Source organism: Arachis hypogaea, chromosome 16, assembly GCF_003086295.3.
Source record: "Arachis hypogaea cultivar Tifrunner chromosome 16, arahy.Tifrunner.gnm2.J5K5, whole genome shotgun sequence".
Classification (NCBI taxonomy): Eukaryota; Viridiplantae; Streptophyta; class Magnoliopsida; order Fabales; family Fabaceae; genus Arachis; species Arachis hypogaea.
The window spans coordinates 136,225,533-136,297,621 of record NC_092051.1 but is presented as its reverse complement, the minus strand read 5'-3'; the positions used below and the strand labels follow the sequence as shown (position 1 = coordinate 136,297,621).

The 72,089-nt window shown below is 32.2% G+C and overlaps 4 protein-coding genes and 1 long non-coding RNA gene across 5 annotated transcripts in view; 2 read left to right on the top strand and 3 right to left on the bottom strand.

The window, feature by feature from the left end:
• Positions 1-13,713: 13,713 nt before the first annotated feature.
• LOC140180384 (uncharacterized) lies at positions 13,714-16,393 on the top strand. Its single transcript, XR_011874579.1, has 3 exons — positions 13,714-13,836; positions 16,026-16,111; positions 16,197-16,393. It is a non-coding gene; the product is annotated as an uncharacterized lncRNA (long non-coding RNA).
• Positions 16,394-16,959: 566 nt separating this feature from the next.
• Positions 16,960-18,534, top strand: LOC112759184 (vacuolar-processing enzyme). The gene is made up of 6 exons (XM_072220722.1): positions 16,960-16,999; positions 17,361-17,388; positions 17,498-17,546; positions 17,645-17,848; positions 17,932-18,138; positions 18,272-18,534. Exons 1-6 carry the CDS (start codon positions 16,960-16,962, stop codon positions 18,404-18,406), a joined length of 663 nt encoding a protein of 220 aa, XP_072076823.1. The 3' UTR covers positions 18,407-18,534.
• A 2,602-nt stretch (positions 18,535-21,136) lies between these two features.
• LOC112755171 (uncharacterized) lies at positions 21,137-26,821 on the bottom strand. Its single transcript, XM_025803092.2, has 3 exons — positions 25,183-26,821; positions 24,079-24,303; positions 21,137-21,404 (listed from the first exon to the last, which is right to left on the bottom strand). The coding sequence occupies exons 1-3, from the start codon at positions 25,903-25,905 to the stop codon at positions 21,381-21,383; spliced, it is 972 nt and encodes a 323-aa protein (XP_025658877.1). The 5' UTR covers positions 25,906-26,821; the 3' UTR covers positions 21,137-21,380.
• Positions 26,822-59,928: 33,107 nt separating this feature from the next.
• On the bottom strand, positions 59,929-60,918 carry LOC112757639 (transcription factor MYC2-like). The gene has a single exon (XM_029293882.1). The coding sequence runs from the start codon at positions 60,916-60,918 to the stop codon at positions 59,929-59,931; it is 990 nt and encodes a 329-aa protein (XP_029149715.1).
• A 9,747-nt stretch (positions 60,919-70,665) lies between these two features.
• Positions 70,666-72,089, bottom strand: part of LOC112757638 (uncharacterized) — a 1,720-nt gene continuing 296 nt past the window's right edge. Inside the window, exons 1-3 of the mRNA XM_025806192.1 lie at positions 71,567-72,089; positions 71,198-71,389; positions 70,666-71,133 (exon numbers count right to left, since the gene is read on the bottom strand). The exon at positions 71,567-72,089 is cut by the window's right edge and continues 296 nt beyond it. Coding sequence (XP_025661977.1) covers positions 70,666-71,133; positions 71,198-71,389; positions 71,567-72,089 — 1,183 coding nt within the window. The remainder of the gene's footprint in view (positions 71,134-71,197; positions 71,390-71,566) is intronic.

Below are 72,089 nucleotides of genomic sequence, written 5' to 3'. Positions count from 1 at the left end.
CAGGTTGATTATAGTGAAATTCCATTATTGTTGTGATGGAGAATGGATGTAGGCTGCACTGCACTTAGCAGCTGAACAAGGATATATTTGGGTGTAATCTTCTTTCTCTCCTACTCCATTTCTGTTTTCTACTGCACAGGAGCAAAAACAAAAAATGTCTCGTGCTAAGTGACGAGACAAAATGAAAAAGTCTCGTGGCTAGGGACGAGCTAAAAACAGAAAAGTCTCCTCTAAATCCAGCAAGTGTTAGCAAGCAAAAAAGGGGCTAAGATTCAACCCCCCTTCTCTTAGCCACTGAAACCATCAATTGGTATCAGAGCTTGGTCTTAAAGAGATCAAGCTTTGCAGCTTGGAGTAAAGATCCTCATGGCAGAAAACAGTGGCGCAAATGTGGTGTCCTATAATCTGACTGAAGGTCAATCAAGCAACAGACCTCCTCTTTTCAATGGGAAAAATTATACCTATTGGAAGGAGAGGATGAAGATATTTGTACAAGCAGTGGATTACAGACTTTGGAAGATTATCCTGGAAGGGCCTCAATTTCCAACTACCACAAGTGCTGAAGGAGTAGTCACTCTCAAACCAGAAGCAAGATGGACTGTGGAAGATAGGAAGAAGATATAATTAAATGCCAAAGCAGTTAATCTGCTCAACTGTGCTATCAGCTTCGAGGAGTACCGACGAGTATCAAGATGCACAACGGCAATGGAAATCTGAGACAAATTGCAAATCACCCATGAAGGAACCACCATTGTAAAGAAGACTTGGACAGACATGTTGAACAGAGAGTATGAAATGTTTGCAATGAAGGAAGGAGAGTCCATTGATGAACTGTTCGAACGGTTCAACGCCATCATTGTTGGCTTAGATGCTCTGGGAATTACACATTCAGAATCTGTGATAGTGAGAAGAGTGTTGAGATGTCTTACAAAAGAGTGGAAACAAAAGCTTTAATTATTTCTGAGAGCATTGGCTTAGATTCCATGACAGTTGATGATTTGAGAGGAAATCTTCTTGCTTTTGAAAACACCTATTTGAAAAAAGATTCAAAAAAGAAAGGAATTGCCTTTTCTTCTGTGACTAATCCTCTGGATGATGAATCCAATGATAACTCTTCTGAAAATGAGTTTGTGTTGTTTGCAAAAAAATTCAGGAAAATGGTGAAGCTCAAAGGCAAAGGCAGCAGCTCAAGGAAGATGAAGAAAGACCTTAGCAAAGTAACCTGTTACAATTGCAAGGAAATGGGGCATTTCAGATCTGATTGTCCCAAGTTAAAGAAGGAGGAAAAGCCGAAAAGAGTAAAGAAGAAGGGACTGATGGCCTCATGGGAAGACTTGAAAAATGACTCAGATGATGATGATGAAGAAACCGAGACCAAGTCACAACCATGTCTCATGGCAGATCACATAGATCAGGTAGTCTTTCATAACCCTAACACTAAAGATCTTCATCTTATGATAGACCACCTTTCTGAAAAAATAAGATGTTTTCTGCTGGAAAATCAAGAGCTTGAACAACAAATCACCATTCTTAAAGCTGAAAATAGTTTTCTTAAAGAGAAAGTAAGAGAGGCTGAAACTGCTTGTGATCTTGTTGAGGAAAATAAGCAGTTAAGAGCCCAAATTCAGAGCTGTGAAAGTAATCATTCCGTTCTTGCATAGTAGATTGTTTTAAGCAAAATGAAGAGTTGCTTAAAGAGGTTAAAAGGCTTAAGGAAGACTTAGCCAAATTCAGCCAAAGTTCTGAAAATCTGAATCAAATCTTGGCTAGTCAAAAACCTCTTTATGATAAGGCTGCGTTGGAGTTTTATAAATCTGAAAAATCTCATTTTGAAAACATTGCTTCATCTTCAAATGATACAAGGTATCAAGACCCCACCTACTTTAACAAAACAGCAACTCCAAGATTTTGTAGGCTATGCAATCGAAATGGACACTTTCCTATTCAATATTTTTTTGGTGAAAGAATGGTTGGTGATAAGGTCTATAAAATTGTTTTTGATTACAATGGCTTAGGACATAGAAGATGGTTTAACGTAAAAGGATCCAAAAAAATTTGGATACCTAAGGTCACTTAAGCTTGTTTTGTAGGTGTGCCTAGCATCCAAACGGAAAGAAAATATGTGGTATATGGATAGCGGATGCTCTAGGCATATGACCGGAAAGACAACCTTCTTCATAAAGCTTGATGAATATGATGGAGGACTTGTCACATTCGGTGATGATGTAAAAGGAAAAATAGTGGCTGTTGGAAAAGTTGGTAAAAATTTTTCTTCTTGTATAAATGATGTTCTTCTTGTACATGGTTTGAAACATAATTTGCTTAGTGTTAGTCAATTGTGTGATTTGGGTTTTGAAGTTGTTTTTAAGAAGTTTGCTTGTTTGGTTGTTTGTGAGAAAACTGGGGACATTTTATTTGAAGCCAAAAGGTGTAACAATGTGTATGGATTAACTCTTGAGGATTTAAAGGAACAAAATGTAACATGCTTTACATCTCTTGAATCTGAAAAATGGCTTTGGCATAGAAAGTTGGGACATGCTAGCATGTACCAAATTTCTAAGCTAGTTAAAAAGAATTTGGTTAGAGAAATTCCAAACATCAAGTTTGATAAGGATCTTACTTGTGATGCTTGCCAATTGGGCAAACAAGTAAAATCCTCTTTTAAATCAAAAGATGGAATCTCAACCAAAAGGCCATTGGAGATGTTACATATTGATCTTTTTGGTCCTACTAGAACTCAAAGTTTAGGAGGAAAACACTATGGTCTTGTGGTGGTAGATGATTACTCTAGATTTGGTTGGGTACTTTTCCTTGCTCATAAGAATGATGCCTTTCATGCCTTCTCCACCCTTTGCAAGAAAATTCAAAATGAAAAGGATTTGAAATTGCCCATTTAAGAAGTGATCACGGAAGAGAATTTGAAAATCAAGACTTTGAAAAATTCTGTGATGACTTAGGGATCTCTCATAATTTTTCATGCCCTAGAACCCCCCCCAACAAAATGGGGTGGTTGAAAGAAGGAATAGAAGCCTTCAAGAAATTACTAGAGCTATGCTATGTGAGAGTGAGATTCCTAAATTTTTATGGGCTGAAGCTGTGAACACATCATGTTATATTTTGAATAGAACGATCATTAGAAAAGGGTTAAAGAAAACCCCTTATGAGCTATGGAAAGGAACCCCTCCAAATCTTAAGTACTTTCATGTTTTTGGATGCAAATGTTTTGTGCTTAATAATAAAGAAAATCTTGGAAAGTTTGATCCAAAATCCTATGAAGGAATATTTGTTGGATATTCCACCACAAGCAAGGCCTATAGAATTTATCTCAAGGAGCATAGGACTATAGAGGAATCCATACATGTTACTTTTTGTGATTCTAACTTAATTCCCAGTACTGTGATAGATAATGATTCAGATGGTGAAGAAGCTGGAACAAGCAAAGAAAATTCCAAATCTTTTCAGAACGAAGAATCTTCCAGTCCAGTTTTGTCTCGTCAGATTGGAGGAGACATTTCCATTTTGTCTCCTGAGCAGGCACGAGCAACTGAAACAGTGAGACCACCAGAAGTTCATCAAAGCTCTACACCTGTCTGAAAGCCTAGAGAATGGAAGTCCATGAGGGGTTATCCTCATGACTTCATCATTGGTAATCCCTCTCAAGGAGTAACAACAAGATCATCCACCAAAAGGCAAACCGAACCTAGCAATCTTGCTCTCTTGTCACAAATAGAGCCCAACAATGTCAAACAAGCTCTTGAAGACCCATCATGGGTTAAAGCAATGCAAGAGGAGCTTGCTCAATTTGACAAGAATGAGGTTTGGACACTAGTACCTCATCCGGACGTAAGAAAGTTACCGGTACTAAGTGGGTATTTAAAAATAAGCTTGGTGAGGATGGACAAGTTGTTCGTAACAAGGCTAGATTAGTGGCCCAATGTTACGATCAAAAAAAGGGTATAGATTTTGATGAGTCTTTTGCTCCGGTAGCTAGAATGGAAGCAATTAGATTGCTTCTTGCCTATGCCGCCCATAAAGGTTTCAAAATGTTTCAAATGGATGTTAAGTGTGCTTTCCTTAATGGCTTTATTGATAGAGAAGTGTATGTAGCACAACCCCCCGGTTTTGAACAAAAAGAGTTTCCAAATCATGTTTTCAAATTAACTAAGGCTCTTTATGGTCTTAGACAAGCTCCAAGAGCTTGGTATGAAAGGCTTAGTGCCTTCTTGTTGGAAAATCAATTTCAAAGGGGTACCACCGACACTACTTTATTTATTAAAGCATCTAATGATGATATACTCCTTGTTCAAGTTTATGTTGATGACATTGTATTTGGATCGGCCAACATTTTCTTGTGTGAAGAGTTTGGAAAACTCATGACTAGTGAGTTTGAAATGAGTTTAATGGGAGAGCTTACTTTCTTTCTTGGCCTCCAAATTAAACAAACTCCTAGTGGTACTTTTATTTACCAAGGAAAGTATGCAAAAGAACTTATTAAAAAGTTTGGCCTAGAAAATTCCAAATCAATGGGTACACCGATGCATCCCAACACAAAACTTGAAAAGGATGAGGATGGTCAAGATGTGGATGAAACAAGGTATAGGGGAATGATAGGTTCACTCATGTACCTTACCTCCTCTAGACCGGATATTGTCCAAAGTGTGGGTGTATGTTCAAGGTTCCAATCTCACCCAAAAGAATCCCATCTCACGGCTGTTAAACGCATCATTAGATACATTAAGGGAACTTGTGATTATAGATTATGGTATCCTAAATCTGATGACTTTTGTGCAGTAGGGTTTTGTGATGCAGATTTTGCGGGAGATAAAGTGGATAGACGAAGCACATCCGGCATGTGTTGCTTCCTTTGAAGCTCACTCAATATATGGTCAAGCAAAAAACAAGCCACAGTGGCTTTATCCACAGCTGAAGCAGAATACATTTCCGCATCTGCATGTTGCACTCAATTAATTTGGTTAAAAACACAATTAGAAGATTACAAATTAAAAATCAATAGTATACCCTTATTTTGTGATAATATGAGTGCTATAAACATTTTAAAAAATCCTGTTTTGCACTCAAGAACAAAGCACATTGAAATTAAATATCATTTCATTAGAGAACATGTGCAAAAGGGAACTATTGATATTCAATTTGTAAAATCTGAAGACCAAATTGCTGATATTTTTATAAAACCCCTCTGTGAAGACAGATTCTGCACCTTGAGAAAAAGTTTAGGAATGTTTGATTTAAGTTTCATTGAAAATCTGTGAATTTTTAACTCTGTTCAGTTTTGTCTCGTAGGTTAGGACGAGATAAAAATGCAGGCTTGATGGAGGAGCTATGATCAAGGGGGAGGCAACGCAGATTTAAATTTTCATGGGCCCCACCTAATAATTCCTAACCCCACCATGGCAGTTTAGTTAGTTATTCTTTCTTTGAAAAATAAAATCACAAAATCTCTTGGATTGTCTTTTCATATCTTGTTGGAAGAAGCATGTTGTCAAATCATATCTTTTCCTTCCAACTAATCCCTTGATTCAAGGAAACTCCCTTTTTATCATTTTTTAAAACTCCCATTTGGTTAATAACCGCGCCATTATGGTCATTAACTTCCCCATCATCTATCTCCAATCCACATTTATTGCACCACTAACCTCCTTCCACCCTCACTCTCCTTCGTCATTCACCATTTCATATTCAACTCCTCCATTCATCCTATCATGAAAAAGAAAACTGCACTTAGGAGAAGTAGCCGAACCCCCATTCCAAAAAACCCACCTTTTTCATCACCTCCAACCCATACACATATCCATCTCCATTCTACCTCCTCTTCTACTCATTCCCCTCCTTCTAAAAAGACCGAAACCATGCGCCGTAAGGTAGTTGCTCAGAAAACTTCAAGGAGAGGCAAAATTGGAAAGACCAAGGAACCTAGTGTTGAAGAGGATGAAGACGACTCACATGTATATTTGAGTATTTTAAGGTTGATTTGTCTAATAAATCTGTTGAGAACAAGGTTTCAATGATTAAAGGAGGAGGAGTTTCGGACAAGAAAGGCAAGCGGTCTGTTCACTCTGAACCATCTCTCAGCGATCTGGAGAGCCATCCTGAACCCTCAAATGTCACTGCATCAATCCGGGAGGTGCTCAGTGAGTTCCGCAACATGTCCAAGTTGATGTTCAAATCCCACAAGACTGCCCGGAAATTGGAATATGAACAGGAAAGGGCTTGGAAGAAGTGTCACGAAAGGGTTGGCTTCATGATTAAGAGCTTTGATGATGAAATGGGGACAGGGGATTACGAAGATGATTCCGGTTCAGAGTTCAATCTTTCTGATGATTAATGACTGTTTCTTTACTTTTATTTGATATTGGCTCCATTAGGCTCAATCTGTTTTTTGTAGGAGCATGACTTGATACTCACTGCTCTATGATACTTTGATACACTCTTGTTACTTTATTATGGATATTTTGTTGTGTTGTTCATATTTTGTGCAGGTGCCCCTTGATGACAAAAGAGGGAGGAAATTGAAACTAATGAAACAGGGGAGGATTTGCTGAAACAGGGGATGAAATTTTCAATTGAAAATTCATGATCACCCTTGTTCAAAGAATGCATGCTGTTATTGCATTTGTTTCACTATGGTTACTGTTGTTGGAAATGTTTCTGGCATTTGGTTTGACAATATATTTGTATTGATCATATGAATGTCTGGTTGTTGATTTATCTTGATGAACATGCTTGTATTGAAATAGGAATATTCTTATTCATCTTGGTAAACATGTTGGTTTGAAAATTTATTTTTGGCAGTTCCTTTAAACTGTGATATCTAACAGCTGCAATGTTTTTGATGTGATCATGAGTGATTCAAAAATATTTTCTTACTTGAATAATATTGCTCTGATATCTTGACTGAAAATATTTGAAAATTTTTTGAACTACATTGTTTTGGAATCAGTTGATGTGTGTAAAGTTTGAGCAGTAAGTCAGTTTATGATATCAAATGAGTTTTGATTATCAATTTAAAACTGCTCATAAATCAAGCATTTAGCATCATATAATATGCTAAATAACATTGTTCTTGAAGCTTGATTAAAATGTTACAGGTTAGTGCTTCCCTTGGTAAAATAAGCATACATCAGGGGGGAGCCATGTGACATTTAGAAAGGGAGAGAAATTCAACCTTCAAAGGGAGTACTCATACTCAATTTTTTAAAAATTTCTTTCCATTTCAATTTTAATAATATTTGTCATCTAGGGGGAGATTGATGAGTTTGGAAAACTCTAAATTAAATTGATGATGATCAAACATTATTAAACAGCAAAATTATTAATCTAATATATATATGTTAATTAAATTAATTTTGCTGTGCATGGTTTACTTGGGCCGAAAAATAATTCTGGTGCAAGCCCAATCACATTCAGCCTTTAGTTTTGATAATATATGATGAATATGGCTGAATTGATTTTGTTATGTTACTTGGGCCAACTTAATCAAACTAAAAATGCTCTCCTATGTGTTTATGCATGATCCAAAATTCATCAGGAAAGCAAATGTTACCAATTGGGCCAGATTAAATTTTGTTGCTACCAAGCCCAATATTATTTTTTATGAATGTTTCCAAGCTTGGTCCGAAACCATGTTAAAAAGAAAACAATTTGGCTCCATGCTTTCAACGGATTCCATTTCCTTATTAGAGATGGATTTCAAAACTTAATTGCTAGCATTGAAAACATGAGAGAGAATTTGACATTGATTTGATTGAAGGCATCATTGCTACACGCCACTCTAAGGGAAGTAAAAGCAAGTTATTTTCAATTAATTTGTTTAATCACATTGAGTTGCTTTTCTTCAGATTCTCTCTTCTCTCTCATTCTTTCTTCTTCTTCGGTCATTGTCCAGGAAATAATGGAAGCTATGTTCAGCTACCAAAAGAAAGAAGGAGCTGCATGCATCAAGACCATCAAGCTAATGATGGCAAGAAAACATACTAAAATAAAAATGAGCTGTGGCTAAGATTGTCATCAAATATGGATAGATTTGGTGAGGTAATCTTGGGTTCTTCATGCTCAAAAAGGAAGAAGAAGATCTCGGCCAGCAAGGTGAGATTCTTGGAGGAGATGGCTTGTCTTTGATTCTGCTCAACCACCACAGGAAGTAGCTAGAGTGGCGAAGTGATGGTAGAGGCAGAAATTGAAGCAGATGAAGTCATCATCATCATGAAGCATCAAGGTCCAGAAATCCATCTTGGAGAAGCAAGCCAGTGATGGAGAGCTCGGATTGATGAAGAGTGATGACTAAGGAAGGACTAGAGGTAATTGCATGTTGGTTATTGCATGGTTATCTCTTCTCTCTCTGTGTGGCCGAACCGATTTCTTGAAAGAAGAAGAAGTTGGCTTGGGTTTTTGGCTTCAAGTGTGGAGGCTTCTCTCTTCTATAAAAAGGGAGAACAACCACTGGTTGGAGCAAGGAGTTAGAAGTAAGCAGTGAGAGTGCAAGGCCCAAGATTCTCAGAGCTACCTAAGCTTACAGTTTTTCTTCTCCTTCAATGTATTCTGTTTTGTATTTTTCTGTTTAATTTTGTCATGTCTTGAGTCTCATGGAAAAAGACAAACAGTGAGGTTTGTATAAAAAAGCCATAGAGCGGAAAAAGGCAGAAAGTGCAAAATTAAAAGAAAAAGCCATAGATGTCCATAGAGTTCCTTTGTTCATCTATGTTGTGTTTCATGATTCTGTGGGAATCCCCTTGTAAGTTGGGTTAGCACTTTACAGTTTGTAATCAGGTTGATTATAGTGAAATTCCATCATTGTTGTGATGGAGACTGGATGTAGACTGCACTGCACTTAGCAGCTGAACAAGGATATATTTGGGTGTAATCTTCTTTCTCTCCTACTCCATTTCTGTTTTCTACTGCACAGGAGCAAAAATAAAAAATGTCTCATACTAAGTGACGAGACAAAATGAAAAAGTCTCGTGGCTAGGGACGAGCTAAAAATAGAAAAGTCTCCTCTAAATCCAGCAAGTGTTAGCAAGCAAAAAGGGGGCTAAGATTCAACCCCCTTCTCTTAGCCACTGAAACCATCAATAACTTATTTGTAGAGTGTAAAGTAAAGTTGACTTTAAAATTTATGAGTTGATTTGAAAGCGTAAAAATCTTGATTTAGAGTGTAGGCACCAAAATATTGACTACTATAGTATTGGCTACGCCTACCATTATTCATGCTTAGCTCCTTTTATAACATGACAGGATGATTTGGCTATGGAAGCAAGGGAGAAAATTGTACTTTAGGAGTTAGACAAGGAGGCATGGAAGAGGGTCAACCTTAGTTTTCTCAAGGATTTTTTTCATTTTATGTAAATGGTATTTTTTTTTTCTTTGCTTGTTTTTTGCATAATTTAAAGCCATTAGCTATAAAACCATCAATGTGCATTTGGATCGTGGATCATAAATTTGATGTATTTATGAATTTTATCTCTTTTAATTTCTATATTTCGATATAAATATTGTAAATATTTTTTGTATTTATTTAAAAAATTAATCTATGTTTGATTCTTTTTATATTTTGTTGAAATATAATTATTTATAAAAATCAAGTTTTAATAGTGGTATATGTGAAATTAGTAGAAATCTATAATTAGAAAATCAGTAACAGTGACCGATTTAGCTACCGATTTTAGATTTTTAGATCAGACATCAGCGACCGATTTAGCAACCGATTTTATCAATGACCAATTTAGCGACCAAAAAAGTGGTTACCATTTAGCGACCGATTTAGCGACCAATATCGTTTGGTACTAGTTTGGTAGCATTGGTTGAAAATCGGTCGCTAATATCATTTGCTAACGGACTTCGGTCGCTATTTTTAAATTAGCGACCAAGGTTTTAGCGACTACCAGAATCGGCCGCTATTCCGGTAATTTCTTGCAGTGATAGGGGCTCAATCGAAAAGAAAAAAATATAAGGATCTAATTGAAAATTCAGTAAAACTATAAGGATCGAGAGAATAATCAAAACACTTACAAACTTATTTGTCCAAACAAAATCTTCTAATTTTGAAGAAAAACATATAAAAATAAAAAAAAAATCGTATGTCAATAATAAAACATGAAGAAAAAAAAGATGAAGCGTGTTGAGTGGAAGAAAAAAAATAGAAATACAACTAACAGTAAAAAAAAAACAGAAAAAACAAAAATTAAAAGAAATAAAAAGAAAAGATGAACAGCAAAAACGAAAAGAAGAAAAAAAAAAAACTAGAAAAAAAGCACGTGATTTTCCGCGCATGTTTGCGTGGATGATTTTTAGTTAGTGAATAAATTCTTAGACCAATTTAATTAGAAGAATTTGATTTGTTCATATAGTTTAAGGAGAAAAAGGGAAGTATAGGGAGAAAAAGGGAAGAATAAACATTTTTTTTATTAAAAAATTATCATGTTTTATGCTTACTTGTCTATGTATTTCATACTTAATTACTAGGTAAATATAGAAGATTGAAACACAAACGAGAAAAAAAAAATGTTTCTTTTTTTCAAATCTGCTTCTCTATATGCATATATCATGCATGTTTTGCTAAAAAAATGTAGGGGATAAGAGGTACAAAGGGAAAACAAAATATTTGTTTTTTTAGAGTTAGTGTTTGCTTATCTATGTATATATCGCTTTATCTAGACAAGTGTATGGATAATAAGATACATGTAAAAGAAAAATATGTTTTTTTTTTAATTTATATTTATATATATCGTATTTATTAGACAACATAATAGATAAAAATGTCAACAAAAAAAAAAAAAAACAAGTTTGTTTTTGTTTAAAACTTATATTTACTTGTCTGTATGTATTTTGTTTTTTGGGTAAGTGAAGTAAAATTAAAAAAGAAACATAATCTCAGCACACACATGCATACAATATATATAGGGTGTTGATTTAAAGTGTTGCATCTATAGCATGTCTGAATATTTAGCGTACTTTTTTATTATGTTATTGTTTAAAAAATATAAATATAAATAAATAATAATTAATATAAAATCATTCAAAATGATAAATTTGGGGTAGTTTTATTAGTTAGAATTAAATGATTAATGGTCTCAAATTTAAATTTTAAGAGTATAAGTAGAGAAACTAAATATTAAAATATTCTTAAATTAATCAAAGACATATTATATAGAATTTTTTTGGATAAGAAATGACTTACATTCTTAGACAATTATTAAACGAAAGAGCGCAAACCTACTCTCACTTTTCTTCATTAAGATTAGTTGATTACTAATAAAAAAAATTAATATTACTTAAATTCTTTCGTTTTAATTAATTATTATTTGCAACTAGAGTAAATTACTATTTTTTGAACAATTTGAGTACAAACAATTCTAAAAATAAAATATGTAAATAATTAATTCATCAAAAGTTGAATTAATATGACAAAACTACTCAATAAATTATCCATTTTGAATAGTTTAATTTGGTCGAACTAAACCAATCTTTTAATAGGTATTATTAATTTAGTTTATATATTTTATTATTAGAATTGTCAACTTTTAAATCTTTCATGATTAAAAATAATAATTTAGGCTTGCGATTAAATAGAACTTTAAGATGAGACAATTATTTGATATACTAATTGAGGAAGTTGCATGTTATTTTTAATAAAAATAGAGACATTTTATACACCATGGAGTAATTGAGTAAGAAATTCTTAGTTCATAAGGTGAGGTTATTCATTAAATTTGAAAAAGTTAAGAGAAAAAAAAGAAATAATAAAAAAATAAATCAATAATATAAACAGTAAAATTAAAAAAAAAAAGATAAATACGTTTTTGATTTCTTAACTCGAAGATAAATAAATTTCTGATTAATTAAAAATACAAAAACATCAATCACTTTTTAAAACGTAAGACATCTTAAATCTTTCTATCCAAAATTAAAATATAAAAATAAATAAATCTTTTAAAAGAATTAAAATATCTCACATTTTAAAACATAAAGAACATTTTCATATTTTTATTAATTAAAAATTTATTTAGGTTCGAATTAAAAAGTTAGACATTTATTTATCATTTTCTAAAAAAGTTGTGAAATAGAATAAATAAAACTTTCTGATATGAATAATATTGTATTGGTAAAATCGATGCTTATTCTGAAATCGGCTAACATAAACAATACAAGGGAAAGAAAACAAGATTAATGGATGCATATATATTATTCTTTGTCATTTCTATTGGACAAATTCTGCCGCTATAAGTTCAAGATGCAACAATGCATTTATGTTTTATCTAGCTCAGTATATAGTATAGCTCCACTATATATACATTACAATAATCTTTGACATACAAATTGAACATTATATTATATTGCATGCAAGATGAATCATAAGATGACTTGTTGGGTCCCTTTGTTAATAGCTTCAGTATGGCTAAGTTCAAGAATGACGACGTTGGAGGGTCGTCATGTGTCAAATAATAATTTTCATCCTCTTGTGAGTAATGATGATTCAGAAGGAGCGAGATGGGCTGTGCTTGTCGCTGGTTCCAATGGGTTTGGAAATTATAGGCACCAAGCCGATATTTGCCATGCTTACCAAATAATGAAGAATGGAGGCCTTAAAGATGAAAATATCATTGTATTCATGAGTGATGACATCGCCAATAATGAAGAAAACCCAAGGCCTGGCGTTATAATCAATCATCCCAATGGTTCAGATGTTTATCAAGGTGTTCCTAAGGTAATTAAATACAACATAATATATCTACTTTTATCTATTTTACGAAATTATTAATTTAAAATAGAAATGTTAATATAATATAAACTGTTCAATTACATCTGATTGTTTAAATGACTATTAACAAAATTAATTATTTTTACTAACATAATAACATATAATTATTTTACATTTATAATATATCAAAATTAATATATATAAATTGAACCAATTTATAAACTAATGTGTTGAGCATATTTAAACTCAAATGTAGTAAATTAAAAAAAAAAAAACTCAAGTCATGAAAAGAATGACATTTCATACTCTCTCTTTCCTCTTTTTCGATATGAGACAAAATGTTAGTTTTAAGTTTTCAAATAAAAGCAGATACCTGAGAACTTATTCATGAGATGCTTGATTATTTTACAAATATATATATAACGAATGTATTTTGTTACTAAAATAGAAATATGATGATTTGAGCTTTGTAAGTTGTAACTCTAAGGAAAACAATATTCAACTACTAAAATTGTTAATTAACATGCGAAAATCATATACTAATTCACACTTAACAAAAAAAGGCCAAAATTCAATTCTTCAAATTGTGAGTCACTCCAATATAATATGATAATTGAATAGTACAAAGTATTCTTCAAATTTAATTGATAAATAAAGATAACAATAAAATTGATCTCTTAATTTTTATTCATAATCAAAATGGCCCCTCACTTAAGGAACCAAATTGATTGAAAACCTTTTGTGTCATATGTTCTTAGTCTAATAATATACATACCACATGGTATTTAATGTTCTATATTAGTCTTTTGTTAATATCTTTTATTAACTAGTCTATTGAGAAAAAATTAACTCGATTGATATAATTTGAAATTAATGGACTAATTTGATCAGTTTAAATATCGAAAGAGCAATATAATTATTGTGTGAAAATTAAAAGACCGATTTAATTATTATCTCAACTTTGTAGGACTATACCGGAAATTACACAAGTGCGGAAAACTTATACGCCGTAATAAGTGGGAACCAAAGTGCTATTACCGGAGGCAGTGGTAAGATGCTGAATAGTGGTCCGAATGACACCATTTTTATTTACTATGCTGACCATGGTGGACCAGGCATCATTGGTAAGTGTCACTAACATATTATTTAATTCTTATTTAAACTTTATATTCATATATAGATATCTGAAGAGGAACATCTTTAATTTGTGTAGTAAAATCACAAGATTCATGCTTTAGAAGTGGTACAGATATTTTAGAGCATTAGTAATTTTTGGCTAACCGTTGTTAACCAATATATATATTAAACTTTTGATATGTTATTAGTTTTTGCATATACATATACACACATAAATTACTACGATTTTCTGTACTAATATATTATACAAATTGATGAATAACATTTACATACAAATTATTATATTTTAGTTTTGAGAAAATTCCACTCTCCTTGCCTGAAAAAAGCTAAAATGACACTTCCTTTCCTTCTTTTGTAAAATATACATTTTCTTATTTATAACTTTTAAAAAATTTCATCTTTAATCCATTTTAAAATTTGTGTTAGCTAATATTAATTTTATCTATTTTTTAAAAAATTATTTTTTACAGAAATACTCTTTAACAAAAATTTTATTTTTTTATCATTAAATTTTTTTTACCAAAATATTTTTTAATAAATTATTTTTTATTGATTAAATTATATTTTTATCAAAATAAAAAATTAATAATTAAATTATTTTTTTCTAAGATACCCTTCAATAATTTTTTAATTATTAAATTATGATTTTACCAAAATTTCGTTAATAATTATTTTTATATTTTACTATTAATTTTTTGATATCAATATATATTATTTTAACATTAAATAAAAAAATATTACCACTGTTAATATGTATAACAATTAGTATATATTGATATCGAAAAATAATCTTATCAAGATTTTTTTATTTAATGTTAAAATAATATATATTGATATCAAAATATTAATAGTAAAATATAACTATAATTGTTAACTGAAAATTTTGGTAAAATTATAATTTAATAATTAAAAAAAATATTGAAGGATATCTTAGAAAGAAATAATTTAATTATTAAATTTTTAAAAAAATATTTTGATAAAAATATAATTTAATAAATAAAAAGATAATTTATTAAAGGGTATTTAGTAAGCAAAATTTAATGACAAAAAATAAAATTTTTGCTAAAGAGTATTTTTGTAAAAAAATAATTTATCTTTTCTTGAAAAATAGAGAAAGTTAACATTAATTAACACAAAAAATTTAAAATGGATTAAAAAAAAATTTTTAATTATAAAGAAAAAAATATACATTTTATAAATAGAAGAGATAGAAGTATCATTTTAGCATCTCTCAAAAAAAGAAGTGGAATTTTGTCTTTAATTTTTACTTCTCCTAATATTATTAGCTATATATTCGCCTCTTAACGAAACTATGAAAAGTATTTAAATATTTTAAATAAAAAATATTAAGAGTCCTAACTCCTGACTACCTATCTTTTTAATTATTATCTTAATTTTTAAATAATTTTTTTAATTTTTATCCTTTTGATATTTTTTTTTTAAAAAAACATGGTATATATATTTAAATTGTTTACTCTTTTAAATATTAAAAGAATAATTAAGAGCGAAGATAAATTAACACTCTTAATCATTACTATTTATACTATATGAAATGTGCAGTTGAGTTAACAATTTAATTATTAATCCTTTTATATATTTTGTTTGAATTTAGAGTTACCGTAACTAAAACAAAAGTGTTATAAAGATGCTACTAAATTACTAATATTTCTTTTGCACTTATTTTTGAAAATTTAATTTTAATATATTGTTAGTATAAAATTATTTTATACGTATATTCAATTATGTATTAATATATATATCAACAAAAATAATTATTTTTTATATTAACGATATAAATAATTATTTAAAAAATAGATATAATTAAACCACTGCATAAAATATTTTATACCATCTGGGCATCAAAATTTAAACTCTTATTTTAAAACATAACTGTTTGCTGACTTTTCTCTCTCTCTTGATTATCTCATTACAACAAAATTACAAAGCCTCTTTTAATAGTATCATTGGGAAAACAGCCATTGCTATCATTGGGACCAACCGGTACTTTTAATACTACTAAGAACGAACGACTTCAATGCTCACAAAATTTTTCATGAGAAAACCAAATAAAACAAAACTTACCTAGTATATAATAATATCTTATTATATACATTGATTGAAGGTGTGAAAGAGACATACAAATCATAAATTAACTGGGTAAATACAATTTGATCAGGTATGCCAGTTGGGGATTTCGTTGTGGCCAATGATTTTATAAATGTATTGAAAAGCAAACATGCGGCTAACGCCTATAAAAAGATGGTCAGTTTTTCTTGAACGCTGAATTAAATTTTACTTGTTGTAAGGTGTTGAATTTATTTGACTAGTTGATATAATTGGAAAAAAGGTAATATACTTGGAAGCATGTGAATCTGGGAGCATGTTCGAAGGGATTCTTCCAGAAAACATAAACATATACGTAACCACCGCTTCCAATGCAAATGAGAGCAGCTGGGGTTGTTACTGCCCTGGAGATCCGACATATCCTCCTCCTCCTGAGTTTCAAACTTGCTTGGGAGATTCTTATAGCGTTTTATGGATGGAAGACAGGTCTGTATATATAATAATTTAGCCACTAAATCAACTATTCACGTAGAATAATATACGTTGGAATATAAAATAGAATACATATTGAGAATAACTTAAACGATACATATATTCATATATAAATAGAATATATAAACATTATGTGATTGATTAGGCCATTGATTTTTAGTTAAGAATTTATTGTTTTCCAAGTGGCTTCTTTTTATCTTTTGGCCAATAATCTCTTCAATGATTCTTGGCTCAAGAATTATCTTTTTCATGCATGATATATATTAGTCACTAAATTAAATAACAGTGTAACTAAATATTTTTTAAATATTATCCTTTATTTAATTTTAAAGGAGAAAGAAAATAAAAATAAAAAGTAATTTTTTATTTTTTGAATAACTGATTCGTGAAAGTGAATATTTAAATTAATTAAATAATAATAAATTCTTAAAAAGATTCACCAAAAACTGAATTTTAAATAACAAGTAGCATTTCTAATTAAGTACATGCATTTGCGCATTTAGATATTTTATAACTGTTTATGCATTATTGACTTAGGGGTTCAAATCGAAACAATGTGTATGGAGAAGATATATTCGTTAAAGAAAAGTATAGGTAGACAATGAGAATATTATAAATAATATGAACAATGAATACGTCGGATGTTCAATTTAATAGGTATGCAGATAATTATGTTCATTATTTTTAATTGGATAGTTATTTCTTTTGATTCGGTTTACTCATGCATGCACAGTTAATAATGGGTGGATGTTCAATTTATTAGGTGTACGGTGATTATCCTAATGTTAGGGTTTAAGTGATAATTTGAGAAGGTAGTATTTTTTTACTTTATTGGGCTAATTCTAGAACCTATTATTTAGATTGTTCTTAAAAGTCATTGTTTATTTAACAAAAGCCATTAGTTAAATCCATGCACACTCCTAACTTTTGAAGTTCTGAATTTTATAAAATTTAGTAATTGTTGCTGGCGGTGAATATTTTAGGTAATAAAAGAATTATGTGAGAGAGTTTCGGAGAGTTTCATCTTAAATTTATTTATGCTGTTTATAATATATTAACATTCTTGGTCATGTGAAATATATTTGGTGTCAGCGACAAAAATGATAGGACAAAAGAAACTTTGCAACAACAATATGAAACTGTAAGTCCCATGCCAATATATATATATTCTAACACTATATAAACTCATATTGAAATAATGTTGATACATGAAGATATATGTGTGTGATTGATGCACAGGTTCGCGAGAAAACATTAGATTGGGAGGAAAAAGGTTCTCATGTGATGCAATATGGAAACAAAAACTTCACCGATGATTTTCTAGTAACCTACATTGGTGCAACCGGAGTGAGTGCCAGTACAAATGCATATTCTTCCTCTACTACCACCCCGACAAAATTTGTCAACCAACGAGATGCACTTCTCCACTATCTTAGCCACAAGGTTGTCTTGTCTTTTTTTTTTTTTTTTACTATATACACAAGAGAAAAATGTTACGTGATCATTACTTTTTTTTGTGATTTCAGTTCAAAAACGCTCCAGAAGGATCAAAAGAAAGGATGGAAGCTCAAAAGGGGTTAATAGAAGAAATAGCTCAAAGGGAGCACGTGGACAATAGCGTGAAGGCCATTGCAGATCACTTGTTTGGAGAAGAGTACAGAACATCATTGATCTCAAGTGTTCGTCCATCAGGCCAACCTCTTGTGGATGATTGGGATTGTTTTAAGAATTATGTAAGTGAACAAATAAATTATTTGATTTTAATCCATATACTGATGTGATCCAATAAACATTAGTCTTTTAAATAACTGTTTACTTATTGTTACATAAGATCATTGATAAATTGATGTATGCTATTTTATGCAGATAAAAATTTATGAGAGCTATTGTGGTGCCCTGTCAACGTATGGAAGGAAATACACCAGGGCCATTGCTAACATATGCAATGCTGGCGTTTCTCAAGAGAAAATGGTTCTAGCATCTTCTCTAGCTTGCCCCTAGGGGAATTATAGGGTTCTTCATCATAAATTTATCACTGGTTATTAACAATGTAATAATGAATATGTTTATGAACTAAATAATGGAGCTTACACAAACTATGTAATAAGACCAGTGGCTAGATTTTCCTAGTAGTTTCCTTACTTTGCCTCGTTTGTGCCTTGTTTTAAAAACTCTTTCTGTTTGTTATAAACAAAAGACTAAACTGGAGGAAGGATTTGTGTATTATTGAATATATTCAAGTTGTCTATTCAAGTTGTTTAGAATGATACAATATAAAATGGTATTTATAAGTATTAAGAGAATTGTAATAATAAAGATGTAATATTCTATAATAAATATTCAGATATACTAAATAATACTAATTGATTCTAATTATATTCTAACACTGTTGTTGCTAGATGCCCCCTAATAGAAGGAAGTTATTTGCTTGCCTTTCATATTGCTTCTTTGTTAGATTTTCATTTTCTATTAGCACATCAAATCTCGTTATGTTCTTGAAAACAATTCATATGAAGGCCTTTGATTTGTATTTGATGTGATAGATATCACCATTGAGAATGTATGTACATAGATTGTAACGGTTTTGTCAAATCTGTTTCAACGCATAACCTCCCAAATTTTCCTCTGCTTTGTGTTTCAGTGTTTAATTTGTGTCCACCCTGAGGACCAATTGATGAGTCTCCAAATTTGTTTAGAAAATGGTAGTCATAGAACTCATCAATCGGCAGGACCTTTCTAAGTGTGTTTTCCCTGCACATTTTTAATCTTGTCTTTCATCCAATCTTCTTCTCTAGCTACTATGGATCATTTTCGTTGGTTAATGGGAGGCCTTGCTAGTGCCAAATTCTCCATGGAGTTTCTGTTAGAGCAATTAGAAAGATTTATAGTTCTAAAATTTAATAGAGGGGTCACGAAACTAATTTTTTTCAAAAATTTAAGTTAATAAAGGACCCTGACATCAATAGTTATATATCTATTATTCTTCTTTTTTAAGCATGAGTATTTTTGGGTTTGTTTAATTTTTTGCATAAATTTTTTTCTTTTTTTATTTGTTTTATACTATTTGTTTTACTTTTAGAATCGAATTCTAAATCTTTTGTAGAGAGAATTCTAATACTACATATTAAAATCACTTCTTAAAAAACTTAAACTAATGGGAGAAAAAACATAAATAATTATATATATGATAGAGATAGAGTATTTCTATGGGTTGTCGGCAACTTGGCGTCACTTTAAGTAGTAAGTGTTTGGAGACCAACACTTTCGGTTGTAGGCCAGTAGTCTTGAATGCTAACTCAGCTTGGATTGAGAATGGTAAAGCTCTAAACGAGAACACTTCCATAAAAATACTAAAAATATCTTTTTTTAAAGAAGTTTATATGTGTTATGATGTTGTTGGATATTTTTATTAAAAAGATTAATAATTTATTTTTTAATAAATAAGAACAAAATCAGTTTATTATAACAACAATAATAAATTTAATTGTTCACACTATAATTATTAGACTTGATTTGATCCGATTGATTTACATAATCTAAACCAAATTATGTTTAAATTTTTTGATAAAAAAATAAATATATCTCTAATTTTTATTTAAAAAAAACAAAAAAAAGAATAATCCAATAAATTATGTAAATTGGTCAGTTCAACCAGATCTAATAATAATTAGATTTATTTTTATTATTATAAAAAATTAATTTTATTTTAATTTGTTAAAAAATTTAAAAATTTCATTAATATCTCCAATAATAATACATATCTATAACTTTATTTTATGGGAACAATTAAACAACCATGCCTCACCCAAATAAATAAATAAATAAAAGTTTAAGGTGTAGATTATGCTACGTAACACATTACTGTGTTACGTTAAATCAACAATCTTCTCCTTTTGAATATACTAAAAGTCAAAGTGAACTTTTACTTGAGTTATTTGAGATAAGATGTCATGTTTTCATGGAATTTTTTTGGAGCAATACTGCAACAATAATCAGTGTAATTTATTATTTTTTATCAATAATTAATTAATTATATTTAAAAATATTAACTAAAAGCATAATATTAGACTATTAACTAAAAATACTAATTAATATAAATTAAAATTGCTCGTTCCTAAACTTTTTCTTTTACTATTTCATTCATATTCCTCTATTCTTAATTTCTGTTTTAACCCAATAACTTTCATTCTTATTTTTAATTTAACCAATCTACAATTATTATAAGAAATTTATAATAACCATATGGTGGCTTACATCTTTTTAAGAATAATCTTAGTGCATGACAAGAGCTATTATACAGGAATTTTATATTTAAATTTGACTAGTGTCACTTTCAACTTCATAATAACCAGGTTCCAATTAGTACTTTAATAATGAATTTTTAAAATTTTATATTTCAATAATTATATATATTATTTTTAATTGATGAAGTAATTACATATGTATTTTATATGTTATTTTTCATATTTAAGAAATTATAATTTATATATTAACACATTTATTTTAATTTAACAATTTACAAATTGTGAATTCCAATTTTATCCCGAAAATGACACAGATTATTAAATCTATTTTAGAAGAATTATAATATTAATATGGCTTTTTGAATATACCTTTTTATTTTTAATTAGATAGAAAAATAAATATGATGGGGAAAAAAAATCAATAAACACAATAAATATATAATATGTTAAAAAACGATAAATGTATATTTTAAGATGTACCAAAAAGTAGTGTAAGTATCATATCTCATTTTATAACGGAGTAGGCGGTAGCACTGTTTTTTTTTTTTTTTTCATTTTTATGATACATATGCAGAACCCGTGGGAAAAGGCATAATTTTATAAACATTTCAACAAAGGAGAGCTCCCCAGTTCCACCACAGAAGGCACAAAATTTTCTATTTGAACACTGTAATATTGACAGCGTTCTTATTAGGAATAGTGCCTACCACAGTCTATGAACTTCTCAATTTTCATTCCCTCTTCACAAATCGTCCCTGAAAAATGCACCAACATATATTCAATTTTACGTGAAAAGTATCTAAATAATTCAGTTCAAATAATGGAAATCAACGACCATACAAAAAAAATGAGACCAGATATTGTTGTTTTAAGCACTTCTTTTGGTAGGCTTAGAATTGTCTTAAGAGTATTTTAAAACTAAAATTGATTTTGTTAATTTGATGTTGTTTGGTTTCTAGTTAACAAATCGAAATTGAGTTTTCTTAACAAGATTCATTCGCCAATTTAAGTAACATTTCTATTTGAAAAAGTTTAGGGGCCAATATTTTGATTAAAATTTGACCAACACTTAACTGCAAAAAAAAAAGTGAATAATTTCACACTATTAGATATAATTTTACACCATTAAAAATACTAATAATAACTAATTGATAGCTACAAATAACAAAATCTGCTGGTCCCTAACACTCCTTCTTTCTATTTTATGGCAAGTGCTAAAAGAGAAAGGCACTCTGAGATATCACACTGATAATTTTCCAATCTATTTGATGAGTTCAACATGTTAACAAAGTAGAGATATTTTTTTAATTAATTTAACATATTTATCATTGTATTTTTAAGAGTAAAGTATCGTTTTTGTCCCCAACGTTTGGGGTAAGTCCTATTTGTATCCCTAACGTTTAAATCTTCCTATTTGTATCCTTAACGTTTATAAAAGTGATTCAATATTATCCTACTATCAATTATACTAACAAATCAGATTAGATTTTTCAATTATTCTCACTTGGATGTATTCATTCTCAATTAGGTCTCACTTGAATGTGTTCAATTTTAATATTATACCCACTATTTGTGTTTAGATTCAATTATATCTCTAGAAAAGTGAATTATGTAAATGTTGTAGGAATTAGTTTAACATTTGATGAGCTATTTTTCAGAGTAAATCATCGATTCTATCCCAGACATTTGTATTCTAACTTCAAGAAGGAATTTTTAAAACTCAAAATAAAGCACTTATGATGTATAATTGATGGCAAGATAACATTAAATCACTTTTACAAACGTTAAGAATATAAATAGGACGATTTAAACGTTAGACACACAAATAGGATTTATCCCAAACGTTGGAGAAAAAACGATACTTTACTCTATTTTTAAACCGACATACCATTCATCTATAAAAGATGAAAGATAAATAATCCAAATATTCTTTCGTAGTAGTTCTGAAGTGTACCGATGATTCACGTGCTCATACAAATTACAATGCATCATGCATGCATTATTTATTTTTTATCAAAGATGTTTCAATAAACAACTACATATGAAATTCCTCGGGATTATATTAATCACCAGTGGGGACTTAAAATCTCTTTTCTCCAATATTTTTGCACCGTGGCATTCTATTATATTGGAGTTTCAAGTGTTGATATTGAGGATTCAGTTTGTTGAATAGAACTAAATTGCAGGAAATTTAGGGTGTGTTTGTTTTTTTTTTTAAACCCAATAGGTTAAAGACTAATTCGTCGCGGTATTTTTATCCTTAAATAATTTTTATTTTCCTAGAAGTCCGAAAATTATTCACATCACATTGATTAATCTCTTTTTCGTTTTCATTATGCATATTGGACAAAAAATTTTTAAATTATTATAAAATAATTAAATCCAAAAAATTATTATTATAAGACAAATTCGTTCTTCTTGTAGAAGAATCAATTTATCTCGAAAACTTCTAGAATAATAAAATTTTTTTTGAAGACAAAGTGTCTAATCCAAAATTTTTTGAAGAGCAAAGTGTTTATTTTTTGTCTTTTATTTCTTTAAAAATTAATTTTAATCATTATAGTTAAAATTAAATGTAATTTTTTATTATACAAGTAGATGTTACTTTTAAATAAAGGGTGGTTATGTAAATTTTGTTTTCGAATCACTCATATTTTAAAAAAATTTTAGGTGTATTTTTAGCTGAAATGACTAATAATCTAGAATAAAGGGAATATTTATTGTTTTAAGAAAATTGATAAATTAAAAAATTAATGCATTTAGGATGTAAATGTATCATCATATATTAACTTACCGACCGACACTGATTTCTTGGCACGAAAGCGAAAAAGTCAGCAAAAAAAGAAATTTTTTTTTGTCCCAACTACTTCATGCTCTTCATGTGAGTATCAAAAGTTCATAACCATGTCATGAAACTAATGTTATGCCGTTTAATGTCAAATATGTTTCTATTTTTTATTATTATTTTGATTTTGATATTGATATTCTTTTCAAATTATATATTTTCGTTTAAATTACTTTTTGGCATTTTATAATGGTACAATTATTTGAAACTGTATAAGAAAAGGCGATACACCACGACTAACACCCATAAGCTACGAGTGTCTATAAAGTATAAAGCCAGAACAACAAAATTATATTTGACAGATAAGACATAATTTATATTTTTACTTTTTTATTATTATTATCAAATTTTTTAATTATATTTTTTTATAAATCGAATTTTATTTTTGTTCTATTTTATATTCAATTTATCACTTAAGTCTTTGTATTTTATTTCCAGTGTCTTGGCATTTTCTCAAAATCAAATACAGCCATACAGAACTGGTATTGAAATCTATAAAGGAATTAATTTGATCTTCCCAACTAAAAAAAACCTGTAGATGTAACAAGATAGAATATTTTGTTGATTAAAATGGAGTAAATTACCTTCATCCGAGGCCGCTTCTCAGCATTGAGCTTGCGGACTTCATAACGGATCCTCTTAGAGAAGAGCCTGTTCTGTCTCTTCTCTTTGTATCTCTGCACGCTTGCCTCTCTCTGCCCCACCTTCAACCCCATTTCTTCCGTTCTCGTCCTGTTCTCTCCACCAATTTCCGGTACAACCCATGTGTTCCCAATGCCATCATTACTCCCACACCCATCACCTCCAATCTGCACAAAACATAACATTGAAATGCATACTTAGTGTGTAAGACTTAGCCACGGAATTTTCATATGGAGACACTCCTTTCCTCTAGTAGTCTTTATTCTTTAGCTATTTAATTGTGCATAAATAATAAAACACCTACTTATGAAATACATTATTGTTTATTTTAAGCTACCAGCCTACCATTTTTGGTCACTATATCTTGCATATATGTTCTTTTTGGACGTTTTTCTTTTACTCAGTAATAATGAACCACAGAGATCTGATTAATATCCGACCTCTCCAACTAAGTAACACCACCCATACTATGGAGCTATATATTTATACGTATCCCAAATTTTAGATGATCCAAATTAGAACAATCACATTAGCAAATAAGCCGAATTAAAGAAATGTTATCAACATAAAAATGATCACATACCAGTAACAATCAACAAAAAGCTTCAATCGTGAAAGGCTTGAAATAAGAAAATAAGAAAATAACTAAACATCCCCCTCCCCCCTTAGAGTGATCTTACCTATGCACATTCTCATAGATCCTATCTGACAATAAAAATACAGAAGATATATACATGCTAACAAATAATGTCGTCACAGCTTAACATGTAAAATTGAGTTTTTATTTTATGATACATAAAATTGAGTTTTTATTTTATGATACATATATCTAATGAATTTGACAGAGATTAAAAATAGCTCAAAGTTTCCATATTAGAAATTTAATAAATCAAAATAGTTTATTATTTGTAAGAATCATGAGTTAAGTTATTCTCTCTTTAAATTTTTGAGTTACTAAGTTTAGTTATATTAAAAAAATCTATTTGTGACTTGTTAAAAAGTAGAATAAGATTTAAAGAAAATAGAGTTAAGTGATGGTAAATTACATTATTGGGAAGAAGAGCATTATAGAAGAGAGCATCATTGTGGAAATCAGGGACAGTCTGTGGGGCCTCCCCTGCAATGTAAAGGGAGCCCTTATCAGACCAAGCATTCAATATCCCCTCATGATCCAGCTTCAATGACAACAACCCAAACGACGTCGTTCCGCAATAACTCGTTACTTCCTCCATCGTCTCCTTCTTCTCCACCACTTCTGAGTAACACACCCACCTCTCTTCTTCACTCCCCTCTTCCTCCCTCCTCCTCATCGCTTTCCGAACCAGCCACCCTCCGTCGCCGCCCACACCCGCCGCCGGTGAGAACGACCCCTCCTCCGACATCGCCGTCGAAGTCGTCGCGGTACTGTCGTCTTCCAGCAGGCCGTTGAGGGTGGCGCCGCCGTCGGAGCTGAAGAGCAACGCCACGGAGTTGTTCTCCTCCTGCATGTCTTTATCGTCGACCGTGTTTTGCGGATGCAGAGGGAAGAGGTTCAGCTGTGGCTGTTTCTCATCTTTGTTATTCTTTTTTATGAGGCGGAGACTGAGGTACTTTGGCTTTCTGGTTTTGGTTCTGTTTCTGCGACGTAGTGGTTTAAGAGATGCAGTGGTAGTAGAAGAAGAAGAAGTTAAAGAAGGAGACAGTTTATTTGTTCGTTTTCTGGTTTTCCTCATACTTGGTTCTTTCTTTTGGGTTTCTACTGAAGGAGGAGGGCTATTCTTGTTACACATCACTCCCTCACTACTCACTATTCTGATGCTGTTGCCGTTTCGGTTTTTCTATTTGGAAGGAGAGTGAAGGAAGGGGGAGTAGAAAATAAAAGTGATAAAAAAGGGTGAGACTTTCTTGTGTGGGAGCCTGGGAAAGACATTGACTCATCAGGGGATGATGTGACGTGTGGCCTGATTGACACGTGTTCTCTTCTGATTGGGTGAGAATGTGGATTCCATTGTTATCTGGATTTCGTTCTATTAAGAGATGAGGTGATACATTTGGTTACTTTGGCGTCTCTCATTGGCACTTCAGATTACTCCTTGCTCCGTTACGCTTTTTGGAGCCTTTCTTTTACCACCAAAAAACGTGTTAAATTATGAAGGTGGTACCTGGTACGGTTTCATGTCTAATTTATAAAAGATTTATAAATAAAGAAAAATAACAGATATGTCTCTGACTTTTTTAATTTTTGACAAATATATTTTTAACAAAATTTAAATATAAAAAAATTTCTGATTTTAATAAACAGAGGATAATTTAATTCTTCCGTCTTTTGTCTCTCATACATCAAATAGAATTGGCTGACGTGGCTGAAACGATATCCAGGTGTCCGTTATGGTGCTACGCTGGAAGGGGAATAAAACTCGAAAGACAAATAAGTCCTTGACGTCGTTTTGCAAATAAAGTTCGAAGGACAAATAGGTCCTTGAGAATTTAGTTCATTATGCTTCTATATGTATCATATATTACTATCTAATTTAATAATCAAATGTGTTACATGACACTCTTATTTGTATAAAGTTGCAGAAATTGGACTTTTTCTGTTTTTACTTTTTTTTTTCTTAAATTGCATTAGTTCGTTTTAGTGCATTTGTGTATTATATTAGAATTTGTTAAATTGTATTAGTTTAGTTTTCATCGTACCAGTGGCATTAGTTAGCATCAGTTCATTTATGCATCAAGTGTTCATTTGTGCATCATTCATGTATTAAGTTAGCATTAGTGTATTTGTGTATTATATTAGAACTAGTATTTTTATCCACAATAACATTACGAGAATAAATTTTTTTTAAAATTATAGTTCACTTTGTTCTAACAGTATAAATTATGCATGACACAAAAGATTTATAAAATCAAACTACTTTTACAAAAAAATCGTAAGTTGACAAAAGTCTTTGACTAAGAAGACCAAGATATCTGCAGATAAAAAATTAAATAATAAGATTTTTATTTATTATTTTTATATGAAAAAGTCTAATTTTTTATTAATAATTAATTTTAACATTCGTTATCTAAAATTTAAAATAATTTAATGTGTATACTTTTACAATTAAAATATTTTAATTGTAAAAAATTATTGGATGACATATTTTGATTTGTCAAATTACTAATATAAAATATAATTATATATAGAGTAAAAATAGTAGAGAGAAATAGAAAAATGGAGAGGGGTAGATGAGAGAATTTAGGAAAGGAGTTTATTAATTTTGAAAAAAAAAATATTTTCTCTCAATTTTAATAAGAGTATCATGTGACATATTTGATTATTAAATTAGATAGTAATATATGATACATAATATAGGTATATTTCAATTAAATAGTAATATATGATACATATAGAAGCATAATGAACTAAATTCTCAAGAACCTATTTATCCTTCGAACTTTATTTGTAAAATGATGTCAAGGACTTATTTGTCCTTCGAACTTTATTCCCCTTCCAGCGTGGCACCGTAACGGACACCTGGACACCGTTTCAGCCACGTCAGCCAGTTCCATTTGGTGTATGAGAGGCAAATAGACGGCAGGACTAGATTGTCCTCCGTTTGTTAAAGTCATGGACTTTTTTGTATTTAATTTTTGTCAGGGATATATTTGTTAAAAATTTAAAAAGTCAGAGATCTATCTGTCTTTTTCCCTATAAATAATTAATAGAATAATTCACAGGCTAAATTTTTTATAAAATGAAAATATGGTTGGTGTTTTAGTTAGAAATAGGTACAGTTAGTGTATTTGTAAATTAGTGAACGTGTTAGAGGAAAGCTTCAACACACATGGGACGTATTGCCTACAACACGTGGGGACATATTGCCACGTATCTCAGTCTGGTTAGTTGGTGAAGCAAAGTCAGAATTGGAGTAAACATTTTAATAAAATAATAATTTAATTGTCTGAAATAGATTCGAAAATATAGAAATGATATTTTAAAAATAAAAAAGTAAAATTTGATTTCAATAAATTTTTTGAGTTGAAAAATATATTTTTTGCGAAAGATTTTCGTAAAAATGTATACCGGTGCTTAAGCCGGCAGTATCGGCTCTAGACTGTCCTACAATAAATATTCAGATATACTAAATAATACTAATTGATCCTAATTGATCCTAATTATATTCTAACACTGCGTATTTTGGAAAATAAGATTTTTAAAATTGAATTTATTTTTTTTAAAAGGACAAAAATAATTTAGAATTAAAAACCGGGTACTAATTTTAAAGGTTTTGACCCAAAGTGGGCTAAACGGACCAAAAATACTTAGTGGGTTGGACCCGGCCCAAATTAGACCCAAGTCCAACATATAAATACCCTAACTAATGAGCTTTCAGCTGATTTTCACCATAAAGAGAGAGAAAAACGCGGATTGAGAGAGAAAGGAGAAGAAAATGGGTATCACTATTCATTATCACCTTCCGAGAGACATAACTTGAGTTACGAAACTCCAATTGACGAGTCGTTTGCGGCCACGTGAAACTCTCGTCGAACTCTTCGTTTCTAGCTAGGTTTTGTTAGCAAGAAATCGAAACTCAAGCCCAAGTTTCTTGTCCTAGCTTTTGTGTATTTTTTGTTATAATTTTTTATTAGATTTTGTGATTTTGTTTGTTTAGGGGTGATCTAGTATTGGAATATTATTGGGTTTTACCCCTAATCTCGTTTAGTAAGGTAAGGTTTCATTAAACCCTTGTGTTTAGTTGTTTTTGTAAACCCTAGGTTTGATGTGATATATTATATGATATTAGTTTGAGTTTCGGTGCTTGTTACAGTTGCTTTGACTTTTTGGAAGCTTATGGGATCTAAGTTTTGGCGTGTTGTGTATATTGGGAATCGGCCAAAGTATGGTTTCAGTTTTCTCTATGTAATATGTAATATTTCTAGACATTTAGACTAGTAGACCATAGGATAAGATAAAAATTGATTGTTGATAATTATGATGTATGATGATTTTGATGATTGTGATGAGTCTGGTGAATGATGATGTTGAATTATGAAGTTGGGTGGAATAATGATAATTGTATGGGATGATAATTAATTATTATGTGTGTTGATATTGTGATAGGATAAGTGATGCTTATGAGTAGTGAAATTATGTTAAAATTAGTAATATTGGAATATTGATGTACAATTGTGGAGTTGTTGAGTTTATGAAGGAAAAATTGATTTATATAGGTGTTCAGTTGGTTGAATTGTGATGGAAAGATAAAGTATAGCATTTGGTTGTATTTTATGGTGAATTGAATAGCCTTGGAAGTGCTTTTGTGGTGAATTTTGAAGGTTTGAGAATCTAGTAAACTTTTGGTAAAAACTAATTTTTAGTAAAGTTTGACAGATCATATCTAAAGAGCTACAGTTTTTGAAACTGAATGATTTTTGTATTAAATTAAAGATAACTCAAAGAGTTTTAAAATGGTATAGATTTCGTAGAAATCAAAATTTTTTAGAAAAATATATTATCGTTGGAAGTTGGTGTCAAAAATCTGAATGCTGTGATGTTGCAGAATTTGGAATTTCTGGTTTGTGTGCGCACGCACACTGTTGTGCACGTGCTCTGAACAGTGGCTATATTTCGACTTGTACGTACGCACACATTAGTGCGCGAATTTTGCAAGTTATGCGTATGCACAACATCATGCGTACACACAACATCATGCGTACGCACACGCTGGGAAGTGCATTCTGTTGAGGGCGTTCGCACGTATCTGTGCGTGCATTTAAAATAAAAACTTTTATCCTCTATGCGTACGCACACTGCCCTGTTTTTCAATAAAAATCTTGTTGCTAACTATTTTACCTTCTCGACAAGCTTGTAAACTTCCATGCCACTTGTTTAAAACCTCTTTGCTAGTATTTAGAATTTGAATCAAGAGAGAAAATAATAAGTGAATTAAAAGGGGTATTTTTTGTTGAGTTTAGAAGACGGCGATTTAGGCTTGGGAAGATCTGTGGATGAAATAGCTGGAGTGTTTGGGCGGAGTGTTGAGATGACCATGACTTGAGAAACATGAATGATTATGGTTTATGAAATGAGTATAAACGGACTTGGGCTATGAACAGTGATATATGAAATTGAGAGTGTGATTGTGATATGCATTAATTTTTGTCGTAGAGCTGTGGCATTCTCCCGCCTACATTTGGATGTGAGAGTTGAAGCTGGGCTTCCCACTCACGTTTCGCTCTCATGGAGAAGGTGGTAGGGCACTCATCCCTAGAAATTATTACTCCTGAGTATACGATTTCTCTCTGGTTGCAAGGTGGTAGGGCACTATCCCACAGAATCGTGCGGCATCCAGAGGAAGGTGGTAGGGCTATCTCCTTCGAAATGTTTCCCTCTGAAAGGAGAAGGTGGTAGGGCACTCATCCCTCTGAATTATTTCTCCTGAGTATGCGCAATAGAGAGACTAATCCGGGAGTTGCCGACCGGATTATGTGTCGGGTTTGCCACTATAACCGACATGTGATATCACAGCCGATAGGACAGGCATTCATCATATGCATCTCTTATGTGCTTGTTTGCTTTGACTACTTACAGTTTGCCTAAATGTATAATATGCCTACTTGCTTCTTGAATTACTTGCTACATATGAATATTACTTGTGTATTACTTACTTGCATTATCTGTGATTGTCTGGTGCTGAGGAGGTTAGGTAGGCGGTGGCGATGGGATCGCACGAGGGTAGGTTGGTGAAGGTTGTGGGATAGCAGTGACTAGTTTTAGTTAGAGATCCCCTAAGTTTAGATAACCCTGTTTAATGTTTATGGTTTAAATTATTTATTTTGTTAAGCTTGAATATCTGTTTGGTGTGAAGTTCTAGGATTGCCTTCGGCGTCCTAGAACCTTGCATCTTACATATTGGGAACTGTTACTATACTGAGAACCTCTGATTTTCATACCATATGTTGTTGTTGTTTTTCAGATGCAGATCGTAACCTACCTCAGTGAGTTACGAGATGATAACGGAGTGGAGGATCTTTTATCACCTTTGGTAGTTTGATTATTTCGATGTAGTTACTCTCTCATCCTTTGTATTTATATAACTTTGTTGTCTTAGAGGTTTTATTTCTGAAAACTTGGAGAGATAGGTTGTTGCTATTTTAAACATCAAAAACTCTGTTGTATTCAGTTTGATTAGCCGGCCTAAACCTCGCAGGCTGTGACTAGTCTTTTTTTTGCATATCATACTTATATATATGTCTTGTTTAATTTAAGTACTACCTTGTGTATCCTGGATCTATCTACAAGGTTTTATATATATATATATATATATATATATTATCTCTTATTCTATTCGTGCCTAAGCGTTTAGTTATCGTGTGTGAATTCTTCGCATTTCGTAATTTCGCTTTACGTGACTTTGAGCTTTATTCTTTCATCAGGCTTCTAGTTATATAAATTTTTGGACATATATTATATAATATAAGCTTTAGAATTGTCGTGGCACTTTGTTATCCCTTACTTTACGGCTAGAGGTAAGGCTTAGGGGTAACGGGGTGTTACAAGCAACACGTGAAGGGCGTGCTGAGTTAGCACGTAGGGGCGTGTTGACACGTGTCTCTGTCTATTTGGTTGGTGATGCAACATATGGAGGGCGTATTGAGTGCTCCCCCTATATAAGGCAAAGCTCGATATCATTTCATTGCAAAGAAGAGAGTTGTTTAAGTGTGTTGCTAGTGTAATGGAGAGTATCGCAAATTTGGTGGTCTATCACAACAGTGAGATTATACGGAATACTCATGAGGGAGTGAGCTTTGTGTGTGAGAATCCATTTTCGTTTGTAGTTCCATTTACCATGACGTTCATTGAGTTTTAGAATAGTCTCTGTCAAAGTATGGAAAACGATATGTTCAGGAGAGTAAGCAATATTTTGTATCGAAATTCCATTATGGTTTTTGGTGGTCTAATACAGTTTGATATTATGTCGATCATTGACGAAACAAGTATGCAGAATATGTTCCATATTCACTGGCAGACTCAAATACAATAGCCAAAGATTGAGCTTTATGTTGAATTTGAAAATGTAGAAGAAGATGGGATTCAACATGTTATGAACTAAAAAAAATTGTTTATTTATCTCTAATTTTACATTAGAATACTTAGTTAAAAATAATTTGTAAGTTGAAAAAAATAAATAGTATTCTTAAACTTAATTATATTTGATTAAATTTGGTTTTTAATTAATACTTTATCCAAACCTTAATTCCCAAAACAAACTCTAATTTGACACACCCTAACCGTAATACCCTAGCTCTAGTCGCCAAAGCCTCCCTTTTCTGAATACACACAACAGCAGAGGCAGAAAAACAAAGGAAAAAAATGGGAAAAGGGAACGGGAAGAAGAAGAGAAGAGGAGGGGAAGGGAGTCGTCGCGCCTTGCCACTGCCAATCCGCCACCAAACCGTTGTGGAGATAGGGAGCAGCACGAATCGAAGAGAGGAGGAGGGAGACCCGCGCAACCGTCGGAGCCCATCATCTCGCCAGTCATCGCCGTTGTCGATGATGGAGCCATCGTCGAAGCTCGTGTCACTGTCGTCCTTGCCAGCTCGTGGATGGAGGAAGGTTGACTGAGAGAGAATGCCGTTGAGAGAGGGAAGACGCCGCCGTCATGCTTCACAATCGCGGTGATGGAGCCCACGTCGCCGTCACCCCTGACCGCCATTCTTACCGCCGTTGATGAAGCTCACCGAAGTTGCTCGGAGGCTACCGCCGCTCTATTTGGTTCTGTTTTGAGCTGTGTCACCGTCTGGGTGGTCACCAACAACAGCTGCCTCTGTTGGAGCTCGCCAGAGCTGCTGTTGCTCCATTCCCTCATTTATTCTTAATTTCAGTAAGTTGTTCTTGCCTTGAAACCCTCGCCACATACGTATAAGTATTTTGTTATGTTTGATTAAAGATTCTGAGATTCTGGGAATGTAGGATCGAGTTCTGGTTGTTGCATGTCGGGCTTTGAGTTGCGGTTGCTGCTACAGATAAGGGATAAAGCCGAGGTTGCAACTGCCGCTGTTACGGGTCGGGAAAAAACGGAGCTTATTGCGTAGTTAAGTCACAATCGAGGTAGGGTTTTTCTTAGAATTTATTTTGTATTACAAAATTGTTATAAATAGAAGATGATGTGAAAAACATATTTCTGTGATTATGTGAGTCTTATGGATGTGGCTTTTTGCTAGATTGAATTACTGATTGCTTGAGTAATGTGCGATTGTTGATAAGAAATTGATTTGGAAAGTTGATTGGTTGAATATTATGAAAAGTGATTTTCTTGGTTTTGGAATTAATTTGATATTGAGAATGAATTGGTATTGAAAATGATCTATTGAAAATGAATCGAGATATGAAAATGATTTGATTTTGGAAGCGGTTTGATTTTGAACTGGTTTGATTCTATAAATTGTTTGATACCGGAGCTTGTTTGATTTTAAAAAATATTTAATATTAGAATTTGTTAGATTTTGGAAAATGATTCGAGGTTTGAAAATGGTTTGGTTGGGATCTTTAAAGAGTGGCGAAAGATCGAGTTTTAGAAGAATTGCTGTTGAAATTTTTATAAAAATTGGAAGTTTCGTTTAAAGTGTTTATTTAAAAAAGATTTGGATTTAAGGAATTATATGATTTGATTTTGAGTTATTAAAAAAAAGATTACATTTTGAGTTTAATTGCATTTTGCTTATGCGATATTGATATATTAGTTTAGTTATTATTTATTTTTCCTTTTCCATTAATATTGTATCTTATAAAGTGGGTTAGGAGTCGTGATGATTATGTTTATTAGTTATTGTATAAAGAACTTAGTCATTGTGTATGTGTCTGTGTGTGTGTGTGTGTCTATATATATATATATATAAAAGTGGTTGTGATTGATTTGTATGTATGTATGTGCATTTTCGAACAAAAAGTATTTCTGATTTTTTAAAAGAATAGTTTATACGGTTTCAAGTTTTTCAAAGGCTCTTATTTTTTTATTAAATATATGAAAGTCGTCGTAATATTTTTCATTATCAGAGTGAAGCATCCGGAAGCGTGACATTCTGGTAGTAAGGGTGTTATATTTACAATAAGCATCGGGACCTGAGTACTCAACATCTTTGTCAGTACAAATGCATTTCAACTTCTTCCCAATTTTTCTTTCAACAGAAGTTTGAAATTGTTTGAACACATTCAAAACTTGATCTTTGATCTTCAAAGTGTAAATCCATAATTTGCTAGAATGATCATCAATAAAGGTTACAAAATAGATAGACCCTCCAAGTGTTCTTGTCTTCATCGGAACACATACATTAGAATGCACCAAGTCAAGTATCTTCGGCTTCCTTAAAGGTATGGATGACTCTTGAAAGAAACCTTGTTTTGTTTTCTAGCAAAGCAATGGTTGCACTTTTGCAAAGCAATCTTGCAATTAGATAAAAGATCATGGATAACATATTCATGCCTTGCTCACTCATATGACATAATCTCTTGCCGTAAATCTATTCCGTCAGCAAACTCAGCAACATTAAGAACATCTTTCACAATCTTTGCTTGAGTTAAATAAAGAATAGAGTGTCATGTACTTCTAGCAACAACTATAAAACCCTTGATGAGCTTCCAACTATCACGAGAGAATAAGCTATCTAAGTTTTCATCACACAATTTACCAACATAAAGTAAGTTCAACTGAATATCAGGAACATGCTTCACATGTTTCAAAGTCAATTTGGTACTGTTGAAGATTTTTAAATTTCAAGCAAACCTATCCAATATCAACACATTGTGCAATAACTTGATGAGCCATTTTTACATCACCAAAATCACCAGGAGTATAAGACGTAAATAAATTCCTCCCAAATATAACATGAATAGAAGCATCACTGTCAATCACCTAACTAGTGCTATTATCAACAAGGTTAACAGATTTAAACTTCTCAACAAGAAGAAAATCATCATGAGTTACATTGACCTTGTCTTCATTGCTATCATAATCTTTATTTGTGCTCTTGTCTTTGCTTGCCTTGGCTTTCTCCTTCTTTAGCTGCCAACAAAATTTCTTCACATGTTCTTTTTTACCACAATGATGACACTCAATATTTTTATACTTTTTTCGAGATTTGTTTCTACTTTGATCTACTTTTAGGACATCGGCTTTTGTTTCTCCCTCTAGACTCAGAAATTAGAATATTTGAATATGTAATGTACCTTGTGACTTTTTTCTCATTTCTTCATTCAAAACACTGCTCTTGACAAGATCCATAAAGATTACACCATCAGGAGAAGAATTAGACAATGAAATTCTGAGAATATCCCACGAATTTGGTAAAGAGACAAGAAGTAACAATCCTTGAACCTCTTCATCAAACTTGATACCCATGAAAGATAATTGATTCATTATTCCTTGAAAGTTATGCAAGTGATCTGTCATTGATGTCCTATCGGTATATTTCAAAGCTAACAACTGCTTAATAAAAAATATATTGTTATACCTAATTTTTCGAGAATGCAACTGTTCAAGCTTAATTTAAAGGGTCCGAACATGTGTCTCTCCAATAATAAGGTTCAACACATTATCGTCAACCCACTATCTAATATATCTACAAATTTATCTATACAACAAAGTCTAATCATCATCAGATTTATCATTAGGCTTTTCTATTCCAAAAACTGGTTGATGAAAATTTTTAATATAAATCAAATCTTCCATCTTTGACTTTCACAAATCATAATTAGAACCATTAAGATTGATCATCCTACTAGTATTAGTATTAGCCTCCATTATTCACAGAATCACAAACCTAGAAAAAATTCAACAAGCTCTGATGTCACTATAAAAGAGCCCAGTAACAGAAACAATACAAATATCCAATACAAGAATAATATGGAAGTACTCATAACACAATATGACAATAAGTATGAGCAAACAAATATATCAACTAAAGCAACAATAAGAACACACTGATATTTTAACGTGGAATATCCTCTCAATGTGAGAGGTAAAACCCACGGGTCACCAAGACCAAGAAAATGACTCCACTATAATCAAATATGAAGTATGAGAGAGTCTCAAATAAAGCACAAATCGTACATACAATCAGCTGAAACACCAAACACCAAAGTTTATAAATGAGTAACAAGAAAATGAAAAATATTTAATAACAGAGCTAATGTTCGAAGTATATTTCTCCTTCTATAGACCTCAAATCAAAATTTCCACCGTTCAAAATGAAGAACATGCAAGATGAAGGAAAGCTGAAATTCAAATTTCAAATCGATCCAACGGTGAAAGAAAGATAAACTATAGTTTTAAATCTGCTGCTTTGCACAAAAACAAAAATTATATTTTTCCTCTTCTCTCTTACTTTGATGGCTGCTCTCTTTCACTCTCAATGACCCCCAAAAAATTGATTAAGGTTATGATATAATAGGTGCAAAAAAACACTCTAAAATATTGAGTTTAGGCCTCACAAAAGAGAGAAAAAGTCTAATAGAAAAACTAATTTAATGATTTAACGGTTCATCATATGATTTACAAAATTGAATGCTATTTAAGAGTATACTACGGAAGTTTGCCAATGATTTGATGTTCTAATGCAGGAGAAACGGTAGTAAAGAGTGAAGCATCTTGGCCCTTTCGATCTATTCTTGGAAAAAGGTTTTTAAGGTATTTCGAGTTATGAGGTTTTTTTGTTTGATGTACGATTCTCCTTATGTGTAAATGTTGTCTAAAGCGATCTTGTTGTCTTGTAGTTTTGGTTGTAATTAGCTTTGATTTGTTTGTGGATTGCTTTAGTTTATATTTGTCCGGAGTGTTTTGATCCTCACCTCTTTGTTGGATTAAGTGAGGTTATGACTATTGAACAAAAAATAGTTCATTATGGGATCGGAGATTGAACAGTTTAATTAAATATATAATAAATTTATTTAAAATATATCATCAAGATAAAAATAAAATGTATTTTAAATATTATATTAAACAATTTTAATTAATATTTTAATTTTTTAAATATTATAATAAACAATTAATCATATTTTATTTTTGTATTTTTAAATTTTGATTTAATAAAAAATACTCCCAAATTAATAAAATCCTAAAACCACACCCCACAACACAATGACCACTTTTTCAAAGTTGCACTGTCATCACTCCTCCAAATTCATTGCCTTTTAATATTGCTTATACACCAGTGTTATAAAAAATGGACTAGATTGACCGAATTGATCAATAAACCGACGAACCAATGCCAAAAGTCATGCCGTACACGATACACTGGTGCTCTTGTACCAATTTAGCAAACAACCACCCCCTCAAACAATATAAACATTTTCTTCTAATGGATATGCAGCGATGTCAGACTTAGTATATTAGAAGCATGAAAAAATTCTAAAATAAAGAGAGAATGATTCAAAACCAGCATTGTCACTTCAGAGAGGTTTGGCTTTGCCTTTGCCACTAGACTAAACTACTACTTGTGATTTTGCATGTTAATTCTAATTTTGATATAATATTTATATTTATTTAATTTAATTTAATTATTTTATATTTATTTAATTTAATTCTAATTTTGATATTAACTCTACTTCTTAAATTAACTATATTTTTTAATTATTTCATAATTATTAATATAAATATTAAACTTTATTAAATATTAAGAAATTAAAAATAAAATAAAAATATTCTTTATTATTTGTAACATTTTTTTCATTCTATAATTATATAATATTTATTAGTATTATTTTCTAATAAATACTTAAAATATATAATTAATATAAACTAATTGATAAATTATTAAAATATAAAATAATAGTTAATTTAGTATAAAAATAAAATTAAAATAGATATTTATTAAAAAAATAAAATTTTATATAATTATTTAATTATAACCAGATGAACCAGTTTAACAAGTGACCCAACAATTAAACATGGAGGCCACTCAGATAAACACGCCTAAAACGTCTTTTTTTAAAGATGTTTTCATATTGTGTTTTAATTGGTTTCTGTATAATTTATTCGGTGTTCCTCATCACATATTATTAAATTCCTCAAAAGATTTTCTTTCCAAAAATACTAAAAAATATTTAATTTAGACTAAAACAAAAAAAATAATAGATTAACTATTAGATTTTTTTAAAAGATTATTTACATAAAAAATATATCACATTCATAAATATATATATATATAAAACAAGCTCAAGCGTTTAAAAATTTTTATAAATAAAAAAAATAATTAATTTATATTCGTACAATATATAAAATAATTACTATATTATTATTATATTATAGATTAAGATTCACTAATTTAATTTTTTTTATTTTTAATATAAGTATTAGAAATAAATAAAATTTTTATAATTAAATGTAGTGTAACAAAATATATATAATATTAATTAATTCTTAAAAATTTTAAAAAAATAGTTTCTCATTTTAGTAAAATAACTATTTATTAAAGTAGACAAATTAATTATTTTTTTCTCATATACGATTTTTTTAAGACATAAAAGCAATTAATTAGGACATTGGTTAAGATAATTAAAGTCACTATTTCATTAAATTTTTAATTTAAAGAAAAATCCTAGTTAATTTTGGTATAAAAATTTCGAATTTAAAAACATTGACAAAAATTATGTTGAATTTTGATTTATTTGATTTTCATTTAAATTAATCACTACATAAGTTAAAGTTCTGTTTTGAAGTTATATTCGAGCTTTAATCTGATTTTTAAAGTTTCAATTTACTTAGTTTGATTTTTTAACTTAGGTATCCGTGACTCATATTAGGGTTTTAAGTGTTTAGTTGAAAATAAAAAATAAGGTAAAAAAATTTCAATTGTCACATCAAATAGTCGCTAGAATGTATAATGTAGCAGTCGTTAGTCCATTTCAGCATGTCGTTAACGATTTTGTGAGACAGGGACAAAAATAAGATTAGGAACCAATGTGAGTCATAACTATTAAGTTGGGAGACATAATTGTTAGAACTGATTAGGAACCAATTGGGAGACATAATTTGTTGTTGCTTGATTAGGAACCAATTGTGAGTCATAACTATTAAATTGAGTAAATCGAAATTTTTGAAATTAGATTGAAATATAATTGTTAGAACTGAACCAGTGATCAAACCGATCAAGCTACTGGTTCACTGGTTTATTGGTTCAACTGATAAATCACTGGTTGAACCGATAAAACTGGTCTTACGTAAATATAAAATATAAAATAGTTAAAAACTTAAAATTAAAATTTGAAATGCATATCTTCACTAACATTTTATGAAGAATCAAGTCTCAACTTCTAAAAATAACTAATATAAAAAAAACCATAAAATTTTAATACTACAATAGTATCTTATTTTGACACAATAAAAAAATAATTAATTCACAAAGCCTATCATCTAACTATAATATCAGTAGATTTTAACACTAACATCAAAACAAATAATCTTAATCACAATACTAGCAATAAAATAGATCAAGTAAATTAATAAATTTTTAGTGAAATTTATATTTATATTAATAATGGTATATAATTAAAATATAATTAATTTTAAAAATAGAAAAAATAAAAATTAAATTAAATTAGATATTTATGTATACTATATAATTAGTATTTGTCAAATATAGTACTTAGAAGTGCAATGGCTTAGTGGCAAGTAGAGGTTACTTTTGCTCCAAGGTTCTTGGTTCGAGACCTTGTGGAGACATTTTAAAAATTTTTTCAAGCAGACCAGTTTGGTTAGACCAGTTTGCACCGGTTCTTATCAGTTCACACCAATTTTATTCCTTAAACGGTCCAAAGAGTAAACCGAACTGGACTATAATCCAGTTCTAGTCCGGTTCACTAGTTTTTTGGTCGAACCAACCGATCCAGTTGTTTTAATGGTAATTAAAATCTAATAATAGTTTATAATAAAAGAAACATTCTTTTGCAACAATGAACCTATAGTAATAGTTAGGGGTGTTCATAGATTAGATCATATCCATATAAATCCACAGTATTTATCCGTATCTGATCTGTAATTTGAGAATATGATCTGATCTGTAAGATGATCGGATTGGATCGAATCGGATCCACACTCTAATCAGATAGAAGTAAATATGTTTAAAAAGTAAATAAAAAAAATTATTGACTTTTTTTTATAAAAATAAATTTTTTTTATATTTTTTATTTTATGGATATATTTGATATCTGATCCAAACATAAAAAGTGCGAATATCAAATTTGATCTAATGAGTTTAGTGCGGATTGGATCGAAATTTCAACCATATCCCATCTGTAAACACCCCTAGCAATAATAACTAAAAAATTATAATGATTATATTTTTAACTAAGAGAAAGTGCAAAAAAAAAGTACTAAATACAAGAACATTTAATCAAATATTAAAAAAAATTTACTTTAAAACATACCGTTGGACTTTTTTTGCTCATATATATATATATATACATATATATATATATATATATATATATATAATAATAATAATAATAATATGATAATTGCTTTGTATATCACACAAATATAAACGTTTTTTTTTCTATGATCTTAAGAAAGGTTTTGTAAGTCTCTAACTTTGTTGTCGATTTTTGTAGTGTTAGCTCTCATATTATCAATTTGATTCATATATAATTCGGATGATAAATTATTTGGTGACGTGCTTTCTTTTTTACTGTGATATACTTGTTTTATTATTATTATTATTATTATTATTATTATTATTATTATTATTATTATTATTATTATTATTATTATGTACATTAAAAAATAACAGGCCAAATTATTGCCATAACATAATAGAAGTATGGAAGTTTATCATTCTTCTCTAATGGAGGAAACAAAATTCTTTTCAAGAAGGAAACAAAATTCTTTTCAATAATTTATTTAACGTTTAGTAGAATAAAAATAAATTTTATTAGAATAAATTTTAGTATGAGTTTAATATTTTTATTCATCATAAAATATTTATAGAATTACTCATAGATAAATTTTGGAAAAAAGAAAAAAAATCATGATTTTTAATTTTATTTTTAAATAAACTTTATTTTTAATTTTAAAATAAATTTTATTTTTATTTTTTAATAATATTAATTTTTTACCGTATATAATTATTCAATTATTTTTTAATCATATATAAATAAATTACTCTTAATAAGACTTTTTTGTGTTATTCAATTATCTTTTTTTAAAAAATAATTAATTATTAAAATAATTAAATTTTTCAGAACAAAAATAATAAAAAATTATGAATGAAAAAAATTAACCATCCTGATACTTTTTTGTATTTTTATTCATATTTTAATTATAAACATAAATATAATTTAATTATATTATTTATGAAATGTGACTATAGATGTAGATAAAATTTAGTTATATTACTTATATATAGTTTCATTGTATTGTATTGCTTATAAAGTTAGATTATAACTATGACAATAGAATTGTTCTTGTATTTTTATATGTGTGACTAATTGGTGGTGTTAAAACATTACTCTTAATTATAAATAAGATTTATAATTTAAAAAATCAAAGATTCAATTAAAAAAATACGAAAAAAATGATGTTAAAATATTCTAACTCTTTAAAATAAAAATATTCGAAATTTAATTAAAAATTATTTAAAATTTAAACTCAATAAAAATTTATATTCAATGTATTTTGTATTAAATATATTTAATAACCTATTATATCATATTATATCATATTGGTTGAAATTAGTTTTTATAATGTTAATTTTTTAATAACACTTTATTAGAAAAAACCATCTTTTCAGAATTTTTTAAAAACTAATTAATATTATATATATTTTATTACAATATATCTTGTTATAAAAAAATTATTTATTTTTAATGCTTATATTAAAAATAAAAATAAAATTTAAATTAGTAAATTTTAATCTATAATATAATAATAATATAGTAATTATTTTATATATTATACGAATAAAAATTAATTATTTTTTTATTTATAAAATTTTTTAAGAGCTTTTATATATATATATATATATTTTTTGATAAATGTGATATATTTTTTTATGTAAATAATCTTTTAAAAAAAATCTAATAGTTAATCTATTACCTTTTTTGTTTTAGTCCAAATTAAATGTTTTTTATTGTTTTTGGAAAGAAAATCCTCATTTGAACCAATAACTCTATATATTGATTGAGTAATTATGGATTTGATTTTGATAACTATGTCACACTTTTCTTACCTCACATTCCTTTTTCTTTTGTTCTTCTCATTGTACAAAAAGAAAAGTTTAAGTGTTTAACTCTGTCCTCTTACTCTCACTCTTATTCTCTCATCCCTTCTTTTATTCCCCCTCTTACGAGCATATGAGAAAGAGAATGGAGCATGAATGCCAAATCCAGAAGCAAACGTGATAATGAACAAATCTGGACTATGAATAGTGACTCACGGCGGGCCTAAACAAAATTTTTCATATACACTTTTGAAGGGGAGGATCGATCCTATGTTTTAGAGAAGAGATATAGAAACCATGCTATATATAATAACTTTTCATGCTTTGCACCCTACTATTCAGTCACAAGAATATCTTGAAATCTTCACTATTTCTTCCACTACTTCACCATGCATGAACACCTCATTTTGGTAGCTGAATCACCCCTCACTTCTTACTCAAACAATGCCGCCTTCAATCCAAAGTTTCAAACTCAACCATGCGAGCAACAACTAAGTTTTGTAATGTCAACCTCTCTTGCATGCCAACTTCCATCCTCTTCCCTATAAATAGGCTACCAAGTTTAGCTTTCTATGCGCATACATGCATTCCTTACTTCACTCTCTAGTTTCATTCTATCCATCTCTTATATCAGAAACTCTCTTAAAAACTTTTGAAAATCATCTCAAAACCAATTTTATACACACCTAGTCACTTCTCAACCCTTCTCTATACTTCAACCTCTCACTTCTCACCACAACAACTACTAATACATCTCCTGACCTTATAAAATACCTTAATTACTCATACAACTATTTTCTTGAGCATCCACGACCATCTATTTACACCCCCACACCTCCACCATTAATTTTGGGGCACACTTCAAGTGACCCAACTATTACCACCTTTACTTTTTTTCCTCTTCTCATTTCTTGATCAACTTTTAGTTAGATAGTTTTTCAAATTATATTAAGTGATACCAAAGATTGAGGATTCCAAACTTACTCTTAAGAAGGTAAAAAAAAAAAGTCAAGGTAGAGAGTTTTAAATTATTTTTATAAGAACGGTAATTTACGATGTATATTTATTTCTTCTAGTTTTAATTTTGGAGTTATTTAAATGGATGTTTGATGTTGTATAAATGAGTATATAGTACTACGATATATATTTAGGGTGTTTTGTAGGTTAAAGAAAGAGAAAAACAACACCTTCATGTACTTTTACACGTAGAGAATCCATCTTGAGATCTATCTCATGACTGATCCTCATGAAGAAAATTTTTAACCATGCATGCACGAGATGATTGATCCTCTCTAGTTACACAGGAATCGATTCTCTAGTTATAAAATCACAAAAAATCATGTTTTTCATGTTTTAAATCTTTCCAATAAATTCCAAATACATTTTTTTGACCTAAAGTGATATTTTGCCACTCCAAAAACCTAATAATAACCTCATTATCAAGTCTTTAAAGATTCATGAATGAAAGTCATAATTCTCAAGGCATTGCATCATTGCATTATAATAAAAAAAAATTGGACTTTCTTCTAATGTTATAAAAAGTTAGTGTTGGGATTGATTGCCAGTACATTCATACTCATTCTCATGGACATGCTAGAGTTGGGATTGGCTTCTAGTAATGTCGGTTGAGTGGCTAAAAATCGATTGGTGAGCTCATGGTCAAGCATATAGGAAGGCATGTAATGTGTGCATTGCATAATTGTGTCACGCTATATATGATGATTGACAATTTAGATATTGATTCTTGAATAAATAATATACGATTATTTCACTATTTTTTATTGTTTTAAAAATTGAATATTTTAACCGGATTAACTAAAAATTGATCTCCTAATTAGTTCGATTGAAGCAAAAAATCAATAAAAAAATTGGTCAAACTGATAGTTAACTGATAAAGTAATTGATCCGGTCAATTTTTTAAAGATTTTCGATTTTTGAATTACTAAAAAAAAAAAAAGAAAACTCTTACCCCCTCTCTTTCACAATTGACAAACGAAACCCTACCCCTTTGAGTAAACCCTATCAGAGATAGCTACAACCACCTTTCAAACTTCAGAACGCCACCACTATTGCCGCTGCGGTGACAACCAGCGGTTGCCATCGTCACCTCTTGAAGGTTTGTTCGGTCTTCTTCTCCTGCATCCTCTTCTCCTCAACGTCATTAGAAGGTCTGCTCGGAGCTGTTAGTGTCGCAGTCTCTGTCATCGTCATCAAGCCAATCTCCGTCATTATCGGCCCCGTCTCGTTGTCTTCGTTCTCGCCGTCAAACATCTGTCTTCGATCCCTCTTCTCTCTCCTCTCTGTCTTCGATCCTCTTCAATTCTCCTTACGTCATCGCCCATGGACTTGTAGATCGAAGCTCTTGGTCGTCTCCTCTCCTCTTCAAGTGTGGTCAGTTTCATTCCTTTTTCGCCGTCTGTTTCGTTCTTCCGTCGCCATCAGGTTGGTTTTTTCGTCGCCGCCGGTAAACTCTGCTTGTTCTTTTTGTTTCTTTTGTTAATTTTAAGATTTTGAGTTTCTATTTTTGTATGATTTCGGAATCTAGAATAACAGAATAATATTTTTTATTATGAGTGTTTGATTGTTTTGTTATCTTTTTTCTTTTATTAATTTGTATGAAATTAGAATAAATTTTGATGATGGTCTGATGATGGTTGATTTCAATGATTTTGAAATAATTTTGTTCATAGTGTTTTACTAGTTTGATAAATAGCTTAATTAATGGTACTTTGTTAAATTTTTTAGAATAATTTTATTGATGGTTAATTTTTTTGCTGAGTTAATTTTTTATCATAATTTTTTATTGTGTTTTTATGTTCTTTAATGAATTAATTTGTCTAAAACCATTAAAAATTGTATTATTGGTTGTATGTTGAGGATGGAATTATCATTTTGATCAATTATATATTAATTTTTTAATTTTATTTTATATTTATTTTAACTGGTTGAATTTCGATTAAATTTTAATTAAATTACTAAATTATTGAACCAGTTGTTTAATCGTTTCATTCACCGATTCAATTTTTACAACCTTGTTAATTATTATTGGGAATCATGTTGCGATTCTCACCTCTATTGTTTGTTATTGTATGTTTTCTATTTTGAGATTATGCAGATAATGACTTTAGTAGTGTTTATTGAATTGTCCGAAGCTAAAGAATTTGTAGTAGATCTCGCCATCAAAAATATATGAGTTAAACTCTAAAGTGGTCCCTGAGATTCACAAAATGCACTGATTTAGTCTCTAACTTCCTAATTGCACTAATTAAGTCTTCTAGATTGGAAAAAATGCATCAACGTGGTCCTCCTTATATTTTCCGGTCATATTCCTTGACGGCGGGAGTGACGTGGCGAATGAGTGTCACGTTGGAGTGTGTAACGGTTGGTTGATGCGGCAAATGAAAGTTTAAACCCCAATTTGGTCCCTGATCCCTTTTTAAACCCTAACTCAAAAGTAGCGCAGTACTTCTTCGTCCTCATAATCTTCTTCTTCTTCTTCTTCTTCCCTGCTCATTCTCGTACCCATTGCTTTGCTGGTTGGATGATGGTTGGACGTGCCTCTGCTCTGACTTGACTTCCTTGTGGTTGATCGCATAGAACTTTCCTCTCCTTCATCTGCACGTCCAAGGCAGTGGGAGGCACATTTGCAAAATGTTCATAGTCAAGAAGATAAGCAGCAACCTCCCTGAACCCTATTTCCTTACCCGAATCGAGCGCTTTAGACCTGGTTGTCCAAGAGCTTTGCCAACAAAACCTTTCGAATTGTTTGGGGCAAAAGGCTCCTCATCAGTTGGTTTCACAATTGCTGCATTCTCACCACGGCTATTCAGGAAATAGTAAGCACCCCAAAGCCCACTATGAACAGGAATTGGATCTGCTCCCACGGTACTCCGTGCTTAAAGGGCTCCTCATCACTGCCACAGCCATCTGGGTTTGAATTGGGCTGTCCAATTTACTAGACATGAACCGTGGTTGACGGCTGAGATCAGACAGTTTTCACAGACGGCGACAAAGCTGGCGGCGATGGAAGAAAGCTTCTTTCCTCGCAGTAGTTGCCAAGAACTCCAAAGCCAACGGCAATTTTGAGGGACTGATCTCTTGTTCCCCAACAATCATTAATTGGAAGGGAATTTGATCCAAATATCAGCACAGATCCAGAGTTGAACAAAATGGAGATAAATTTTAGCTGATTTTTTACATTGAAGCCATCATCATTATCCCCACATGAAAGAACAATAAATCTGCAGATAATAATACTAATATTTTCCATCATAATTCATAACAACATATTAAATATTACAAACAGAAAATCAAACTTGGTTCATACATGAATGAACTTATATTAATATCAAAGGCTTCTTGATTGTTTATTTCTATTGCCACACACGGTCCTATATGAAAACTATTCACAAAATCCCAATTCCTAACATAGAAACACAGATCCAGACTCAGCAAACTCATGCATACTAAAATTCACTTTCATAATCACAAATTAAAAAATTAAGCATTTCATGCACAAATTTTGTGCTTTTTTTTTCTCTTTTGTCAAGCTGTCAAGCATTAAAATTTAATAAATTCTTTTTAAAAATAAATAAATTAAAACAAACCTGAAAATCGATAAGCATTTGAATGATATATTAAAAAAAAAAAAAGGAAAAGATGCAAGATTTATCAAACACTCAAAAGAACAAACATAAAATTGACACTAAATAAAAGAAAGCTTCCAAAATCAAAACCATAAATTGAGCTGAGAAAAATAAAAAAATAAAAGGATCCAAGAAATCGAAAGGAAAAAAAAGAACTGTGAAAAAATTATTATTATTTATCACATGATGATGAAGAAGAAGTAATGGGTATGAGAATGAGCAGGGAAGAAGAAGATGATTATGAGGACGAAGAAGTGCTGCGCTACTTCTGAGTTAGGGTTTAAAAAGGGATCAGGGACCAAATTGAAATTTAAACTTTTATTTGCCACATCAATCAACTGTTATACACTCCAGCGTGGCACTCATTCGCCACGTCACTCCCGCCGGCAAAAAATATCACCGGAAAATATGAAGTAGACCACGTTGATGCATTTTTTTCAATTTGGAAGACTACTTAATTAGTGCAATTAAAAAGTTAAAGACTAAATCGATACATTTTGTAAATTTCATGGAGTACTTTGAATTTAACTCAAAATATATACATAGCAGGAATACCTCACTTTTGCTTTTACTATATGTCGCTCCAATCTTTTTATTTTTCGTTTTTTTTTATTTCAATGCACGCACCATATAACTTTCTTCTTGTTAACCTATAAATAAATCCACCTCCTCACTCATCGACACCCACACCACATTATTTTTCCTTGACTCATGACTCATATCACCAATCCTCCACATCTATCCACATATCACCCTTGGATTAAACCGATACCCAAGACCCTTCGAAAGCCTCTTATGTATATACCACCTACTAGTACCAACCAAAAGCCATCTTAAGAGTTTTAAAATTTCGCTTTAGTTATTTAAGTATTTTAAGTATTTTCATCTTTTGTTATAGCATTTGTACTTAATACCATTATTTTATATACGTTTGTTTTTTATGAATTACAAGTTCACCACTTTTTCATATGTATTTTTCTTACGACAACTTAATTATAAAGAGGTCAATATAACATTCATGTATTAACTAAGCTTAACACTCTACTTAGCTTAGCATTTTAAGTACTTTGTAAGCAGGGATGCTACATTTTGTACATCTGGCACTGGCTCTCTTGGTGATGATTTTCTACAGATTGCGACATGGCCAAGAAGAAAGGGAGGATCGAATCTAAACGGGACTAACAAAATGAGACTCTACATACCTGGAAGACAATATGGAAGCAGATTATGACGTTAACAGAATGGCCAAAAAACTGTAGATTTGTTTAATTGAAGAGATTGGCCACCAACGATAACAAGAAGCACACCAAATTTGATGCCGGCAAACTTGAAAAAATCATAGCTGGTTTTAATAGTTTGCTGATTTTTCTGTCAATTCTTCAATTTTTTTTTATTCTCTACAGGTTCTATGTGTCAACCAGATCTAACTTGTATATTTCATTGTGGCTATAATTAGTGACTATAGTAGCTATGAAGTTTTGGCAACATTTAAAAAATATAGCTAAGCTTAAGATAATATTTTTTATTATTTCTCAAGATTTCAATTTAAAAAGTTAAAAATAAAAATGTTATCAAATTAATTTTTTAATAATTAAAAATATAACTTTAATTTTAGGTACATATTTTTTAGGCATTAATAAAATTTTATAACTTTGATAGAATATTTGTAATAAAATATTCAATCACTAAATTAATTATAATATATTTAATTTATTTTAAATATATATTTTATATTTTAATATATATATTTAATATAAATAATTAATTTAGTAATTTTTTTTCAAAAAAGAACATGCGTTAATTAGCCTATTACATATTAGTATTTGTTATGATATTTAAAAGATATTATTTAATTGTTAAAATAGATTAAATAATTAATTTTATATTTAAAAATTTTAAAAATTTAAATATTTTAAAATTTTTATAACGAATAATTTAAACAAAAATTTAATACCAAAATAAAAGAACCTGTAGAATTGACCTTTCATATTTTACATCTTGATTGATGAGTTTATTCGAGGTGTAATTTGGCCAGAAAGTGTAAAAGAGCAGTAGAGACGACATGCACGGGAAAAGTGCGTGGTGGGTCCCCACTACTATCAATTTTTCCATCACTTTTTTGTAGCTGGAATGAGAACTCCGCATCCCACGTGTACGTAAAGTGCAATATGTGTCAATAAATATCTTCAATTGCATTATTCCATGGCAAAAAAAAAGACGTTATTACTTATTAGTCAAGTTTGATAAGAAAAAATTGCATGTGTTAACGAATAAAGAACTTTAAGAAACTTTACATTGTTTGAACTAACCTAATTTTGCATTCTGTCACTTTAAATTAAATACTTGGTGCATATATTAGGTGCTAATGAATGCGATTAGAGATGCAAAAGCACTAAAATAATCTTGTTTGCTCCAATATTATAATAAATTCATTCGTATTAATACAATAAAATTATGAACAAATTAAAATATAACATATGAATTATATTTTTTATGTTAGTATTTAATTTTTTTAGATATATATCATATAATTACTTTTATTAAAATATCTTTATATTTTAAAAGATAAAAATATTTTATTATTTAATTTTATAAAAAAATTTAAATATTTTTTATATTAGACAAAAACAATCTTTTTAAATTATTCAAAATTTAAAATTTAATTAGCTTTAATTTTATAGTTTTAAATTTTAAATAATTAAAAAAATATCTAAAAATAAAAAAATAAAAAAATTATTCATTTTTTTTAGAATTCTAGTGTTTTTTGTCTCCTCTCTTCTCTCTCTTCTCTTCTCTTCTCTTCTCTTCTCTTCTCTTCTCTCTGTTGATTCTTATGCAACCACATTCTCACTGTTGTTCATCACAACAACAATCAACCTCCGTTTGACACTTTCATAGTTTATGACGCTCTCTCCCGCCACCAAATATTTCTCTCCTTGCTTCCTTCCTCCTCTTAAGACACGTCTTTACTGTTGTAAACGACGTTGCTGTCAACTACAACGGTAATGCCTTCGTAACAAATTCCGCAGGAAACTACACTGAAAAATAACTGATAATGGCGAGGCCTTGATCTTCTTTAAATCTCAGTTCTTCAACGGCAAACTTTCCGATTGCGGTAAGAATTGACGGAAAGAAGACAAGGGATAAGAGAGAGGAGACCAAAAACACTAGAATTTTAGAGAAGATGAAAAACTTTTTTATTATTTTAATTTTTTAGATATGTTTTTTGTTTTGTTTTTTAAATTATTTAAAATCTAAAACTATAAAATTAAAGTTAATTAAATTTTAAATTTTGAATAATTTAAAAGGGTAATTTTTGTCCAATATAAAAAAAAGATATTTAAGTCTTTTTATAAAAGATTTTTATTTTTATTAAAATATAAAGGTATTTTAGTAAAAGTAATGATATGATAGATATATATTTAAAAAAAAGATTACATTGATTTGATTTACATGGAGAAAATACTTTCAACCTTTGACATTATACTAATTCGAATCTTATTAATTCGATTTAGTACTGGATAGTTAATTCGAATTAAATCAATTCGATTTGTATATAAATATATATGGGGAGATGCATGTAGCATTTTTTACTTTGAGACTTTTGTGTAATTTTGATCTCTCTTTGGTTTATTTAAGTATTTTATTCTATTTTTTTATTATTATACCCACTTATGTTTAAATTAATTATATTTTTTATTATGTATAATTATTAATATAAATCTAAATGTTACTAAACATGTATAAATAAAAAATTTCAAATATTTTATTTTATTAATTATAATATAATTATTCTTTTTATGATTATATGATATTTATTAAGGCACCTACTCAAATGAAGATGTTAAAAATATCTTTTTATGTAGATTCTTTTGTTAAAAGCGTATTTTGTTTGTTTAGTCACACTTAAAAAAAAAATACTTTTGTAACACATCAAAATCAAACCATATAATATATATTTTCTCCTTCTTAAATATTAGCCTTCTTCTTAAAAAATACATCAATTCTTTAAATTTTTATTATTATTTTATATAAAATTTGAATATATATCCTGTAAAATATGTAAGGAAGAAGTTAGAAGGACAAATATTAAAATTTATAATATTTATTGAATTATTTTTTATCATATAAAAAATTAAATTAAATAAACAGTAAAATATAAAATAATATTAAATTAAATAAATAAAATTAGAGAAAAGGACAAATTAGTCCCTGGCCTTTTAACCCGAGGACATTTTCGTCCCTGAGCATTGGAAAATACATTTAAATCCCTGACGTTCCTAAAAACCAGACCGATCAGTCCCTTCGTCCGTGAGCCACCGTCAGACCGGACGGAAAATGCTGACTTGGCTCCCCCTATGCTTACCTAGCTCAACGGCGTTCCAGCGTGGCACGTTAGTGGGTTGGAGGATTTGAAAACAGGACACATAAGTCCCTTTAACTCAAAACGACGTCGTTTTGAGTGTTGCCCCTTATATACAGTCTCGTCCCTTTCCTTGTGTACAATCTCTATTACACCCACAACCCTTTGACAGAATTACATAAAACCCTAAAGAAGACCAAAGATCAAAGACAGGAATTGCTCTGTTTCTCCCTCCAAAAAAAACTACCATCCAGACTGAGAAGGTTCCGACGTGCATTAGGTGTGAATCCAGTCTGATTTGCCGTCTTCGTCACTGAAGGTAAGAATCAGTTCCATTGCTTATTGAGTCGATTGTGTAGTTCAATAGTAATGAAAGTATGAACTGTTGTACGTGCATGGTGATAGCAATGGTAAAAACTGTATGTGCGTTGTAACAGTGAATTTGATTCAATGTTAGGGCAAAGGAAAGTTCTTGGTTGTTTTCTGTTTCTATTTTTTGTAGGAGATTGATGTATGAGTGTAGAGGTAGTTGATCGTTGATTTCTGTTCTTATTTTTTTCTCCAGATGGTAGATGTGTTTGTGGTGCCAGTTTTCCACCATGGAGGTAGTTTTGTTAGAAACAGTAATGGTTCCCTTGTTTATCAGAATGGAAAGGTAGAGAAATTTCCCGAAATGGACCTGGATTTTGTGAATTTTGGGAATTTGATCACACTTTTTAAAGGCTTGGGGTACCATTCGTACAGGGCAGTTTATTGGTATGATCCATTGAGTGAAGATGTTGAGTCGGGGCTGCACAGTTTGACAAGGGATGCAGGGATCAATGCCATGCGAGAGAACAAAATGAAGAATACAAAGACGAATGAGTTTTACCTGTACTTTGACCACCCTGTTGATGAGCCTGAGATTGTGGAGGATGGTGGAAACAAAGGCAAGAGTCCTGTGTTAGAAGAGATTCAGAGTTCATCTTCAGATGATGGATATGAGAGTACGGAGGATGAGCCATATAAACCGCCACCAGCCGGATATGAAAGTGACAGTGATGATGGTGATAATAGTGCTGAGGACAGAGCACGCAAGAGGAAGAAAGTAAGTAAAGGAAAGGAAAAAATTGTGTCTCCAAGAAATCCTTCTGCAAAGAAGCCATGTGCCAAGAAGCCAGCTGCAAAGAAGACAGGTGTGAATAGGAATAGGAGAAGTTGGTTAAAGAAGGGACAAAGCAGTGGAATAGGAACATCTGAGGTGAATAGAAGGCAGCAGGCCAGTAGTGAGCCCAATATACAGCAGCAGGCCAATTCTGGGCCCAATGATCAACAACCCAACAGAGGTCCAACTGTAAGGTTCTATGTCAGTGCAGTCCCAGAGGATGATGATGATGACCCCATATATGATTACCATTCTGAGGATTTACACACTCCTAACTCCACTGATGATGAGTCCAGCAAGCACACATTTCCTGAATTTGATGATGATTATGCTTTTGGAGAGGGCAGGTTTGAGTTAGGGACAAAGTTTGCAACCATAGAGAGATTTAAAGAAGTTGTGAAAGACTCTTTCATTTCTGAGGGTAGAGAGCTTAGGTGGATTAAAAATGATAGGGAGAGAGTTAGGGTGGGATGCATGAATGATGACTGCCCGTGGTGAGTTCATTTATCATACAATAAATCACTGCAATGCTATCAGGTGAAGACTTACAAAAACGATCACACTTGTGCAAGGGACCTAGGAAGTAACGCTGTTGATCAACATTGGATTAGTAAGAAGGTGGATAAGAGAATGAGTTCACAGCCTCACATGAGAACAAATGAAGCAATTGACTTTCTGAGAGAGGAGTTCTCACTCACTGCACATCCAAAAATGGTCTATAGAGCAGTAAAGGAAGCAAGGGAGAAGATAATGGGCAATGAGAGGGAGCAGTACAATAATGTGAGGGATTACTTGTTTGAAATTCTGAGAAGCAACCCTGGCTCCAGGGCAGAGGTGTGTGTAACTCCAATTCCTCAAGCCCCTCCACTGTTTGATAAGCTGTATATAGGGTTAGAGGCATGCAAGCAGGGATTCAAGAGTGGATGTAGGCCTCTAATACACCTTGATGGTTGCTTCCTGAAAACATACTATGGTGGACAACTCCTAATTGCAGTGGCACAGGATGTGAATAATCAATTTTATGTTGTTGCTTACGGAGTTGCAAGGTCTGAAACCAAAGAGTCTTGGAAATGGTTTCTTACCCTACTTCAGGAGGAGCTGGGGGATGTGCAGACTCATGGTTGGAATTTCATGTCCGACCAACAGAAGGTAACACTAACAACTATTTATAATATTGATAATGGTTCAATTATTTCAATATGAATTCTATTGCAGTTAGACATTTATTCACTGATATGCCTAGTTTAATAATGCATTTGTTCAGAATTTACTAGTTATGTTTAATTGTGAAACCTTTGTGTACTGTGTTAGGGATTACTGCCTGCGTTGAAAGAAGTGATGCCAAATGCACATCACCGAAACTGTGTGATGCACATTTGGAAAAACTTCATAAACCGATTTAAGGATTTGTACATTCGGGAGGTGGTTTGGGATTGTGCTAGGTGCACCACCATACCCGAGTTCAAAGAACAAATGGAGAAGCTCAAAGGTATTAATCAGGGGGCATGGGAATATCTTTCCAAGTTTGAGCCAGCAACTTGGGTGAAGGCGTATTTCTCCCACGGGCCAAAAGTGGACAACCTCACAAATAACATGTGTGAGGTGTTCAACTCGAAGATAGTTAACTACAGAAGCAAGCCTATCCTCACAATGTGTGAGGAAATTAGGTGCTATCTAATGCGGAGAATGGTTAAGCATAAAGAGCTACTTAGTGATTATACAGGAAAGCTTGCACCAGTTCAGCAGAAGAGGATGGAGCGTCTAATAAGGCCTAGCAATAAATGGCGTGCCGACTGGACAGGTGATGATGCACGCAAGCGTTTCGAAGTAACTCGTAAAGCTACAAAGGTGGATGTTGATCTCATGAGGCAGACCTGCTCCTGCAACAAATGGCAGCTGACTGGTTAGTTCTAATAAATGGCATTCAATGTTTTAATTTGTTGGCTGAATATGTTAACTTGCTGGCTGAATTTACTTTAATATATGGTTTTCAATATGTTAAGTTGTTGGCTGCATGATGGAGTTATATATGGTTTTCATGCTGTTAAGTTTTTGGCTGAATGATGGAGTTATATATGGTTTTCATGCTGTCAAGTTGTTGGTTGAATGATGAATTTAGTGTTATATATGATTTTCATGCTTGCTGAATGAATGGTTAAGTCAAGTCTGGTTCATGCTGTTATCTTCTGTGTTAGGCATGCCATGTATCCATGCCATAGCAGCCATAAAGAAGAGGCATGATCATCCAAAGGATTATGTGCATCCATGGTTATGCATGGAGTCAATACACAAGACATATGCTCATTGTATTCAGCCAGTGCCAAGTGAGGAGTTCTGGACAAGGACTGAGTATTCTAGGCCAGATCCTCCTATCATAAAGAGACCAATTGGCAGGCCAAAAGTACATAATAGACAGAAGGATCCAGCTGAGCCAATGATGCAACAGGGAGATAAGTTGAAGAGGTCATTCAAAGTAACTTGTAGTAAGTGTGGTTCAACGGGACATAACTACAAGACATGCAAGGGCGCTCCATCTGATCCCAATTGAAAACCTAAGACAAAGAAGCCCAAGAAAGGTTCCACATCTCAGTCAATGGCAGTCATCCCACTGTCACAATCAGCTCCAAATGATAGTGTAAGTAATTTGCTTTAGGAGTTATATGGTTTGATTTCTTAACTATGATAGGAGTTTATGTGCTTACTTGAATATTTATTTACTAGTTCTGTTTTATATGTTTAGGAGTAATCTGGTTGATTTATTGTCTATTTTGGTCAGGATGCTCCACCTAGTCAGGATGCTTCATCTGTTCAGGATCATAACATAACTACTCAGCAATCCACACCTGATGTAAGTTACAATCTGTTCAATGTGCATGATTGATTATTGGGTGACTACCTTGTATAATTTGTATGACTAATTACAATGCTTGTCAACCCAGCTCTTAACACAGGTTTCAAGTGGTGTCATCCTAGGTCCTTCCAACCCTGTGGCAGTAACACCAGCAGCACCCCAAGTCAGGCCCGCACCAGTGACCAGAAGGACACCGTTTCGCCCTCCACTCCAAGTTCCATCTACAGCGGCCCAAAAAACTCAAGCAGCTCCAGCAAAGATGAGGCCCAAGTAGAAGATATTCAGGCCACCAGCTCCACTATGCCCCACTCCACAACCCCCTCAAAGTCAGCCAAACTCCACTGGCCCACAACCACCTCAAGTCGTACCAGGAACAAGTGCATCAGCTACCCAGGAGACATTAGCGGCAGCAAGCCCGGCCACAACCATATTGTTCAAATTCATCCCTAATCCACCTACCATTGTGCCTAAGAAGTAAAGATCTGTGTAGCTTTTAGTTATGTTGACTTTGCAGTTTGGCTTATGCCTTGTATTTTGTGTTTGAGGCTTACTTTTGACATGTTAAGCTTCATTAATGCTGTTCAGTTTAGGAGACTTTTTCATTTTGGGAAGATTTAGTAAACAGTGGCTATGAAAAACTTGAAATCTTGTTTAGCAATATAACATCCTCTTTCTAAATTATGTATGCAACTACTGCCTCTAATTCCTCAATGTTTCCAAGTTTATTTAGATATTCAAAACATAAGTTTAACATACTAATATTATAACTAGAGTTCCATTCAGATTACAGGACCCATGACTTGCCAAAATGGCATGTTTCAATACACAACATAAACCTACAAAATGCCATTCTCTATCATGATTGCTATAGTTCATCTCTCAAGCACTAGCTACATAAAAGGCAACAACAACAGCAAATATAATTACAGAAAATCACAAGGCTAATGGGTTTTTCTTCTTCTCCAAAGCAATAATTTTCTCCTCCAAAACAGCCATTCTTGCATCCAGTTCATCTTCGTTTTCCTCTTGCTCTTCTACAACTTTAACATGTTTCTTAACCAAATCTCTGCTGTCACAGATGCAACAATTGCTTCCTATTCTAGCAAGATACTCATCGACCCAAACAAAAAAATTTGCAATGAGGTTCCTTTCCCTGTCAAAATCACCAACATCATCTACTGCCCGCATCCATCTCAGATCAAACCAAAGCAAGAATTTTTAAACTAACCTTGTAGAATGGACAACCCAAGAAGATTCTGTTAGGGTTGCTTCTGGTCCTCGACTTATACATTATTGCATAAACTCCACAAAAACACCTAGGGGCGACGGCGTCGTCTGGATGGTCAGCATGAACACCACCTGCAACTGAGTTTGAAACAGAATTTTCTTCTCTTACTCCACTAACACTTCTTCTTGAGGTTGATGATGCTCCCTTCGTAGCCATTACTGAACTCTGAACAAGTCTTCTCCTCACCACCAGCCACCACCATGAAGGAACGACCCAGACGAATTTTAGTATTAGGGCAGCACTCAAAACGACGTCGTTTTGAGTTAGAGGGACTTATGTGTCCTGTTTTCAAATCCTCCAACCCACTAACGTGCCACGCTGGAACGCCGTTGAGCCAGGTAAGCATAGGGGGAGCCAAGTCAGCATTTTCCGTCCGGTCTGACGGTGGCTCACGGACGAAGGGACTGATCGGTCTGGTTTTTAGGAACGTCAGGGATTTAAATGTATTTTCCAATGCTCAGAGACGAAAATGTCCTCGGGTTAAAAGGTCAGGGACTAATTTATCCTTTTCTCATAAAATTATCTAATTTTTTATATTTGAACTTAAAGATAGAGGGAGTGTTGCTTATTGAACTTATTGGGTACTTTAAGTCATAGTAAAGTATTTAAGTCAATTGAACTATTTTTTATCTTTTGAAAAAGTACTACTAATTTTTTTATAAAAAATTTGGGGGAGTCATGGTCCCCTTGTTTGAACTAAGTTCCGCCCCTGAACACAATTCAACTCATATCACAAAAATTCAGTTATAATCAATTGTTGAAATTAGCATATTGAGACTTTAATTCAAAACCCTAACTTAAATATTTTTAGTACAAATTATGCACAACACAAATTGATTCATAGAAGCTCAAAATGAAGAAGGAAAATGCAGTCGAAGAAGTTCATAGAAGCTCAAAATGAACAAGAAAAATGTCGTCAAAGAAACTGATAGAATAAAACAGAAAAAATGTAGAATCAAACAATGAATAGAAATTTAATTACCTTATAGAATCAAAAAAGAAAAAATGCAGTCGATGAAATTCGCGCTTGAGACAGAAAGCACTGCGTCCGAGATAGAGAAAAGAAAATTGCAACCGCGTTTAAAAGAGAACGAAAGAGAATTGTGCCGTCGGAAAGAAAAGGAAGGAGAATTGTGCCGTTGGAGAGAGAGGAGGAAGGAGAATCATTATTGAGAATAAGAATGAGGAAGGAGTCGTGTCGGAGAATGAGAGTGAGAGTGAGGGAAGGAGAAAAATGTTTGATTTAGTGCATGAGAATAAGGTTAAAAGGAAAATTTTTATTTTTAATTTTTGAATTTTGTATTATATACGTAAATAAATATGGAGGCTAAAAATAGTGGTTGAAAGTGACGTATGTAGCAACCCCTCTTAAAATTATATCTTTTGAAAAAAATTATTATTGAGAAATTATGATTAATAGGCTTGCTGTGAACCTTTTCCTTATGCGCTAGTCACTGACCGAATCGTGTTGTGATAGAAATTCATACCTCGAAGTCTCATGTAATGCTTATCCTAGTCCCCGTTTGGAAAGTTCATGGGCCAATTTGCATAGAGAGACCCATGCAAATTCTAGCAAATGATAATTTCAAACAAAACCCCTTGTAGTCATATGCCCATATCTGTTTAGTTCAGCTGGGCTTAGCCCTTGGCCTGACCGGATCCAGACCAAAAAGAAAAACCCATATACACAGAAAAATAATCCCTAGTTAATAGTATTCCCGTACAACATCAATTATTAATTACCATTACTATTATACTCTCAAAATAAAACTAATGGTGTTTGGGAGAAAAAAATCCGTCCAAATAATTTAAAGTTATTTTATTTAATATTTAGTAATACTATTAAAATAATTATATAATTTTAAATATAATAAATATATAATTACAGATGTTATCCATTATCACATTTTACTTTAAAAAATATATATAAAAATTCAACCTAAAGACGAATAAGAAATTATTTAAAACACAACCTATGCTTTATTAATTAGTTCCTTGATACCAAAAAATTTGTTTGGTTTGGTTGACTCAAATTTGATTTTTTTTTTTTTTCTGGTTTACCTCTCTCTAACCACGCAGAAAGGCATATAAAATTATGCATTTCTCATAAAAGAGGAGAAAAAAAAAACTATGAAAAATTTGGACAAAGAGCATCAAAAGAGATTATTTTTAACAATTTTTTTTTATATAAATTAACTTTTTATCTCTACAATTTTGCAGAGTATTGAGTAGATAATAAGACTCTAGTTGGTAGTGGTTGTTGATGTCTCTTTAGTTGTTAATAAAGTTCTAGTAGTTAGAGTAGTAATTATGGTATTTCTTATTATGTTACACATAGTCACCTATAAAACATAGACGCAGACATAGAATATAATATGATATGAGACACAATGATACACCAATTTTAAAAAATTGTCGGATACGAGGATATGCGTATATAAATAATATATTCATTAATATAAAATCAATAATTATTTTTAAAAATAATCATATGACATGTATTTTTTTAAAGTATATATATAAGTATTTAAAAGATAAAATTATAAATTCTTATGTCTTAATAGAATTAGTAAGATTTATATACATTATATGTACACAAAAAAAAATTATCTAAAGTCATATTATTTCTCTATCATATATTGTTGATATCTTTATCATTAGAAAAAATTACTCTTTTCAACTCCGGTTCATCAAAAGAAAAGTGGGCAACTTTAAAAATACCATTTTCTTCGTCAATTGGTAAAAACTCATCTCCGGCAATATTCCATATCATAATTTTTTCTTTATTGTATTATAGAATTTTTCTTGACAGAAGACGAAGATTAGTGTGGATAAATATTAAATTTTTTACACGTTTAGACTTCAACTTGTTTTTTTTTTTTAGGGAATGGATAAAGGAATAAGTGCTCCAATTTCTTTCACAACAAGAAGATGAAGATGAAGATGGTTGTCCTAGTAGCCAAAGAGCAATTGGTTGAAGAGTTTTACTTTATCACTATGAATTAGCCATCAAGATTTTGCATTGATTATGCCTCTATCATTCATGGAGTCATAATAATCAAAGACACCTGTACCATCAGAAAGCTTGCAAATTCAATATTTAATTACTTTTTGGGTAAATACTCTTTCCGGCCCCTGAACATTTTAAAGTGGGACATATCGCACCTTTATCATTCAGAAACCTCAAGCGGGTCCTCAACCAACGACATAAGTGGACAAATCGACCCCTGTGACCGGTTGCTAACAGGTTGCCTGGATGACGTGTCAGATGAAGGCTGAGTTGTCAACTCCAGGTGCCACGTGTAAGTAGAAGTTGTTGCAGGGACTCAAAACCCCCTCCCTGCAACTGAAACGGCGTCGTTGCATTGGGCGGCTCCTCCCTTCCGTTTTGCCGGCTTCCTCCCTCTCTTTCGCGGCCTCTTCTCCGGCTCAACGGCCTCCTTCACCACAGAAGCTTCCAAATCCGAATGATCTGAATCTCCGCCTCCGCCACCACCGGACTTCACATTGGAAGCCGGCAAGATCACGCTGGAAGTAAAAGACAGTATTCCATCCTCAATGCTGCTCCGCGAAGTAGGGGATCTCCTCTTCTTGCTCTCATTGGAGACAAACTGCGACTGAGACTGAACAGAGAACAAATTGTTTCCACCGTTATTACTGTTTACACCATAAGAACCCTTCTTATTCTCTCCGAAACTCAGAATCTCACCAGATTCCGGCTTCAACGAGCTCGAGAAATTCAATTCCTTCAGCACAAATCCCTGATTCTGTTGCGGATTCTTCAGAGCTTTGGTTACCACGATGGAGGTGCCAGGATTGGATATAACCGGCACCGTTTTGTTGTTGGCAACCGTTTCGATCCCACCAGCCGAAGAAGAAGGGTCGTTGAGCCACAACGAAAAAGGATCGTTCTCTCCTTGATCTGCAGAACTCAAGGGCCAGGATTCAGAAGCTGAAGGACCTGAAATTAAAGAGTTTAATTCTCTAAGGACCTTCTTACGGTGTTGCTGCTGCTCAAACGATGTCGTTTTTATGGCTTTGCCTTTATCTTCTTCGCCTTTGTAGTAACCCTCGCCCCAACCTAAGAGTGTGAGGCCGTTGGAGTAGTCGTAGGAGCACTGCCAGAAGATTGCGTAGGTCCAGCTCTCTCTTGCGCCTTCGATTAGGGCTTGGAGTCGACGCTGAAGGGTTTCCTGGTTGAACGGCGGCGGAGGAGGTGGTTGTTGTTGCTGTGGTGGTGGTGCTGCGGAGGTGGAGGTGGAGGCGGCGGATTGTGGCGGAGGGAGCCAGAGAGAGGAGAGGCCGGAGGAGCTCATGAAGGCTGATTTTTTTTTCAGAGAGAGAGAGATTGGGTCAAGGAGTAGGTTGCATTTGAGTTAACCCAATGTAACGACGCCGTTTCAGTTGCAGGGAGGGGGTTTTGAGTCCCTGCAACAATTTCTACTTACACGTGGCATCTGGAGTTGACAACTCAGCCTTCACCTGACACGTCATCCAGGCAACCTGTTAGCAACCGGTCACAGGGGTCGATTTGTCCACTTATGTCGTTGGTTGAAGACCCGCTTGAGGTTTCTGAATGATAAAGGTGCGATATGTCCCACTTTAAAATGTTCAGGGGTCGAAAAGGGTATTTACCCTTACTTTTTTATCAAAAAAATACCTCTTCAAATAGTTAACTCTCTCATTAGTGATTTCGATATCTTGATGAGGAGAAGAAACTCATGTAGGATCTTCTCTGAAACTATTATGACTATAATACCTATATAATTAGTGGTTAAGAAGAAATTAGTAAAAGTTTAATTATATACTTATAAATAAAAGTTATAAATTAAAAATAGAAAGGGTTAGGCACTACAAAAAAACGCTGAATATTGTCGAATTTAGAGTCAGACATTAGCGGCGGTTTACTGGCAGATTTGGCAATAAATTCGTCGGGTAAAAAAATTATCGTCGGATTTATCCGCCGGTAATCCGAATTAGTGTAACACTGCATTTTGGTCATTTGCAAAGTATTATCATCGGACTTAACTGCCGGTAAATCCGATGGTAATCGGAATTAGTGCAATGCTGTGTTTTGGTATTTCACAAAGCGTTACTGTCAAATTTATCCATCGGTAAATCCGACGGTAATCTTGTCCTAAATTCAAATCGCGAAGCTCTCCCCTTATTTTTGAACTACTCTTCTCTCTCTCTCTCTCTCTCTCTCTCTCTCTCCCCCCCCAAATCACTTCTGGCAGTCCCTCCACCAGCATCAGCCACCACCAACAGCGTTCAAAGACTGCGTAGACTCCTTGCGTCGCGTTGGTCACTCTATCATCGCCATTTTCATTGCTTCTGCCACTGTTGTCGCCGCCATCGCTGCCACCACTATCGCTGCTGCTCCCTGTGTCGCCCTTCTTCCTTCTTTCTATTTTTTTTAATTTGTTTAAAAAAACCCTAATGCATCCCTTCTGGTTGCTCATTGTCGCCGCCATTTCGCATCCGTGCTACCACTACGCTAGAAAAGTCCTCTGAACCGCCACTATCTCCAGGTAACTCACTAATTAGTTTTGGGTAGTTAAACCCTAAACCCTAATTTATCTAATTTTAATTTGTTATGTACTAGAAAATTTGCAATGAGATTTAAATTTTTTTTCCAAATTTAGTTCATGTATTAGTTTATTATTTTGATTTCTATTTATTGTTCTGCAAGTGTACGATCCCCAACTGTATTGTTCTGATTTCTGTTCTGATATTATTTGAGTTAATTGGTTGATTGTTGTTAATTGGTTGATTGTTGTTAATTGTTTGAGTTAATATTGACTTGTTTATTTTCTAAGTTAATTATTGACTTATTGTTTATTGTTGTTGATTTTCTAAGTTTATTATTATCAGAGTTAATTATTTTTTATTTAACTAGTTGATTGTTGTTAATTATTTGAGTTAATCTTAGGATTTTTTATTTAAATAAATTAAATAAATGCTTTATTTACAGAAATAAATATTTATAAAAATTATTATGAAAATACATCCCCAATCTTATCTCGTTTACACTATAAACGAGATAATTATAAATGTATCTCGTTTACATTGTTAAAAAAAAATGCTCCTCTGGCTCACGTGGTTTAGTTTCAGTCTCCCTCTCTCCACGCCTTCGATAGCGACGGCCACGCTATCCGCGACGGTGGCGCTGAAATGACAGTGACGGAATTCTTGGCGGCGATTGTGGATCCAGTGATGGTGACAGCTTGATGGCATCGACGGTAGCTCTCTCTCTCTCTCTCTCTCTCTCTCTCTCTCTCTCTCTCTCTCTCTCTCTCCCTCCATTGTGCAGACCTCTCTCTTCCTTCATGCTCAACAGCGACGACGGCGAGGCCCCAGTCGATGCCGTCGCCCTTTTCTCCCTCTCCTTCCTTCTTCTTCTCCCTTCTCTCTTTTTCCTTTCTTTTCTGTTATTTCTCCATTTTTTGGGTGTGGGTGGCAGCTGGGGGTAGGTTAGGGTTAAGGGAATGAGTGGCGTTGAGTAAGTGTGGGTTAGCGTAAAATTAGGGTTAGGGGTAAAAGGAATAAGGATAAGATAAGTATTTTGATACAGTTAAAAAATAGAGCAGTGATTAAAAAAACTAAATATAATTCAATATAATTATCTTTAAAAATATTGTTTATTTACCAACTTACAAATTATTTTAAATAAATATTCTAATTTAAAATTAGAGATAATCAAATTAATTTTCTTTTATTCATAAAATAAAATTCAAATTCTTAATATTTAAATTAAATCATATAAAATTTTCATTATTTTTTAATAACTAAAATTTTAAATTTTAAATAAAAAAATACTCAATTATTATAAAAATTATATGAGTTTTAATTAATTTTAAACTTAAAGTCCCATGACTTTGATTTATTTTCTTTTAGTAAAATAATTTTTTAAAAATAAAATCATAATTAAGTATAAAAATTCACAAATAATTTATTATTTAATTTTCAAAAACTTGAGATGTTACAAATTTTATATTTAAGTTATTATTTGTTCAATTGTGTGTGGCACATACATGCAAGGAAGAATAGTATAGTAGAAATGGTACTCCCCAACATTAAAAAAGAAAAGATGTAAAATTGAAGTAATTGAAATTCGCCGAAGAGCATAACGAATCTTATAAATTTGATAAGATTTGTCGAGGATGACAACGAACTTGCATCCAACAAAAAAAAATTCCGAAATATAATCTCAGAATAATTATTCTACAAAAATAAATTTTTTTATTTTATTTTAGAAAAAATCCAACAAACCTAGTTAGAAAAACTATTTTCAATTTGTCTTCTACTTATTATTAATGTTTTTTCATCTAATTTAATTTCTTTTCTTTTTTTTTATATATATAAAAGAAATTAGTCTTATTAGTTGAAAACTTGAAAATAGCTTTTCTGTTAAGTCATATATATGCTTTCCGCTGTCAGTGGAAAAAAGCAAGATATAGGATTCAATGATTATGCATGGCTCTTATATTCTTGCTTCTATCTTACTGGTAAATATTATTAACTACAAGCTAAGATAATAATTCAATGTGTAACAAAACCCATCCAGGTCAAAATCAACGTGAATTATTAGGCAAGAATTGTCAACAACACCATATATCATATATATAAAGTAGGGGTTGAGAAAATATGTCCCAATCATAGACATTGTGCAAATCATTAGGGATATCGATTATTGTTCTTGTCCAAAAGTTAAAGCTTTTTTGTGTCACCCAACAAACGCACATCACAGATAAAATTATTCTAATAATTTTGGTGTTAAATTTGGTATGTAGTTAAACCACAACCACATATATATTACATACCCAATTAATTTTGATGATTGATTTTAGTGTGCAATATCTACTGTCTAATGAGTAAATTTATATTACCTAACTGCATGCAAAGAGTTACGATGTGTGTGTAGGGTTCAGTATATAGCTCTAACGTTGTATGACCTATTCCTGTTTTAAGTTTTACGAGTTGTTTTGGTATCATACTCTTTGCTAACTAACTAGGAAACAAAGTTTTGCCATATAATGCGGGATTGCGGGCTGTAGTTTGGCAAAGTAGTTTATTTATCTTTTCTTAATCAAATACTGAGGACTCAAATCTCATTTTAGTATAAAAAATTTAACATTGGATCAATGGTGAAATGTCTACCAGTCATTTAGAGATAAATCACCATACTTGATGATAGATATATCTTAATCGCATACTACAGAAAAAATGTTACATGTACAACAAATAACCATCAATCATTTATTATTGGCATATAAATTAATAAACCTTTTTTATTTAAGGTTAATACGTGGGCTGATTTTTTTGGTTATGGAAGAGTTGGGTGTGTTGTATGTGCCGGGTTATGGGATGAGAAGGAGCTGGACCAAGATGTGGGATAAGTTTTTTGCTCAGAGTTGGTGATAAGAAATCGGACCCAACGATTTCCTTTTTTAGATTTCTTTGAGCAAATCGGAGGGTCTGTTTTGCATGGAGAAGAGGTACGAAAATAACATTAAAGAAATCGGACCCTGCGAATTGTACATGAACAAAATTTTTTTTTAATATTACTTTAAGGTAATCGCATTGTCCGTTTTCATTGTTAACGAATTTTTGGATTTAGGTTGAGCAACTCGCTGGGTCCGAGTTGTGGAGGAGTAAATTTTTTTTTTATTTTCACTAAAAGAAATCGGATGGTCCGTTTCATTATTATATAGTATATTTGAATTAGGTTAGAGAAGTCCTTTGGTCCGATTTGTGTGTATATATATACACTTGCGAAGGTCTGCAAATCTTAATCCGCCGACCAGATCTAACATTCTTCATCTTCTTCGACTTCTCTTCTTCTTCTTTCTCATGGTCTGTTGTTGAGTTGGTTGGCTTGGATAGAGAAAAATTCATAGTGAAGTATTTGTGTTTATTTAATTGAGTGAGAAGAATGGATGATAGAGTCCTTTTGAAAGTGTATTATTTTGGTCAGATTTTGTTGCAGACGCCTGAAGGGGTAAAATTTGTTTGTGAAAATCCGTTGGATGTTGTTATTCCGTTCACAATTTCATTTGAAGAGCTTAAAGGTGTGATTTGTGAGAAGATTGATTCGGAGATGTCAAGAAAAATATCATGTATTTTGTACAGATATCTTGGTTGATTCGTTCAATTTCAGACGAAATATATAATGGACGAAGCGAGTATGCAGGAGATGTTTTCAATGTATATTGAAAGTCGTGCTCAAATCTCGTTCATCGAGTTGTACATTGAATTCGAACAATCTGAGGCCGACCAAAATATTTTACGGGAAGACTACAATAGTGACAGTGAGGAAGAGTTCGAAAGTAATTACGAAGTTGTTGGTCCAGACGGAGATGAAGATCAAGGTGACGGCAGTGTGGCTCCGAATGTGACAGACGTTGCAAATGCACTCGCGAACGAAGTGCCATTTGAGGAGCCATCTTTCATGTGAGTTTTGGATTTGGAAGCCATGCATGCTCTGGAGTTTTCGGACTATATGAGTGCAGGTACTCGTTTAGCATTTGCCATCTGGACATATACGCAAATTAATTTTATTATGGAGCCACAGTTTGTGTTGGACGGCGTTATGGAGAGGAGGCGAGCTTTACATTGGTATGGTGTCAGTGCATATACAAATCGGACCGAGGGACTTGCCCTAGCCAAATCGGACCGTGCGAGTAGTGGTAATTAAGCACGCGAACCGTCTGATTTGTGGAAGAGTTCTCCACGCGTCGCACGCCCATAGCTCCCCAGGACGGTGCCCCTTTTAACCCCACAAGTCCCCTTCCTATCCTCACTTTCCCCTTACTTCCCCACCCACCGAGTTGGATGCCATCTTCTTCCTCCCTGAAACCTGAAAGCTTGCTGCTTCTCATTCGTGGGCTTCTCCAAAAAATTTGAAAATGTCCCATAAATCAAAACCAAGAAAGATTGATCGGCCGGAACTTCACATTGTAAAATATCTCAACTATTTTGATTATGTAAGTTTATTTGTTAATTTTTTTTATATTTCATAGTTCTGATTATTATTTTTGAAATTTAGTTAAGTTTATTGTTGTTAGAACTTGAACTGACAATGACCGAGTTTATAATTTATTGATAGAATTTTAGAAATAAATGTTTAAAAAAAAGTGTAAATGTAGTTGATTCTTGTTTAAAATGTTTATAATATAGGCTAATTTTTTTGGTTATGGAAGAGCTGGGTGTGTTGTAATATAATATGTTATAAATAAAATAAAACAGGCATTTTTAAAAATTTTTGGAGTAATATTAAAAATTATAATTAAGTAGTTATAGTTAATGGTAGAAATTTAGTAATATATGTAGTTAGAAATATATATTTTTAATTTGCGTTATTCTTGTGGCTGAGTTTTTGCTAAATATAATGGATTAGTAATAAAAAATAGTTTTTTATAATTTTTTTAACAATAGTAGAGTTATAGTTAATTAGTTAACTATTATAATTAATTTTAAAAATTTAGGAATACATATTTAAATGAAACTTAGATAAGTGTGTTTAAGTATAATTAATTTTTGTTTACAATTTTGTTCCAATATAATAAATTGGTATTTAAAATTACTTGTTTATAAATTTTTGTAATAATATTATAAAGTAGAGTTAAGTAGTTACTTGTTATAATTAATTTTAACAATTTAGGATTATATGTTTAAATAATAGTTAGGAATATGTGTGCTTAAATGTAATTAATTTAATTGAGTCTTGTGGAGAATTTTTTTTTCAATATAATAGATTAGTAATAAAAATGACTTGTTACTAATTTTGTGTAATAATATTAGTAATAATAATTAATTAGTTAACTTTTATAATTTCGTTCTTTAATTTTTGTGGAATAATTTTTTTAGAATAATGTTGACAGAAATATGTTATTTTAGGGGAGGTTTTAGTATTATCAGTAAAATTATATGTTTTAATTAGATATTTTTACATTATGTATGATAGTTGTGTAATCACAATCGTGATTTTGCTATGCGTGTGCAGGATGAAAGGATGTTGATATGTGATCACCCTGTCCTTCCGAATCGGTACAATAAGAGGGTGGAGGAGCATTTACGATCTACTGGTTTTTACCATGTCGCCCAGATTGTGGTTGTTCAATGTCAGAAAGCACTGGTAAACGCTTTAGTGGAAAGGTGGCACCCGGACACACATACCTTTTACTTTCCGGTTGGTGAATGTGCCGTGACACTGGAAGACGTGGCTATGATCTTCGGTCTTCTGACCGATGGTCTTCCAGTGACAGGGATGACTTTGAGTAGTTTCGAAGCCTTAGAGGCGGAGTGTCTGCACCAATTTGGGGTCGCATCGTTAAAGTCGCAGTGTTGAGGAAGCGGCATAAAACTTACGTGGCTACGAAATTTAAAAGAACGGTTACAGTTGACTGATGAAAACAGTATACAGGTGTACGTTAATTGCCACATCATGTTGTTGATCGGTACGATCTTGTTTGGAGACAAGACTGGGGCATCTGTCCACTGGAAGTTTTTGCCTCTTCTCAGTGATTTTTCTAGTATTGGATAGTATAGTTGGGGATCAGCATGCCTGGCACATCTGTACAGGAGTTTATGCAGGGCATCACGGTTTGACTGTAAGGAAATTGATGGTCCGCTAACATTTCTACTTTGTTGGGCATGGATGCGCCTACCATATCTAGCGCCGGTTCTTAGGGAACCCCGCAGTTTTTCGCTTGCCAACAGGTAACACTATCTTACATTTACCTGGTATCTTCATATTTAGAATCCAATTGTGTTGATGAGATGCGTTATATTAGGTGGCGCAACTGGGAGCGTGGAGACTGAGTCTATAGATATCTTAAGCTTACTCATTTTAGGAAGGCATTCGATGATCTTGAGGAAAGCCAGGTGTGTTTGCATTAACGTTGTATTTGTGATTTTTTGCTAACAATTAATATTCTATAAACATTTGTTACAATTATTTATGATAAAAAATTATTATGTTTGTTATACATTTATATTTAAATTTTTTCATGTTTTAATTATGTAATACTTAGTGTTTTTAGTCAAATTCTTTTGAGATTAATTTTTTTCTCATTCTGTCTGTTAAAAAACAAACAAAAAAATAAGTGCGTTTAAAATAAAATTAAATAGAAATGAAAGTTGTCCTTGTTCATACTATATTGTATTGAACCTAAGTAATTTTATTTTGGTTATTACTTTTTTATTGTGCTCATTGTTTATTATTATGCTTGATTACTAATAGGAAGGATATAGTTAAGTCATTGGTTAGTTACTAATCATTATTTATTTATTATTATTATTATTATTATTATTATTATTATTATTATTATTATTATTATTATTATTAGTTGTTTGGATTTTAATTATTTGTTTGCTTTATTGTTACCAGTTTTTGTGGGTTGCGTATTCTGTTGATCGTGTTGATCCGGACATAATTTTCGCAGACATCTACATGCACTCAGTCATTTGGAGTGCAACGGTGTCGTTGGTATCTTTTGAGTGTATTGAATGGCATGCTACAGACAGGTTTAGACGACAGTTCGGTTTCGTTCAGGGAGTTCCTCATTAAGAACGGAATCTAGACCAGGCACACGGAGAAGTCTTAACTGGTCCTAAGAATCTGAATTGGGCCACAGCCACGACTCATTCATTTTGGGTGATGCAGTGGACAAACAGGTATAATCACGTTCTTACTGAGGAACCCATGGGTCCGCAGCAGCCATTAGATACTTATATGTACTGGTACCGTTCAAAGTATGGCGATCACTTGAACTTGTCATTACTTGTGGACCAAAATGATGTTGAGGGTGACCAGGTTATGGATGATGAAAATGAAGAGCAAGAGCCACAGTCACCGCCGCCTCCAACTCCACCTCCACCTCCACCTCCACCTCCACCGCCACCGCCAGAAGTGCAACCTGAATCCACAAGCCAATATGTACCTCAGATACAGTTTCCTACGTCATTCCCGATACATCAGCCTCAGTATGACTCAGGAGAGGGAGGTTCTTTTAGCCAGTTGCTTGGGTTCATGGCCTCAGATGCCGGCCAAGCACAATATAGCCATCAGCCCGACTTCATGGCGGGTAGGCATTCATTTGACGCGAGGTATCCATTTTATACCTACTCGGGTGCTTCTGGAGGGTTTGTATCTAGTGATTCTAGTAGGAGTGAGGGCAATCGAGGAGTTCTAAATAGTCAAAACCCGAGCCGTGTTTTGATGACTCTGATTGAAGAAAATGCTAAGACATTGGAGCATGAGACTAATGAGTACTTAGTGGATGAGCCAGATGACGAGAAAGACGAGGAAGATGAGGAGGAGGAAGAAGATGAAGAATCCCGTAATGATGCAGGTATAAAATTGCTTTACTTTTTCCATCAATTGATGTTGTCATAGTATCGTATTGTTTGTTGGGTAGGATTGATTAAATTATTTACTTGTTTGGTCAATTGATATTGTTATGTTCATGTATGATATGTTGTTTACGGTTGATTATACTGTATACTTGCTTGGATTAATTGTTTTATATGCAGGTGGCACCTGTACTCCAGATGAGACAGGCAAAGGCTACAACCTCAGGATTGATCCACCGCGTCATAGCGCGAGTCGATACACTCCGTCTGTGTTCAAAAAGGCCGCGAAGAAATGCAAGAACATCGTCACCTTTGGAAAGTGGACAGCGAAGAAGTAGTTGTGGTGTAGTTAGTTTTATCTATGTATCAGTTATCTTTCGTCATGTTGTCCGTAACTATTTATGTATGATTGAAGTTTCTTAAGTACCAACTAAGTTTTGTATATTTCAGTTGATGTTCCTGAATTTCATTAACTATTATATGTATGATGAATTTGAATGTAATGCTTTACTTGGCCATAGGTTACAATGATTCTATTATCATAAAGTACCTTGAAGTAAATAACAATGATTCGATTATCATAAAGTACAGTGACATAGGTTACAATGATTCAATTATCGTGTTAGGAGATCGAAATATGTTATAGTAATTGTATTTTGAGAAAGTACATTGAATTCGGGTTACATTGTTTCAGATAACATTCAAGTCTACTGCGTGTTAGGATCAGCACTAGGACCTCCGCCCTGACGGCATCTACTACGACTGTGTCCCTCAGCCCTACATTGCCTACATCGCCTCAGACGCCGTAACATTCGTGTGTCCATCTCATTCAAGAAGTGCGTCATCCTGGGCCGACCTTTGGCAACGCGTCTCAGGTACGGGTTCGATACGAATCGAGGACCATTGTAAGAAGGCCACGTAGTTGGATTCCCGAGTGGCCTAAACCTAGCCTGATAAACGCGTCTAATTTGGTCCATCTTATAAACATCATGCACATACACCTGCCAATCTAGTCGTTGATTTGCACAACATGCAAACACATGCCGGCAAAAAATCCGGTCCACCTGGAACTCACCACAGTCACATCTTTGATGACATAGGTCAACAGCATATTCCACTCTACTTGGCATCTCACGCACTTCAAAGACCTCATTCTGCCTGTCGAAGTAATTAACCTGAATGTTTCCTGATGCAAGTTGATTTGCATGAAGTTTGGAGGTCACATGCTCAGAAAAAAACATGGTCAGCATTAATCCGAGCCTCCGCTTCGGCTATTTTCCGTGTGAACAACTCATTTAGTTTGTAGAATATTGCTTTCACAAGTGCAGTGATGGGGAGATTGCGTGCACCCTTCAAGATTGAGTTGATGCATTCGACTAGATTAGTTGTCATGTGACCCCATCGATAACCACCATCGAATGCCAATGCATACTGTTCACGGGGAATACGGTTTAACCAGTTAGTGTATGCCTCGCCCCGCTCTCATAAATGCTGGTAACGTAATTCATACTCGCGAGCCGTCCTCGAATATCCTGCTCAGTATCATATACCATACAAAGAATAAGTCTCACGATGTTTACATTGATCGCAGTTTCATTAGTAACAAACTTTGAAGTAATCATTGTTACCTATATTGATGACAAGATTTTGTAGGTACGGTGCCTTGAATTTCCTCAGAAAGTTCGACTCTATATACCTGATGCAAAATATGTGAAAAGCTCTAAGGGGTGACCAAGCTCCGTGACTGCGTTTCACAGCTGCATTTATCGACTCATGTCGGTCTGATATAAGCTCCACACCATCCCGAGTCACAACATGTTGACACAGGTTATTAAGGAAAAAGTGCCACGCATCAGAAGTCTCTCCCTCGACAATAGCAAATGCAATTGGGACGATATTGTTGTTACCATCCTGCGAAACGGCCACTAACAAGCAACCCTTATACTTTTCGTACAAGTGAGTCCCGTCCACCTGGACAACTGGCTTACAATGTCTGAATGCTCTAATGCAGGGGTAATAGCTCCAAAAGACTCGATGCAATACCCGGATATTACTTACCAAGTCATCCCCTTGATATGCTGGCATAGTCTCAAAATGCACGACAGCTGATGGCTCCTTATGACACATGGCC

Bases quoted from the DNA above. Each gene is read 5' to 3' on its own strand.
- LOC112759184 (XM_072220722.1), top strand. From the start codon at position 16,960: ATGTGTATGGAGAAGATATATTCGTTAAAGAAAAGTATAG. The intron at 17,547-17,644 runs GTAAGTCCCATG...ATTGATGCACAG, and splicing joins TGCAACAACAATATGAAACT to GTTCGCGAGAAAACATTAGA. The intron at 17,849-17,931 runs GTTGTCTTGTCT...TTGTGATTTCAG, and splicing joins TCCACTATCTTAGCCACAAG to TTCAAAAACGCTCCAGAAGG.
- LOC112755171 (XM_025803092.2), bottom strand. From the start codon at position 25,905: ATGTGTAACAAGAATAGCCCTCCTCCTTCAGTAGAAACCCAAAAGAAA. The intron at 24,304-25,182 runs GTAATTTACCAT...TGTTTTGTGCAG, and splicing joins ATGCTCTTCTTCCCAATAAT to ATTGGAGGTGATGGGTGTGG. The intron at 21,405-24,078 runs GTAATTTACTCC...TGCATTTTTCAG, and splicing joins AGAAGCGGCCTCGGATGAAG to GGACGATTTGTGAAGAGGGA.
- LOC112757639 (XM_029293882.1), bottom strand. From the start codon at position 60,918: ATGAGCTCCTCCGGCCTCTCCTCTCTCTGGCTCCCTCCGCCACAATCC.